General features: G+C 36.5%; 2 pseudogenes; one reads left to right on the forward strand and one right to left on the reverse strand.

Annotated features, from left to right (window-relative positions):
- Positions 1 to 9,845: 9,845 nt before the first annotated feature.
- Positions 9,846 to 9,994, forward strand: LOC125913867 (uncharacterized; annotated as a pseudogene).
- Positions 9,995 to 12,776: 2,782 nt separating this feature from the next.
- Positions 12,777 to 14,815, reverse strand: LOC125913572 (bifunctional 3'-phosphoadenosine 5'-phosphosulfate synthase 1-like; annotated as a pseudogene).
- Between the last annotated feature and the right edge of the window lie 57,274 nt (positions 14,816 to 72,089).

Raw genomic sequence — 72,089 nt, forward strand, 5'->3', positions numbered from 1 at the left:
AACATCACATGTGCATCCAGGTCCTCACTCTCTCTCTTACCATCTGTGTTATCCTAGTCAAGTTATAGTCTTTATCTGATTTTCAACCGTGCCATCTATAATGTGGGATTATAATTATATTTAGTTTATAACATTAGGGAGCAAATAAAAGAAAGTGAGGATGTACTATATATCAAGCACCATATAAATGCTAAAAATTGTTCCCACTAGATTGGACCTATTTAAGAAAGAGAATGTACGTTTTTCCCCTTCTAAATATAATTGGGCATTTTTATGTAGGCATTTCATATCAGTTACTATCAGGGTCTTAGAACTGAAGGAAGAAAAATTGGAATCTTCCTAATTTCCATGTGAATACCTTGGCTATTCAGTTCTTCTTTCCTGGGCTCTCTAGAGACCCAGGTCAGAGAGGGTGGCAAAGTGAGTAGGGCATGTAGGCTAATGACATGTAGGCTTAGTGTCTCAGGTATGCAAAAATTCAAGAACTATGATACAGTTCAAGGTCTGAAAAACTAATTTTGGCTCAAACCACAACTCAGCCCAATTTATATAGTGTTACTATATTATGCATTTATTGTGTGATGTGAGCATATTTTTTTTTTTTGATGTGAGCATATTTTAATATGTTGATGTTATGTCTATTATGCGCCTAGGATCTTAGATCTCAAAAGGGCCTGGTGGAGATGGTAAGGAAAGACTTGTTCACAAGGGTGAAACCAGCATTTGGGAGCTAAGTTAGCAAGGAGAACAGGAGAAAATGTTCAGCTGGGCCAATAATCCCAGATGGTGTGCATGTGTGTGTATGTGTGTGTGGTGAAGGATGAAGTGAGCAGGCATCTCTCAGCAGTAACCGGGGAATATTTATTTGTTTGTTTGTATTTTATTTTGAATTTTAAATTCAAGTTAGTTAATATACAGTATAGTATTGGTTTCAGGAGTAAAACCCAGTGATTCATCACTTACATATAACACCCAGTGCTCATCCCAACAAGTGCCCTCCTTCATGCCCATCACCCATTTAGCCCATCCCCCCATGCAACGCCCCTCCAGCAACCCTCAGTTTATTCTCTGTATTTAAGAGTCTCTTAGGGTTTGCCTCCCTCTCTGTTTTTGTCTTATTTTTCCTTAACTGGGGAACATTTAAAAAATTCATATAATTCTGTCTCTTATTCTAGAACATAAGGTAAGGCGTGTGAAGTGACGTTTCAGGCTGTGACAATTTTTCCTCCTCAGTGTATCCTCAGTTCCAGCAAATGTGATAACACATATTGGGCACTCAGTAAATACTGAACAAATAAGTGAATGAGTGGTCTAAATCAAGGAGTGCCCAGTGGTGCCAGAGCAGGCAGGGGAGAATGATGTCAGAGTGTCCTGAAGCAGGCATTATGCAGTGACTGTCTTGGATTTCACCCTGATTGAGATGAGGCAGCAGGAGAAATTGAGTTTTTGAAGGAGTTCCTAAGTAATAATAAGAACAACATCATGACATCATGGGGCACCTGGCTGGCTCAGTCTGTTGAGCGTCTGACTTCAGTTCAGGTCATGATCTCATTGTTTGTGAGTTCAAGCCCCCCATAGGGCTCACTGCTGTCAGCACAGAGCCTGCTTTGGATCCTCTGTCCTTTTCTCTCTCTGCACCTCCCCCTGCTCATGCTCCGTCTCTCAAAAATAAAAATAAACATATAAAATAATAATAACATCATCAACAACGATATTATAAGTTTATTGTTTGCCAGATGTTACAGCAGAACATTTCATTACATTCCTTATTACATCTCATTATCATATTAGCTTTGTAATGTAGGCACTATTACCATAGCCACTTTATGGGAAAAAAACTTAAAGAAGTCAAGTCAGTTGCCTAAGGTCACAGCATTTGACAGAACTGAGACTTAAACTCAGGTTGGTGAGACTTCAGAACTGAGAGCTCTTACCACCTACAATGTAGGAACCGTCAAGGGATCCAGCAAGAGGAAAACAGCCCCAACCAGAGACAGCTCAGATGGAATCCTGGTTATTAAGGCAGAGAACTGATCTGAAGACTGGTAACAGAAATCCCTTTCCTTGAACAGGAGGTTAAGGTGGAGATGAAGTTATAGGAGCAAGAAAGGAGCTGGGTTCTTGAACTGGGACACTGGACACACTTGAACTGGGACACTGGACACTGGACCAAGGTTGTGCTTGGTTCCAAAGCTCAGACTGGTGGTCCTAGTTAGAGAACAGAGCTACTGGTCACCAGTTATAAAGAAAGAGGAGCACTGGATCTCACAGTCAGCACACACATGCTCGTTCAAGTTGTGAACATTCTCCACCATAATTGAATCTGTCTTTTCCAGGTCTAGTCCCCTCTCTCTCTCCTTACAGTTGTCTTTAAAAAAATTTTTTTTAGTGTTTATTTATTTTTGAGAGAGAGAGAGAAAGGGGCAGAGAGAGAGGGAGACACAGAATCTGAAACAGGCTCCAGGCTCCTACCTGTCAGCACAGAGCCCGACTCGGGGCTCGAGCTTATAAATTGTGAGATCATGACTTCAGTGGAAGTTGGATGGTTAAGTGACTGAGTCACCCAGGTGCCCCATACAGAGGAGTCTTTAAAGCCAGATCAGTGGTTCTCAGCTGTAACTGCTCATTAGAAACACCTGAGGAGCTCATGAACCTATCCATGTGTGGGCTTTACTTCACACCAATAAAGTCATTCCCTGGAGATGAAGTCTGGCATTACCATTTCTTAGAAGTTCCCACAGTCGATTTTAATGTGCAACCAAGGCTGAGACCCAGTGATGTAGATCAACATTTTTGGTTAACTATTATTAATGTAAATTGGCTTATAGTTCTTAGATGGCATGTGGGCATGTTATTTGCACATTTATTTATACTTTTAAATATTTTTGAATTATTAAGATATAGTCATAACAGGAAATTTGTAAAATGTAAACATATAAGAAAATTGGAATAACCAATGATAATTAACGTTCATTTTAATAACATGTACTAAATTGAATTTTAAATTCAATTTAATAGAAGGAAAACAAGTGAAATGCAAGATTTGCTGAACTGCAAATGGATGTTTCTTCAAAAGAAAAGATACTTATCATTTCCTGACAATGTAATAGAAGCCTGAAAGACTCAGAGTACAATAGCTAAAGGTGCTAGCTAAAAGCTTTTTGGAATGCAAAGAAGAGTGTCCAAGAAAGCAAAAGAAAATTGCCAGAGGTAAAAAATGAGAAGAGAGCTGAAAGACGTGTTTACAGGGTAGTGTTAATTCTAAGGTTGGGTGGAAATGGCCCAACTGCTAATGGAGAAAAGGTGCTAGGTCTGTGCAAGAGGGAGTTTTGGAACGGAGACCCCTAATAAAGAAAGGTACATGAAAGCCTTTAGCCTTGGTGAAAAGGTAAGTTAGGAAGAAAAAAATAAAAGTAAGTTGTCTAAACTTGCTTGGAGTCAAGGTAGAAGAAAGTTCTTTTCTGACAATTTGTATCTCTGACCCAATGTATTGAACACACTTTATGTGCCTTCTCAAATTTGGTTGGCCTTTCCCATCTTTGGAGCCCTCAGCTGCTTCATCATGGAGACCCCCAGCTGTTGTCTCTGTTGAATCAGCTGCACTTGCCACCATCTTATCTGTTAGCATCTGTAATGGTTTCTATGTTTTCTAGGGGAGCTGTAGCAGTTCTGGAGACGAGGTCCAACCCAAGTGCACTCAAGGAGACACTCTGGCTCCTCCAACCACTTATGGATTCAAATAAAGCACCTGGATGCATTGCTAGGGAAATTCAAGTTAAAAATGATCATAATTTGACTATTGGTTTGGCAATAACTCTGGCAAACCTAGTAAAGGCAAAGAATAAATCCCTTATAAGAAGAGCCCATAGCCCAAATTTTATAGGGTTCCCATAGATAAACCTATTTATGATAAGACATAAATTCACAATTCAAAAATAACAAGCAACATACACACACACACACACACACACGTAAGTAAGCCAACAAAAAGCATGAATAATGAGGAAGAAAATGAAAAAGAAAACCCAGCTGATATATCCTTCAAGAGCTCCACATGAGAATATCAAATGGTAAATATAAAATAAAAATTTGAATCCCACCCCCAGAAGCATATTCTAAGGGAAGAATTCAAATACAGATAGTTTATAGAGTAGATGGTCCCAGAATATACCAGTAGGATATTGGGAAAATAGATAGAAAAGGGGAAAAAGTCAGTAGACAAAGTTACTAAACCAGTTTCTATTTCAGGCAACTGGATTCCACTGTCCCCTGTGAACTCTGCTAAAAAGGATAGAACATACCTCAGTGTTATCCCAAACGAGAGACAAGGAAGCTGATTTAGACATTGACTTCTCATCCATCATTGGATGAAGGATGCTTCTGGGAACATTAACTCTTCCAGCCTTTGGATTTGCCTTGTGTATGGGTTGAGTATGCTCCTGGGGTCAGGAAAAATTAATCAGGCAGAGAGCTGAAGGCATCCAGTAATAGACTTTGGCTTATAGAGGTGAATGAAAAGGGTTATGAGCAGGGATATCAGAATTTGACTGCTCAGACTGTTTAAAGAAATAAGGGCTGCAATAAAAATATTTTTAAAAATCATGGAAAATAAATGATCAGCAAGATTTTAAAGTAAACTGAACAGAACTTTGGGGGGAAAAATCCAGATATCAAAGTCTGAGTGGATGAGTAACATAAAGTAGAGATGGATAAAAAGAGATTTAGTGATATCAAATAAATATAAAAAAATTATACAAAATGCAATGCAAAGCAACTAAATGATAGAAAATATAAAAATATAAAAGAGGTTAAGAAATATTAAGTTCAGGGTTAAAAGGTTTAAAATATACTTACATAGAATCTAAAATAAATGAACAGAGAAAATGGATTAGAGGAAATATTCAAAAAGATAATAGCTGAGAATTTTCCAGAATTACTAAAAGATATAAAACTTCAGAGCTGAGAATCCTCCAAAAATCTTGAACATATTCCAGAAAATGTAGAACACTGGAGACAAACAGCAGACATTACAAGTAATTTGAGAGGGAAAAAAAAACCCCAAAACTAGAGCGGATTTCTCAAGAATGATAAAGGACAGAAGTATACTGCCTTTAAAATGTTTGAGGAACTTACTATTGACCTAAATTGAATTTCCCACTAAATTATTATTCAAAAAAAAAAAAAAAAGAATAAAATCAAGATGTCTTCAGACAACCAAAAATGAGAGCTTTCCACCAGCAGAGTTTATCATACCTCACCAAAGTCATTCCCGAAAGACTTCAAGAAGATGAGGACACCAGAAGGAAGGGTTCTTAGATCAGAGGTTAAGAAACTAGCGCTTGCAGGCCAAATCTGGCCTGCAGCCTGAATTTATAAGGCCAGAGAGGTAAGAATGTTGTTTTTTTTTTAAAGACTTCATAAGTTTTAGGTTTACAGAAAAACTGAGTGATAATACAGAGTTCCCATATATACTCTTCCCCACCTTCACACTAGTTCCCTCTATTATTTACATCTTGCATTAGTTAAGTTACATTTGTTAAGACTGATAAACCAAACTTGATACATGATGTACACACACATATATAAACACACATACACATAAAAGTATGAGTGTATGTACACATACACATGAGTTGGCACACACATGCACGCATATACATATGTGTATACCCATATGTATACAAATGCACACACACATTACATTGGTAGGTCTTCTTGGAAAATTGACCCCTTTATCATTATATTATGTCCCTGTTTATGCTTGGTATAGTGGTTTCTTTTGACGGCAGAGCTTTGCTATGAAGAGCAGAATGCTCTGAGTATATTTCAAAATGGTGACTTTTCCCTTCTGCCTTCCCTAAACAGGAGGGGATTTTTCTCTTATCTGGGCTACTGGAAGTAGAACTCATGGAAGTGTAGGGGGCCTCCCTAAGACTGGGCTTCTAGGAGTTTTAACTCCTGAGCTAGTCCACACTCAGCTTTCAGTAACTTAAAATTTTTTTTCTTAATGTTTATTTATTTTTGACAGAGAGAGAGACAGAGCATGAGCAGGGGAGGGGCAAAGAGAGAGGGAGACACAGAATCCAAAGCAGGCTCCAGGCTCTGAACTGTCAGCACAGAGCCCCAGGCGGGGCTCAAACTTCCAGACCATGAGATCATGATTTGAGCTGAAGTCAGATGCTCAACCGACTGAGCCACCCAGGTGCCCCAGCTTTCAGCAACTTAAAATTACCACTTCTGTTCCCAGCAGTTATTTGCTCCAGCTCCTGATAAGTTGTATAGCATTGTATGAAGCCACTAACATATGGGATTTATTACAAAAGCTAGTTTTACCCTACATAATACATACATATTTTTCTAGCTATTGGTAGATGGAAAATGAAAGTAAAATGCATAGTCAATTCAAAAGCAAGCCGGAAAGGAGAAAAGAAAAAGAAGAAAAGAAAAAGCAGGATAAATATAAAGTTGTAGAACTCAAAATGTATTAGTAATCACAATAAATGTCAATAGAGTAAACATGCAAGCCAAAATACAAATATTCTCAAGTTTGGCGGAATAACAAAACACACCTTAAATGGTTATCCCATAAAAGTGGAAAGTTAAAGGATAAATATAGTAGGCAAATACTTAACAAAATAATTTGGTAATATGGCTATGTAAATATGTAAATATAGCTATGTAAGTTTATCTCTCCTTGTTAGACAAAATTGACTTCAAAGTAAAAATATTTTTTGGAGTAAAAAATATTTAATTTAATTAAATATTATAATATTTAATGATAGAAGGTTCAATTCTCATAGATTAAAAAAATCTAAATTCACAAGCACCTAAAAGCATAACCTTTATAAATGAATATACATTTATATATGTAATATACTTTTTCATATATATATAACAAAAGCCATAAAACTGTAAAGTAAAATTAATAGATTAATATGCATAATAGGCAGTTTTTAACTCATGCATAGTACTTAATAGAGAATGCAGACAAAACACTAGTAAGGATATGGAGGGTTTGAACAACAAAATTAGCAAGTCTGATGTACTGGGCACATATGCAGCTCTATATCCAACAGAGAATGTATCATAGAACTTTTCTTAGAACTGACCACATTCTACACTATTAAGCAGCTATTAAAAAAATAAACGTCAAATAATTGTTGTTAAACAGGTGATTTTTTTCTGTTAAAATATATCTAATTTAGAAATCACTAAAAATGCTGATTTAAAAATTGATTTGGAAATTATAATAAAAGACACTTCCAAATAATCTTTGGTTCTAAATACAAATAACATTTGTATTAGACAAATGTATTAGACATTAGACAATATTTAGGACTGACAATTGATGAAAATATTACATTCTAAAATTTAGGGGATGTAGGTAAAGCAATACTTAAAATAATTTTTTTAACATCCTGTTATTTGCAAAGTTTGAAAGTTGATAATCTAAGTTTCAAATTAAAGGAGTTATAAAAAGGATAGCAGAATAAACTTACAGTAAATTTAAATAATGAAACTAATGATACGAGGAGAAATTAATTAAATAGGAAAAAAAAGATAAAATAAAGAGGATTCACAAAGCCACTCACTTGTTGAAAAGTCTAATAAAATAGACACCCTATGGCAAGACTGAGCAAGAAACGAGAGAGACAGAGACAGAGACAGAGAGAATCCATTAAAAAAGAACATTAGCAGTGAAAAGAGTAGTGTCATAACCCCAGAAACATAAGTTTTTTTTAAGAAGATTTATATGCAATTTTAAGTCATTAAATTTGAAAACTTAAGACAAATGTTCATTTTTCTAGAGAAATATAACTAGCCAATAGTAATTCCAGAAGAAATTTAAAACCTGACTAATCCTTAATTGTTAAAAAAAATGAATTGATGATTAAAATCTAAGTCTCACCTTCCCCACGCCCATCAACTGGCTATCTGAGCCAGTAAAATAGGACAAAATTCTAATCAAAATCTCAGATGATTTTTTTTTTCTTTTTTTGTTTTACCTCTATGGAACTTGACAAGATGATTATAAAATATATGGAAGTGCAAAGGACTAAAGTAGCCAAGACAATTTTGAAGAAGTACAATATAAGGAGACCTCCTTACCATATACAAATATTTATTACAAACTATAAACAATATAAAGCTATGAACAATGAAAGCACTGTGCATTGTTCTAGGAAAGATAAATAGACCAATGGAACTGAACAGAGACTTGAAATAGATCAATGCACAGATGGAACCCTGATATTTGGCAGAGGGTGCACTGTCTACCAGTGAAGGATGGGTTATTGATTAAAGAGTATTCAGACCTTTGGTTATCAATATAAGGAAAAAAATTGAGAAGCTCTGTCTCTAACCAAACACCAAAAGTAATTCTGTGTGGATTAAAGATCTAATTATGATAGCAATAGTTTAGAATGTTTTGGAGGAATTCTAAGAGACTATATTTATGACTTCAGAGTAAAAGGTGTAAATTTAATCCATTTTTTTATTTGGTAATATGAACTCAAACATTAGGATTGTCTAATAATTTTTACTAATGTAATAATTTTGTTTAGTTTTTTCCTGAACTGGTTTTTCTGTGTTATGAATATAGAGCCTTAGTGGATCACATTTATTCTTCCCTTGGGTAAAATACTATTGTTCAAAGAATCAATAACATTTCATAGCCCAAGCCAAATAATTTTAAAACTGAATTTAAATACGTGGAATTCTTCAAACTTCAGATATTATATATTTTTTTCTCTAGGGGAAAATGAACATTCAGCTAATAGGGGGAAAGGGGTTGTAGCATTTAGTTTTAACTTTTTTTTAATGTTATGTTTATTTTTGAGAGAGAGAGAGAGAGACAGAGTGCAAGCAGGGGAGGGGCAAAGAGAGGAGCAGACACAGAATCTGAAGCAGGCTCCAGGCTCTGAGCTGTCAGCACAGAGCTCAATGCAGGGCTTGAACTTGTGAACTGCGAGATCATGACCTGAGCTGAAGTTGAACGCTCAATTGACTGAGCCACTGACGTGCCCCTAGTTTTAACTTTTAAAAGAATAATTAAATTTGTGTTTTAAATGAGATTATTTAAAAAAATAAAACTCATTGAATAAATCATAAAAATGATGAATTAAAATATATTTACATCAAATTCTAGATTTGGGATAAAATATTACACATTTAGAGTAATGTACATTACTCTTAATCCTCTTTATGTAGGACGTCATTATAAATACAAAACTGAAGACTGGCAAATAATGTTTGTTATACACACTTTTGACAACAAAAACATGGTGATTGTATATTTTAATGTTTCAATGACAAATCAGACTATAATATGATTTGAAAGTCAAACCTATTTATATATACATATATAAATTTTTTTTATATTTATATATATATAATATAAACTATATATATAAACTATATATAATAGGTTTTACAAACATGGGATTTTCTGTTCATTTGACTGCATACAGGAGGCAGGTATAAATACTTTGTACATTTGAAGAGAGAAGAGTAAAATAAGGGTGTAATTCATAATTTATTCCTTTCCTTATATTTGTTATTTTATTTAGAGAAAGAGTGCAAGTGTGTGTGTATGTAAGTGAAGAAGGGGCAGAGAGAGGAGAGAGAGAATCTTACCTAGGCTCCATGCCCAGTGCAGAACCTGACTTGGGGCCTGATCCCAAGACCCTGGGATCATGACCTAAGCCCAAATCAAGAGTGGGACGCTCAACTAACTGAGCCACCCAGGTTCTCCTTTTCTCTTATATTTTGAATAACAAAGCAATTTCATTAATGTACTTATTTGGAGGCAGCTTTAAATATTCTAATTTTAAAATGCAAAAACCAGCTTTGCGCAGTGGCAGTATCGTAGCCAATGAGGTTTATCCGAGGCGCGATTATTGCTAATTAAAATGCAAAAACTATAAATCTTTTCATAGACTAATAAGATACATCACCATATTTTCATTAATATTTTTGTGTGGCTGTCTTAGGAACACATTCCCTTAAAATACCTGCAGGATATTGGCTACATAAAGAAAGGCAAGCAACTTTAAGTGTTATTTTTTCATGCTGGAATAGAAACTGTTTGTAGCATGCAACACCATAGTTTTTCTTTTTTGAATAATATGGGTGCTTCTGAGTGACCCTTACTAATATATGCAAGGAATTTGAATGAAAGATGGGAATAGATGATATATTCAGTGCACTGACTTTGCATGGTAACACTTATCACTACAATTCAAGCCTTGGCTCCATCGTGCGATACAGAGACACAAAATACTATTTTTCTTTTCCTTCCTCCCACTCTCCCTCCCTTCCTCCCTCCCTTCCTGCCTTCCTTCCTTCCTTCCTTCCTTCCTTCCTTCCTTCCCTTCTTTCCTTCTTTCTTTTTTTTTGCCTGGAAGGCTTTATTGTGATGTTAACTTTTTCATTGATTCAAAGGTGAAAATAATCTAAAGTAACTTTCGAGATCTCCGGTCTACATAGAACGATGCCATGTATAGAATAGTGCCTTGAAACCATTTTGCAGATTATTTTTTATTGTCTTCCTGGCATCTATTTTACCCCTCTCCCACTTGGGTTGTTTGTTTTTTATAACCAAGAGTATTTTTATATTTGGGGAGGAAGTTTGCTCCCTCCATTTTCTCAGCCTTGAATTTTGGGTGACACTGATTGCCTGCTCTGCTTTGGAGATAGATCTTTGCTGTCTAAAACCCCATCAGAGAGACTACTGCAACCTTGTCACAGTGATTGTATCAGAGAAGGACATGAGTTCCAATTCAGATCAGTGAAAGGACCTGATTCCCAGGACATATACAGCAGCTACTGTAAGAGACTCCAACTTATCCTGAGTGTTTTCTTTTGAGGATATGACATCTGGAATTGATGCAAACATTTTGCTGAAATTACCAGAAGAATTAGGAACTCCCAGATGGCTACCAGGGCAGCGTGGGGAAATAGCAAACAGAGAAGCAGAATAGAGAGGGTATGAGAAAGAAAGTCCTGGAAGATCTCATCTGAGGTGTAAGATCAAGACTCATTTTGACTTTTCTGTTACATAAGTCAATATCCCCTTTATTGTTCAAGTTATTTTGAATTTAGAGCTTTGTTTTTTGGTCACATGTTACTGAAACATTTTTTTGGTCACATGTTACTGAAACATTTCTATCACAAATGTTACATGGGCATTTTGATTTGGAGACTAAATGGAGACAAATATCTTAATTCTATTCAAAGATTCTTTGTTTTCAAGGAACAGAAAGATACAAATTAGAGAATGGGAATTATTGGAAAGATTTGTGGAGATGGAACCCAACAGCTAGGAAAAAGAAAATCTTTTCACCTTACTTAATGGTACCTCAAGTCTCTCTTTTTATGATATTAATGTGATGTATTACATTAATTGATTTTGATTTTAAAACTTTTCATTCTTAGGATATATCCTACTTGGTTACAGTGTATAATTCTTTTTATTTATTGCTGTATATAGTTTGCTAGTACAGTAAAACCTTGGTTTGCAAGCATAATTCATTCTGTAAACATGTTTGTAATCTAAAGCACTTGTATATCAAAGTCAATTTCCCCATGAGAAATAAGAGAAACTCCGATTACAATACTGGTTTATTTTATATTATAGAATAATATAAAATAATAAAGAAAATACAAAATATAAAGAAAAATAAACAAATTAACCTGCACTTACCTTTGAAAACCTTCGTGGCTGGTGTGAGGAGACGAGAGAGGAGGGTTATTGTGTACGATGATTTTCACTGTCACTAACAGATGTTGACTACAGTACAGTATTTATATACTCTTGTCATATACTGTACTTAATGTAACTGTCAATAGGCAGCACAGGAAAGGGTCTACATCTGTAGGCAGCCTGACCTAGAATGAAGCAAAGCATTCCTAAGCTTACTCTTATATGGAAAAGCAGGGGACTGTCCATAGGTGCTGTGTAGTGACAAAAAATACACTAGTGCCAGTTGTGGGCACCTTCCAACATTCTGAAAAATGACTGATTTCTGCCAAACACTGCAGCCTGAGACCAAGGATCTGAGCATGGGAGATGATTACCCCCAATGAGAGGGAGAGAGAGAAGGGGGGGGAACCACTGGTTCAGATGCGATTATGTGACATTCGGTGTCATGTACTACTTATATTGCAAGACATCTCTCATTTATCAAGTTAAAATTTATTAGAAATGTTTGCTCATCTTGTGGAACACTCACAGAACAAGTTACTCACAATCTAAGGTTTTACTGAATTTTGTTGAGGATTTTGCATCTATATTAATAGAGGATGTTGATTTTGTTTTCTTTCTCCCTCCTTCTCTTCTTTCCTTTCTTCTTTTCTTTTTTAAGAAGCTAAATAATTTAATTTTATAGTTCATTCAGGGCTTACTACTGATCATAAGGGTACTTTAGATTATAACAGCTGAGAGAGAAATAAGGAAGAAAGAAAGCAGTTTATATTTTTAATGCAGAAAAATAATTGTTAGAGATGTTTTATAAAATTTAACAAACAAGGTCTAGCCAAATTTACTGTTCAGTGGATTTTTTTTCTGTTTTCAAGGGATGAAGAGAGAGATTCAATGTATATATTATTGGTTACTGCTTGAAAAAAATCATGAGATAGAAGCATAAATATAATATAAAAGATAATATTTTAAAATTGTATTATAGGAATATTAGCTATAATAAGTGGGAAAGATATATTAAAACCAGTAGTGTGTTACACCGGTCCAGAAAGAACTCATAAGGCAGACAAAAACTAATATTAGTTAAGGAAAATGGTCTGTTTTTAGGAAGTGCATCCAGAGAGATGTTACCTCAAAGAAATGCCAACAGTAACTGTGTGGTCCCCTGTTGTTACTCAGTGAAGTATCAAGTGTAGAGTGACTGGGTTAACAGCTCAAGCTTTCTCCAAAGATTTGTAGTATTGCATCAGTACAGTCCAAGTCTTGGGAGCCATGAAACCTTCAGGAGGTTTCTGGCCTTCCCTGGCAAGTTTGCCCATTCAAGCTCCTGAAATAAATTCAAAGTCTTCATGGTGTTCAGGGTCATAGTAGTCCAAACACTTCTTTTTCTTGTTGTAGGCTGCAACTCAGAAGGGAACTCTTTCCAAGGTCATTAGGCCAGGAGTCATTGTCAGCACTTTGGTGCTATGAGTTGTCTCATAAAAATTCTTCCCTGTTTCTGAATGAGATATGTCAGCAGGCTCTTGTCCAACAATGTTAAACTTGTCTCCTGCAACCATCCATGCTCTGCAATGCCACTGGATTCCAGGTGGCTCAGGACACATCGTGGGAGGTGGGAAGATGGCCACTACTGTTGTTTCAGGATATGGAACTCCTTCCTCCAGCACTGAATGATGCTGCTTCATACACATCAAAGGAGCATCATTGTCCTTTGTCCAGGCACCAAGAGGGTGAAGTAGAAGGACAGAGTGCCTGTAGCCACTCTCTGGAAGTTGCTTGTAGGTATCCTGCATTAATAAAGCATGTCCATTGCATGAAGTTAGATTCAACCTAGCAGACACTGGGTTGCATAATTGAAATGCAATGACAGCATCAGCATTCAAAAAATTTAACATCTACTATAGCCCAATAGGAGTAAAACTATGTTAATCAAGACCATCGTCCCAATAAAGTCAGTTCAAGACCTGACGATCTCCAATCAACCAATCTCCTTGTTCCATAACCATCTTGATGTAGGGGTGGTTCTCCTATGTTGTTCCTCACTCTGGCACCACAGTCCTCCTTCTCGTGCTTAAGAAACTCTGGATTGTGAAGAATAGTCATACAGCAGCCCTCCTACGTCAGAGCAAATGCAGACCAATCATCCAGCTTCTCTTTATCTTCATGACTTAGTTGTCAGAACTATAGGCACTGACAAGTTAATGATACCCCCATCCATTTAAATGAAGGCACTGAAAGGACTCACTATCTCTGTCTCTCTCTGTCTCTGTCTCTCTCTGTCTCTCATGGAGCCATTCAGTAGGGTTGCCCAACCTTCTTCTAAAACCAGCACCCACTACATATCCATTTAATTAATTTTCAATACTGGTAATATTTCCACACACGTTTTTGCCAAATTGTTTATTGTCTGGCGTATACAGTTCTTTTACTTAGTCAGGGGCATCCACAGGTACAATATCCTGTTCCTGTAGAAGTTCCACAACTTGTTGGACACAGCCATTTATATCACAGGAGTCTGTTTTCAGCATCAATTAAGGGGCCTCTGTTTTTTTTATATTCAGAATTAATTCCAGTGAAGCCTTTAATTTCCCCAGCCCTGTGCTTTTTTGTAGAATCCTTTGACATTTCTGCGTAACAAACACACACAGGAGCATGAACAAACATTTCAAAAAAAAAAAAGGTAAACCCTCATGAATTTGCCTTGCATTGTTGCATCCTTGAGTACTAGGCTATAGAAAACTTGTGACGCACAGTAAGCTAGCATCTGCAGTTCACCAACTTCTGTAGTGCATCGAACATTCTCTTCTCTCTTTGGACTAAAGCCAAGACTTCTAGTGAGAGCTTAGCGAGCGTTATCACCATGAGTGTCGCCACAGCATGGAATGCAACGGCAAACCAAATACTCCTCCAAAGCCATGTTCACCGTGGTCTTCCCGGCTCCACATAAGCCCGTCAGCCAAACTGCACAAGCATGGAAGGCACCTGTGGTCTCTCCTACCTGACCTCTCTTGTTCCTACGGACATGGTGAGCTTGATCGGTGACATTAGTTGTTCTCTGCAACCCCATAATCAATCAGACATTCTTACACAGGGTCCCTGGCCCTGCAAGGCTGCAGAGAGCAGAGGAGCAGGGCGGGCAAGAAGGTGAGGAAGGGCGGGGCGAGAAGGCGGGGTGAGGTGGGGTCAGAAGGCGGGGCAGGGCAGGGCGAGAAGGCGGGGTCTCGTCGGATCTGGCGAGCCTTCGCAGAGGAAAGAAGACGTGCCTTCTCGGGGCTTCGATTGAGCAGCCAGTTTCCGCCTTGTGGTGCCTCGCTCACGGATAAAAAAGTATGTGTGCTGGTTTCGTTTTCTTGTGACATCGTTGGTTTTATATATCTGGACTTACAGAATGAGTTGGAAAATGTTGACTTCTGGGAAAAGTTTGTGAGGGATTGGTGTTAATTCATATTTAAATGTTTGCCAAAATTCATCAGTGAAGTAGTCTGGTTCTGGACTTGGCTTTGTGGGAAGTTTTGAAATTACAATTACAAATTAGAGGTCTCGAATTTTCAGTTTCGTTTTGAGTGAGTTTCAGTAATTGTTTCTAGGAATTTGCCCATTTCCTTTAAATTATCTAATTTATTTGCATACAATTGATTATACTGTCGTACTTTTTATTTCTGTAAGTTTAGTAGTGGTATCATTTTTTAATCACTGTCATTTATTTTTTTTTTATTATTTCTGGTAATAATTTATTTTTTTTTAGTTTCCTTTTTTTTAAATTTAAATTTTATTTTTTTTTCACTGTCATTTAAAGGTAATCATTATCATGCCTCATAGGGTAAACACTTCAAACTTGTCTTCTTAAACATTATGGTTTAAGGTTAAATGTTCTCTGAATTTCAAACAAATGGAATCATATAGAATATATTCTTGTCTGGCTTGCTCAATTTTATGTTCGTAAAATTCATCCCTGAAACTGTGGTTTCTTCACTTCATTGATGTATACTGTTCCATCGAGTGACTATACCACAATTTAGGTACATTTGGTTATTTTCAGTTTTTGGAATATTATAAAAAATCACTGCCGTTAATGTTCTTGAACATGTGTTGTTGCACACAAGCATGTGGTTATGTTGGGTTATACATAGGAATGATCTGCCAGGACATAGGGTTTGTGTCTGCTCAGCTTTAGTTGATAAAGCCAAAGAATTTTCAATGTGGTTATTATATCAGCTGAGACTCCCATTAGCAGTATTTTCCATCAAACTGTCTCCTTGCCAAAACTTTGTATTGTTATTAAACAAAGAAAACTTTAGACTTGCTAGTTTGGGTACAGTGTTACCACATTATGGTTTTAATTTGCATTTATCAGAGCAAAGTTGAGCTTCTTTTTGTATTATTTGTCATTTAGTTTGCCTCTTCTGAAAAGTGCCTATTAGGTCTCCTGCCTATTTTTCCTTTGGGTTATCTATTTTTTCCTTAGATTTGTAGGAGTTTTAACATATTCAGACAAGAGTCCTTCATTGGCTATATGTTTTGAAAATGTTTTCTTCCATGGTATAAATTTTGTTTTTTCTATTTATGTTTTCTTTTGGTGAACAAAATCCTAATATTAATGTAGTTCGATATTTGATGTTTTGGTTAGTGCTTCTTGGTGACTTGGTTAAAAATACATCTCCCTACTTCTAGCTCCTGGTGATGTTATATTGTAGATGTTTAGGTCAACAGCTCACCTAGAATCAATTTTTGTGTATATGGTTTGAGTTAGGGGTCAAGTTTTATTTTTCTCCATATGGATGTTTAATTAATGAAGCATGATTGAGAAAGCATCTTTCTCCCATTATTTAGCAATACTTCACATGTCTTAAAATCAGTTGTCCATGTACGCATAAGATTTAAATGTGATCTACAGACCTGAAGGAAAAGGGAGCAAAAGATTTAATAGAATCTGGAGATGGAGAGAGAGCTGTAGCTACAGGAAAAGGCCACAGGACAAGACTGATGGCCTTAGAGAAACAGACCCTGACAAACTGTGGCACAAAAAGGGATAAACACAGAAAAGTTCCAAATTTTGCCTCTGCTTTCCCCATAAACCCCTGCCCATTTGCAACCCAAATGAAAACAGAAAGCAGAGGAGCTTGTTGGTGCAATGCATACCCGGGGTATAGCCCAGGTAGGAAGGTGAAGCAAGGATATGAGGGTTATATGCAAGATACCCAGCATAACCAAGCACATTTGCCTTTCAGCATCCTCTTGTCATTTGTCTAGGAGAAAGATTTGTTTCCTCATTGCAGGGGAAACCCAAACTACCCCAAGCTAATATCTGATTGTGGAGTATGTTAATTCAGTCAAAATCGTATCTGAAAAGTTTAGCTACCACTGTTTTTCTTTATATAAGAAAATGGGAGCAGAGGTGGAAACAGTGTAAGGGAAACAATTAACTAACTTAAACCATAGCTGCTATAGACTCTACTTCTGTAGCTGAACATGAAGCTTAAGTTGAGAGTGATAGCTGCCTTCTTTCACAATGCATTTTATGTTCCTCTTATTATCCATGGCAGCTGGATAGTGTTCTTTACCTGGTGGGGTAACCCAAACCTCCATTCCTGTAGGATCTGAGTCCTTGATCCTATTTTTATTGGATTGTCATAGTTTGCCATAGTTCAGAATTACTGAGTTCAGCGAATGCTAAGATGCCCTAGTGAATTTTCTGCCTCCAGTAATAGTTTGTACCTACTGGGTGGCAGCAACCCAGTTTCCACTTGTAATCATGATCTGTCATCGTGGACTATGCAGTGATACCCTTTTTGTCTGTTTGTTACATGACACAAGGGTCCACAAATTTCAGAAGACAGTATCAAGCTTTTAGCTGAACAGGACTGTGACTATGTATCTTGGTAGATGCACAGGTCCAAGTATTAGATACCAGCGCTCCTCTGTTGGACACAAACATTCCCAAAAAACAAATTTGAAGGGAAGAAAAACTTCCTCTGGTAGTTTATTGGTATATAATACCGAGGGGGTCCATTCTCACCTATATAATTTGATCCCTGTATATTTTAATTCTGGCCATAGGGCAGAAGTGCTAAGTATTGGCTGCTGGCTTAAGAATATACTTAATCCTTTATGCCAGGACCCCACCCTCTCATGGTGTTAACTAGCTAACTCCATAACCATGCCAAAGGCCATCTTACTATCCTGTTTAGCCACCTGCTTTCTCAGTGATGGGGCAGTATGGTAAGGCTAGTGAATTATGTGGACGTAAGTCCATTGCCACACATCTTTTGCTGTAATATGTGTCACCCATTGTAAAGTTATATTGTGTTGAATGCCATGGCTGTAGACAAGGTATTTTTATACTGACAAAAATGCTATGGATGGTAAAGGCATTTCTGTATCTGAAATAATGTTTATGTCTGTGAGGACAAATCACTTTCTGTTCTGTGATAGAAATGTTTATTGCAATCAACTGCCACCAGTAAGTAGACCAGTCTCCTGGGGAATGGTGTTATATCAACCTGCTTGTGGCAGATTGGCCACTTGGTGTGGTGGTAAAGACCAGCCTTTATGAGGGGAAATTCATGTTATTGAACACATGAATAGCCTTCCAGTCTGCCCCTCACAAATACTCTAGACATAGTTCATGTGAGCAAGCACTGGCATGGCTGGAAAAAGAGGCTGACTGATAGCCACTGGAAAGGACACCTTGTCCATCTGATTATTGAAACATTCTCCACAGTGGATTTATTCTGGTGGGAAAAAATATTTTCACACTTTGTGCTCTTTCTAAGATGTTCTGTACAAACCTCTCTCATAAACCATCACTCATACAATTTTATTCTTTCCATGTCCCTGACTATTTAGGCAATCTGTTAGCCACTGCTCATGAATCAGTATAGACTTGCACCTAAGGCTGTCTTTCCTTCCATGCAAAATGGACAGTCAGAAGCACTACCTCAATTTCTGCCTATAGGAAATAATTTACCCTCACTACTTACTGTCTTTCAGGGGTCCTCCTGAGTTGGACTATATTGAAGTGACTATCAACTGTAGTTTAAATAACCATTCTAAGCAGTTCTATCTGTAAACCATAGTCTTGCCTTTTCTTTCCTCATTGATTAGTCTTAAGGAAATCCTATGTGGTTCCATGTGTAGGTTGTGGCAGAGTTGGTGAAACTGTAGCAGCAAGTATCTCAGAAATTTGAGCCAATGAATGAAATTAACCAACCAATGAAGTTAACTTGTGCCTTCCAGATATGTTTGGGCACCAAGTTGAATATATCACTTCTTTTTGCAATGTAATGCTATAGTGCACTTCTAGGTTGATAAATCAGATAACTTCTAATTGATAGATTACAAATCACTAGGATCCCATAGATAAAAATTCAGACAACATTAGGGCCCATAAGCTAGTCAAGAACTCTTTTTCAAAAGAACTATGGTTAGCATAAAGGCATTGCCTGCTTCCCAACTCTTAATGGTCTAAGCTGCAGTTCATCTATTGGGCTTGGTCAAAGCTTCATATGCCATCTCTGTCTTCCACAGACACTTCCAATGCCACTGAGTCCATAAGATTGCAATGCTAATGAAAAGAGCAACTTGTGCACAGAAAAAACTGGGAAGCCTAATAGGTTACCAGAAACTCAGCAAGAGTTGTACTTCATGGTGATCATTTCAATTTGCAGCAACTTGTTTTTTACTATGGAGAGGATATCCTGACAGTCCTTAGACTACTGGGCCCTTAGAGTATGGTATATTCCTGAATTGTTGCCGGCCTTATTTCCTACTCTCTGGCATGCATATGTCTTACTAAGGCATCTAAAGTGCTTGCCACTTCCTGTTCATTAGATCCAGTTAGCATAATGTCACAAATGTAATGAACCAGTGTCATGTTCCATGGGATATCAGATCAGGGGGCCTCAAGACTGTATTATGACAGCGCAGGAGTTGACATAACCCTGAGGCAAGACCATAAAAGTATACTGTTGTACCTGTGAAGGCAAACTGCTTCTGATTATCTTTGCTGAAGGGTATAAGGAAAAAAAAAAGCCAGGTCAATCAGGTCAATTGCTGCATGCTAGCTGCCAGGGGCTGGGTTGATTTGCTCCATTAAAGATATCACATCTAGAAATGCACCTGTGATTGGTATCTCCACCTGATTAAGTCTGTGATGATCTACTTTCATTTTCCACGACCCATTTGGTTTGTGAACTACACATACAGCTGTAAGAAATTGGGATATTATAGGAATATTTAAAGTCTTTGATGGTTTTACTAACCTCTGTAATGACTCTGAGAATGCAAAATTGCTTTTGGTTTACTTTTCTTGACAGATATGGAGGAAAGTGGGGAGTTACATGGGTTTTCATTTGTCATTTCTACCATAATAGATTTCATGCAGGGTTTCTACTCCTTCCCACTAGTACCCTGATTTCAGCACAGGACATTCAAGCATTCAATCTGTACTACATTCTACATATTATAAGCCATTCTACAATGCTTATAACCAGGCCTTGGGCTTATAGTTGACATCCATTCTCCCCTGAGACTACAGAAGATGAAAGACCCTTCAGAGCTATCATTAGGGCTTTATGATTTTCAGCCCCGATTCTGAATTAGAAATTCATGACTGTCATTTTTTTTCCTGGGTAATCTCTGTGAGGTCATCTGAGGCATCCAACTGATCTCATAATCATTATAATCATGGTTGATGTCATCGTAATCAACTGACACAGCCATTTGCTCTCCCTATGTCTGTTCTCCTGTTGTACTTCCTCCCATGCCACTATTAAGTACTGGAAGCCACTGAAAGTGGGAGACTGTTACTACTCCTAAGCCTGAAAAGGCAATGAAAGGGAATGGTTACTAGAGCTAGAAAGGATTGTTGTGTACTGAAGGATAACTGGCAAGAACTATAGTCTTTAGCAGAGGGACACAGACATCCACCATAATACAATAGAGGAAAAAACTAGGAAAATAAATACCCAAATTCATTCTCTCCCATTCTGTAATATCTTCTGTCCCATTGCCCAAACCAAACCAGAAGCCAGAGGATAAGGGAACCCACAAATGCAGTCCATATGGCTCAGCCTTCTGCTACCCAGAACAGAGAGGAGAAAGGTGGATGGTGCAGGCAAAGATATCTCATACATCCTAACTCTTCAGTTGGCTAACTCATCTTTTGTTTCATAGTTCACAATGTTATTTCCCCAAAGAAGTTTTCCTAAAGCCCTAAACACAAAATTATAAAAAGCCTCAGCTGTAGCTGTCTTCACTCTTAGCACACTGTTGTTTTTCTTTATAGGACTTATTACAATATGTATTTATATATGAATTAGTTGGGTCTATAGGTTAATTTATATAATGACTCACTTTTTCATATTTCATTTTTTCATGTTTGTGTTGCAGACTACCTGTTGCCTTATACATAGTAAATACTTATAAATGTTTGTTGAAAAAAATGAATGAAATAATTAGGCCCATGTGAATTGAAGTGTGGCTTTAACCTCCATACCTAATATTTCTTTTGGAAAATGTGTTCTCAAATATAAATAATTGATATTGCCACAAAATTTGTGAAACACAGAATGCTTGCAAATCATGACCAATCTGTGTGCATAGTTTATACCCTATATCAAGCGGTGGCTAAAAATATTTTACAGCAATTTCTGTGCCCTCATTTATCTCTAGTTCTTCTAAGAATTATAATGTGTTTCACTTACCGTTGAATCTACACAAGTATTAGTATAGTGATTTCATCCTTGGAGAAATAATGAGCATTTCTGGAGGAATGAATAAACGTTTCTGGAATTTTGAAAGACTTTACACAGCTAATTTACTTCTTGTGGGGGACCTAGAGGGAAATGAGGAATAAGAATGAAGCTAACAAACACTACAGTATGTGCCAGACAAGATACTGGCTTTACATATATTATTTGGTTAAATTTAGAACCATAACACAATAAATAGGTACTTTCATTTTACAGATTGGAAAATGGAGGCTCAGGGAAGTTAAATGTGGAAAAACATCAGAAGACTGAAAAGAGGATTTTCTTTAGGAACTCATTTTTTTTCTCTTTGAGCATTGACTCACTGAGGCATAGGCCAACTATGAGCATACATTGGTATGCCAAGTGTAGATATATTTTTCTCAATAAATATTTTTAAGTTGTTATAATTTATTTAGCAGCATATGGAGAAAATTGCCTCTCTCTTGGGTGATGCTTTGTTTTATCAATCAGTAAAATATATTCTTTAAGAAGGAAAGATGATTCACAAGAATCTGCTCATTAGGATCAAACTTCAAAGTCAAATAATTTAGCAGGTGTGAAATCTAGAACTTGCCTGGTAGATTTTATAAATTATTGTTATTATAGCACTTCAGCGTTAATTGATACCAGTGCTGAATGTTGTTTCTCTAATGGCAGCTATCCAGTGTGTGAGGCTATATTATGGAATCATGTCAGTATCTTTTGTCTTATCAATTTCATGAGGAACTGACTTGAAATGGTTTTCTTTGGTGGTTCTGACAGATTTTAAAAAGATTAACAGTATGTTATTGTCCTGATATGTAACCGTGGGAAGCTCTATCTAGTCAGCCTTTGGCAATGTTGAGAATTTCGTATGGGTAATTTAATGGTGAAACAGCTCAATTTTTGTGATTAGTACCTGCAAGGAACATCCAGTGTAATACAATTCAATAAGGGAATTAGATACAGCAATAAAAGCACTTTGTGCAAAATGTGACAATTAAACATTATTTTAATGGTTCAAAACATTGACAAGATGAGTTTTAGCTAAATTGTTGATTAAATGAATGAATGAATGAATGAATTCCAAGTCTCAGATTTTTTATGCTACAGGGTTCTTGCAGAGCATTTTGAATAAAACTCTGGTATCTATGTTCTTACTTTAATTCATAACAGTGTGAATTATGTGGGCAAAGTCTTATTTATTTTTCACGACTGTGGAAGCTGATGCTCAAAAAAATTGAGTGCTCTGCCCAAGGTCAACAGTTACCTACTGGCAGAGGTCAGGGCAGAGCTCTGGTCTCCTGATCATTGTTCACATTTAATTGTTTCAAATTTTGTGCTGAGCTAGGTATGTACAAACTATAAAGATGAATTGAGCATGATCTGCATTCAATATTAAGAATAAACCAAATGTCTAATAAAATTAATCTGACATGCTTAAAGATATGCATAAATGTTATTGTCTTGCATAGTGATTAGGTACAGATTCTAAGACATTTGGATAAATTACAATAATTAGTATTACTTTTCCTTAGATACAATTGCTGATTGGGACACTTGGGTATTCCATCAAATGCATAATAACAGTCAAGTGACCAGATCTGGTGTCTAAGACTCCTCAGGAGACAAAGATTACAGATAGCTTCCCTTTGATAAGACAAGTGACAAGATGAAAATACCTGTAGATTGGGTACCTTTAACTTAGAAGCTACTGGAACATATAAGAGTGAAGACAGGCATGGATTATGGGGGAGATTTATAATAGAAGGGACATAAAGAAGGGCAGAGTTTGGGTAGAGAAGTTGGAGTCTGGTTGAACTGTGTGGATGCTTAGGAATTACTAGCTTTCTCGTTTGAACAAGTCATGTCCTTGGGATGAAGGCCAATTTTCAATATTCAATTCAGGCTGTTCCCCTCCAAAGGAGCTTGATTATATGGTTTCCATATTCTTATTAATCTAAGGTTTTGTGAGAACTATACTCTGGTTGCTTGTTCTTTGCTGTTTAGTATTTAATATCCATTATTTCACCATTTTGATTTACCAAAAAACAATTACAATATGTATCAATCATTTTAGTATTTCCTTTTCCCTTTTTTTCTTTTTACACAATAAAAATGCAGTTTGATTATTATCTGTTATATAGGTTCCATGCTATGACTTTAGGAGTTCAGAGTGTGAAATAGAAGATATTAATCCAATAAAAATAGGTAAAAGGCATATTGTCATTCACTAGCAACTAACCTAAGAACTACAATGGAACTAAGATACACATACTATGTAGTTATGCGCACTATGTAGGAAACCTACTATCTCTATTTTCTATGTCAAGAAATTTATAACTTTTCCTACTAAAACATCAGCACCTGAACACTAAGGTTCATTTTTGTGAATGTCTCTGTACAACCGATGGAACTGGTGGAATACATGAGGGAAATTACTGCTCCTTTCATTTTTCTACTTTTGCCCAGTGATAATGTGTATATATGTCAGTGTCCTTTTGCATTTTAACAAGTGTTTGATGAAGCTGGATTCAAGTGAAGAAATGAACAATTTCAAAAAGTTTTTTTTTTAAGTGCTTATTTATTTTTGAGAGAGACAGAGCATGAGTGGGGGAGGGGCAAAGAGAGGGAGACACAGAATCCAAAACAGGCTCCAGGCTCTGAGCTGTCAGCCACAGGGCTCGAAACCACGAACCACAAGATCATGATCTGAGCTGAAATCAGGTGCCTAACTGACTGAGCCACCCAGGCACCCCCCAAAAGTTATTTTTGATATTATTGCAAATATATATGTATGTGTATATATTGTATGTATAAAAATATGAAGTTTATATATATCTTATGAATTCATAAATTAAAAAATCATTATTAAATATTGTTTTTAGGTTATTTAAGTTTATTTATTTAATTTTGAGAAGGGGAGGGGCAGAGAGAGAGAAAATCCTGAGAAGACTGTGCGCTGTCATCGTGAGCCCAGTGCAGGGCTCGATCTCATGAACCCCATGAGATCATTACCTCAGCCAAAATCAAGAGTTATACACTTAACCGACTGAGCCACCCAGGCATCCCCAGTTGTAAATAAATCTTAATTCCAAAGGCTATCTTCATATTGTCTCAAGATTCAGTAGTCAGTTTTAGTATTTGTACATTTTATAAGCTGTAGGTGGTAGGACTTAGACATGACTATAAAAATAGTAATTTTATTCATAGATGTGAACCGGATCATTCACTTATCCATCATTGGATTACTCATCCTTAACATATGCATGGAAACATATTAGGTATTTAATCAGGAAAGTCAAGAATTGGATATATAAAAAAAGACATAAAGTCTTATTTTTTGAGAAATAATGACAAATTGAACATTCATTAAACATCACAGACACTTGTAAGATAATGTAAGAAGTAATAAAACATACACACACACATACACAAACCCATTAACAATAGCCATTGAATAAAGACTTATTAATATTCTAGAAATTTTGCTAAATGCTTTACCTGAATTTAATCCTCTGACAGACCCTGTGAGTTAAGTGTTATCTCCATTTCAGCTATAAGGAAACTAAGGCACAAAGAGGTGAAGTAACTAGCCCAGTGTTACACAGGTTTGCTAATCCTGGATCTAATCCCAAATCTTCCAGACTTCAGAGACCGTGTAGATCCTCATTGAGTTATGCTGTCTCCCCAGTGCATTGCAGCCTATCAGAGTAAGACTGATACGTACAAGACTTGAGGAGAATGGAGCACCCTCCCGACAACAATTTAGGGTTAAATTCCTCCTTGTTTTCTAAGATCAGTAGCCTTTCTGGAAAAGGTGTTATTGGAACTGCACTTTGAGGTAGGTTACGGATGTGGAATGGAGTTGATGGTGAAGAAAGATACCCCAGATGGGGCTATGATGTAGGTAAAGCACTAAGCAGAGTGAAACATGGAAGTTAAAGCCAGAACCTGGAGTTAATGTCAGTACCCAGAGGGTTAGGTCGAGATTGTAGAGGAGCTTGGGGCGAGTGATGATCGATAGAGTGGTGTAAGAACTCCTGGAGTGAATGGTCCTGGAAGTGAGGGACCTGACAGTGGAGGTTTGGGGGGATGGATCATGTGTATACAGGAAATATGTGAGGCAACTAGCTTAGGTCAGGGCCAGGAGTCAGAAACCAAGAATTAGTAACAGAGGACTCTCCTGGGCCAGAATCAGAGAAGAGAGCCATTAATGAAAGTTTCTGAGTTTTCAGAGGAAATCAAGAATTGAATATAAAAAGGAATCATAAAGGGGGGGGGAAGGGTAGAACTTGTGTTTATTCAGCAGTATGAATCTTAAACATTATGCCAAGAGATACTAAGGGATTATATCAACATTGTTATTTACTTCTTACAACAAACTTTCAACCTATATATTATTATTTGGAAATGAAAGAAATCAACCTCAGAATGTTTAAGGAACTTGCTAATACTCATGTTTAGTGTTTAGTGAGGTCAGGATAGATAGACACTCACGTTTGTATTACAATGCTTACAGTGCCCACATTTTCCCAAATAACAGCATTTATTAAGCATGGAATTTTAACAAGGACTTTCTGAGCACTTCAGGGAATACAAGAATAAGTCAGTTTCTGCCTTCAGAGGATATACAGACTAATCACACAACTCAACAAAAAGGTTCCAGAAGTACAGTTTTGTATTTGTATTCATCTCTGTAGTTGTGTTCAGTTTTATATTTTTATTTGTCTCTTACCAGGTACTTAGTCACAACCTTTGTCACTGCATAGGAGCTATTAACGAATATTTGTTTGTTCCAGTCATTCAAATATTCCTACATAAAATGTTTTCTTTTACACATATGTTCTATGAGATCCATTTTGGTAGATGGTCTTTTCTTGTTTGAAGCTTTTTCATTGTAATCTCATTTGTGGAGGTGATCAGCTTCTGCTCTATGAAGCTGTTCCAGAAGCCTCCCATCCCACTGTCTCTTGGCATTTAGTAATAGGATTGATACCCATATCATTTTCATTACTCTACCTTTAGGTGATACGTTTTTCACTGGAGGTCATTTATAGTTGTTCATCTACAAAGACACTGTGACTGCTTTTTTAAATTTATTCAAGAAACACTTAAGTGATTGGGTTCTCTTAACATTGTGATAAGAAAGCTTTATGACATGATGAGTGAAGCAGTATGTTTGGCTCTCAATTAAAACTTTCCCTTAAAGAATTAGTTCAAACATCTAATCCAGCATCACCACCTTTATATTAAAATTGTTCACAGAACTGAAAATAAATAGAATGGTTCTAATGTGTTATACAGTAGGATGCAACTCTGGGGTTCTAATTCCACAGAGGCATGTCTCATAGAGATATGTTTTTAAAATAAAAAAGGTTATATGTAAAGGAAACTGTTTACATGTGATACTTTGGTATTAACTTTAAGAGTAAGGAAGCTAGAATCTTCATGTGTCTTTGAGGTATGGCCTCTAAAACTTTATAAATATACTTCAAACACTAATTCCTTTTGTGTTCACTTACATACATTCATTTTGGAAAAAGAATCATTCATTGTCTGTTTAGAAATGTGAATGCTTGGCATATTAATACATAATTATTGAATTTTAAAACTATCTCCAAAAACATCATAATGAAGAAAATATACTTGAGGACATTGTAAGATGACAGCAATTTCTTACCAAAATTTGTTGGATCCTCAGTCTATTGGGAATTAAATAGAAAGAAAAACTTCAGTTTTCTTCTATGTACAATTAACTTTAAAATGAAAATATAAACTTTCTTTGTTTTTATTTGGTAAAGGTTGTCACATCTTCCAGCTCGGTGTTGACTTGTATAAGTCATTTGACTTGAATAATTTTATGACTCAAGGAGGATAAGTTTCATAAGGCCATTGAACAAGTTTTCAAAATATGTATACCTCTGACTTAGGTTTGTGTATGCACACACACATGCACATATGGCATACTCACTCAGAAGTGGTTCAGTTCAGAAAAGGTGACCAGAGAAAATTAAGGTCATTTAGCCACAGATCCATTGCCTTCATTTTCCATTGAAAATCCACTACCTTGTTTCCTTCCCTATATATAATTCTCTTTCTTTCTCTTTATTACCAAACTTTTTAAAGGGAGTATATACTTGCTATGTCCACTTATTTATTCTAATGAAACTGTTGTGCCTTAGGTCCCAGATAACCTTTCCCTTTCACAAGCCATATGACACCTTTTTTCCTTGAACTGTCTGGTTTATTTAACACTTTTAACCAACACTTCCCCTTCTGAAACTCTTCACTCTAAATTTCTATGTTAACACTTTCTCAGAGTTTACTGTTGCCTCTGGCTTCTCAGTCTTCCTTTAATCTCGACATGACTACTTGTCCTATAAAATGTTGGAGTTCTCAAGGGCTATGCCCTGAATCTTCTGCTATTCTTCCTATATTATTCCTGCCTGGGCTTATGCCTACTCATGGACTTAATCACAATTTGTATATCAAAGACCCCTAATGAATATTCCTGTGCCATGACCACTCTGCTGAGACCCTGAGCCATATTACACAATTGACTTATTACTAGGTTACTAGGTGTCTCTACCTAGCTGCTCTATAACTATTTCAAAGTCCCCGTGACCAAAACTACCCCCCCCCCCCCCCCCAGTAATTTTTTATCATATATTCTCCATCATTGCTAACATATCATATTTTAGCTTGGTGGCAACTAGATGACCTTGGGGAAGTTAGTTTTCATCTCTAAGCTTCAGTTTCCCCACATGTAAAGTGAAAATATTAATAATTTCAATAGGTCTTCATAAGGATTTAAAATCAGTTATTATGAGGGGCTCCTGTCGGTTAGGTGTCCGGCTTCGGCTCAGGTCATGATCTCACGGTCCGTGAGTTCGAGCCCTGCGTCAGGCTCTGTGCTGACAGCTCAGTCGGTTAGGTGTCCGGCTTCGGCTCGGGTCATGATCTCACAGTCCGTGAGTTCGAGCCCTGCGTCGGGCTCTGTGCTGACAGCTCGGAGCCTGGAGCCTGCTTCAGATTCTGTGTCTCCCTTTCTTTCTGACGCTCCACCATTCATGCTCTGTCTCTCTTTGTCTCAAAAATAAATAAACATAAAAAAAATTAAAAAAAATAAAATCAGTTATTATGAAATCCACAATAATGAATGCTAACTACATAGAAGGTACAATTAAATGAAGCAAGTAGTAATATTGTCCTCATTTTATAGCAGAACTAGAAGCACAGTGAGGTTAAGTACATTGCCCAAAGTTATCTAGCCAATTTGTGATCAAGGAGGATTTGAATGAAATCTGGGTCCACAGCCTGGCCTCTTAATTGCTGCACTGTCCTGTGTAATATTATATATAAAGTATACAGCACAATCCTTAGCACTTACTAGATGTATCAAAATCACAGAGATGGGGAGAAGGGCTTTAAATGTTCTGAAAATCTACATTTAAAAAAGCTCCCTGGTGAATCTAATATTCAACCTGGGTTAAGAACCAACATAGACTCTCAAAAATGTTTGTTACTTTCATCCAAATGAAAATAATTGAATCAATTTGACCCTGTGAACGCTTTCACAAATGCTATAGCCATTAAGCCTGAAGTACCTTTTAGGAGGGCTCTATTAGAAATCCTTTTTTGAAATGACAATAGAGGAGCTATAATAAAGACACATATATATTTAAAAAACCCTCAGTATTCATATAACCAGAGGCATTTAATACATGCATTGTGTTTTCATTTGGATTGCATGATTTTATCCTTAGGAACAAGAGCCTTTAAAAATATTAGGCTTGTATATAACCTAGAAAAATCACTTTCTCAAGATCATTAAGCTTCTGGGTAGATATTCCATCTGGCCTAAAAATGCTTCATTTTACCTTTCCCCATCTACCAAAGCATACGCTTTCTCTCCTACCTATCAGTATTTCCTACAATTATTTCTCATATGATTAGAGTAGGATATCTCATCCTTCAGCATATATGTCCAGAAAAACTAAATAGACCAAGGTCACATAAAAGAGAAAGGGATAGAGTAAATTATGTTCTTTTTTTTCATGAGTCCTATTGTGTGTGTGTGTGTGTGTGTGTGTGTAAAAGAGAGAGGGAGAGAAAGACAGACTCCAGTACAGAATTTATAATCAGATGTAGCCATATTTTTGTTGTTATTTTTTATAAGTAGTAGCAGGATATAATGCTTCCTAACACAAGCAGAAAGAAAATTACCTGGAATGATTTGGGGTGGCTGAATGAAATAAGGAAATAGGCATATAGATGTAGTATTCAAATAGAACAGGAACTGCAGAAGCTATGGGATTGGCAGGTCATCAGAAGGTCACGGGAATGAACCACTCCAACCTCCTTTCTCAACTTGGTGTCATCTTGACTGCGTTTCAGTGTTCCAAAAGAGAACTTCCTAGGCTTAACTGAGTTCCCACACCCATCAGTTGGGCAGAGCATCTATTTGTGGTTATATCAAGACAGCACACAGTAGAATAGAGGTGAGTCTTCCAAAGGAAAGTGGGGATATTGCTAACCAGACAGAAGGAGAATGGATGTAGGATATTCTAAAGCTACAGTCATCCCCTCTCTTCTTAATGCTAAAATATCACAAATGGGCCTGATGTAAAAAATTATTCTATAATTTTATTTGCCATTTAGTGTCTTCTAATTAAGGTTCTTAAGTCTTTACTGAATATTTCCAAATAGCTTTTAATGGGATGTTTACTTACGGTGTCAGAAGTATCTCTAGGTTTTCTTCTTTATAGATAATTCCATCTTTTTTATTATAAAACATTAAATTTTTAAAATTTTTGATTATTTTCTATTGAAGCATAATTAACATATAGTGTTATATTAATTTCAGGTGTACAATATAATGATCCAGCAATTCTATACAATTCTATACATTCTATTGTGCTCAGTATAATAAGGACCCTTAGTCCTCTTCACTTACTTCATCGTAATTCCATTAGGTTTAAATGTCCCTAAATATCTTAAAACTTTTGATCACAGTTGGTTTGGTGATAAGGTCTCAATATATCTTCTCTTCTTGAATCCATGGTTCTCATGCCTAGCAGAAGACTATATTTCGCAGCCCACACTGTGGCTAATTTTGGCCGTAAGATTTAAACGTTGGCCTCAGGAATGTAGATGATGTATGCTGCTTCTGGAATTGCTTCTTAATGAAAGGGATATGGTCTTTCTTCCATCTTTGTGAGGTGAAGCTACATCTTGCAACATGAGGTTGAGGAACCCATCCTGGGGATAAAGAGGAGGACAGATATTACCGAAGCCCTAGATTTCTATGGAGCTGCCATTTTCAGTCATGAAACTAATTATATCAAGACTTTTAAGTGAGAACAAAATAAATGCTTGTCTTGTTTAAACCATTGTTATTTTGGGTGTCTATTACATGTAACTATATATCCTCACTAATGCAGTCACTTAGTATTGCTAATTCCAATGTAATACGGCATACCCATATATGTACATATTAGATATAACACTAAACAAGTGGTACTGATCTCAAGAGACATAATACAAAATTCAGTCTAATTCCTTCATTGTTATAATATATGAGGGTCTCTCTCTCTCTCTGTGTGCATATGTGTTTTCTAAGTCGGCCTGTGTGTTTGTGTGTGACTGTATTTTCCAAGCCTGGTCTTAAGACTATGTTGGAATCTTGGAAAACAGAGTCTAGTGGTTAGGCATTGACATTTAAAAACTGTAGTGCTTTGTTTCTTAAGAATTGTATTTTAAAGCACATTGCTTCTTTGATATGAAAGATCACCTTAATGGACTTCCTATATATATAAAGTATATATATAGGAAGGAAATAAAAATTCTAGATTTTGTTAGAGAGATTTGAATCATGGGAGGAAAACCATGCTGCGTGATAATATTTAAGGGGTCTTCACTTTGAGTGGAGTTGCAACTGTGGAGATTATATTTCACTAGAAAAATGATTTCTACATGTAAATATGTGTGTGTTTCCTTGTTTAATCAGTTATCCTCTGAGGACTGAGGCAGAAACCTGATGATGGGAAAAGAAACATGAAGGCCAATAATCCTCTCATGGTGATTGAGGGATCCTAAAGAGGTTGAGAGTAAGAGTGTTAAACTCAATCTGGATATCCTGATAGAGACATTCCCCTAGATCAGGGGCTGGCCAACTATGGTCTGCTGGCCACATCTGGCCCAAGGCCTGTTTTTGTAAAATTTATGAGCCAAAAATTATTTTTACATTTTTAAAGGGTTGAAGAGGTGGAGGAAGAGGTAGGAGTTGGGGAAGGGGTTGTTGGAGAAGAAGAAAAAGAAGGTGCAGCAGTACCTGTAGGAGAGATGTATGTGACCTGCAGAGATATATGTGACCCGCAGCACCCAAATACTTACTACCTGGTCTCTTACGCAAAATGTGCTGATCTCTGCCTTAGACCCAATAACTTCAACAATATGGAGTATACTGAAGTGGTACATGTGATTCATACAGGTTGTCCTTGCTTACAGTGGAATTATAATGTTTGTTGAATAAATGAATCAATCACTGAATGGATACTGTGTTTTCAGTAGCAATAAGGACAATGGATTTCATATCATTTCTTCACCAGTAGACACTGTAATTTGAGTGTGTAGTATTGTGAAAGCAATGCACGTGAGCAATACCTGGGAGTGGAGTTGTACTATAGGGTTTATATAATCTCAGCCAAAAGCCTTGTTTTATGGTTTGTATGCTGATTAGAGCTTAGTATGTGACAATAGAAAATTGGATCCAATAGGCATCATGGCAAGTATAAATTCAGTTACCATTTTGCAGTGTCTGGCACATAGCATATTTTAATTAATGTTTATTGATAAATAAGTGAATAGTTAACATTGTTATTATAAACATTTATTCAAAGGCTACTGGTTCTCCATTCTAGTAAAATAATAACTTCGGTAATGAATCCTTTTGTGCCAGGTATTTCCTTTGCCTTGTCTTCATATAAGAAATATCTTTCTCATGTATTTTCTTTATTTCAGAAACCTGTGAGAAAGAAAACAAAAATCAATTATAATTGACTAAAAAAATAATTTTTCTGTTGTGTGAGCCACCAAAGCCTATGTGACTTAAAGGAAAAATGTCAAAAGGTGATCAAGAGGTTAAAAAAGACCATTGGTGTTGGCATTTCTCAGGGTGATAATGAGGCATGTACTGTATTTTTCTTTTTTGGTACAATTGTGTGGTGCACACTCCTTTTTGCAGATTGATTTCAAGAGGTGATGTAACACAAACCCCAGTCTCATGGGCAGGCTTTGTTCACAAACTTCTCATTTGTGATAAACTTTAAATACTCATGATCCCCTTTCCCTTCCCAGTGTACCTTCCACTTTAATCTATAAAGTAAAAAGAGATTGTACCTGGAATGGAATTTAAATAAGTTTTTTTCTATGACCGAAGTATATCCTAAGAGACACTTCAGTCAATTTCAGGAGTTTGAGCCTAAAGGAGTACTTTTTTTCAGGGTGAGGTCAAGGTAGAGGAAAAAAAAAAAAAAGGAGCAGCACAGCTGTGTGGTGCTCTGTTGTCCAGATTGAGTCTTTGAACATTTTCTTCTCTTCATCAAAGGACATCTTGGAAAGCAACATATAGAAAAATAAAATCCATGAGACTTTGGCTAATGTTATGAAAAATAAAGATTAGGATCAAAAGTTTAAAAGGACAATCTTGGCTTAAAAGAAAAATATAGAAAATCTTTCATTGCCTTCTGTAGCATGTGAGGTGTTTAAATTATTTGGTGTGCTGGTTTGTGAACTTCTGGGCCACACTTGCATTTTAAGAGTTTGATATAACAGAAACATACCTGCCTGATGCAGATCATTTATAAGCAGCTTTAAAAATAAAGTCAGGGGGCGCCTGGGTGGCTTGGTCGGTTAAGCGTACGACTTCGGCTCAGGTCATGATCTCACGGTCCGTGAGTTTGAGCCCCGCGTCGGGCTCTGTGCTGACAGCTCAGAGCCTGGAGCCTGTTTCAGATTCTGTGTCTCCCTCTCTCTGACCCTCCCCTGTTCATGCTCTGTCTCTCTGTCTCAAAAATAAATAAATGTTAAAAAAAAATGTGTAAAAAATAAAGTCAGCAGAAAATACAGCACACTGAAAAAGAGAAATAAAACTGACACTTCAAAGAAAAATTAGAACTTTTTTTTAATTTTGGAGAAGATACAATAACCTGAAACCTAAATAAATATTTGTAATGACAATTTTAGGTAATCAGTAGTAATAAATATGACGAAATGATCATTTTTTCAGGCATTTAATAAACACTGATTGTCTCTCATTAACTAAGATTGAGCTAAGTGCTGAGTGAAGACATGAAATAAAAACAATTTTATTCTTTTAAGGAGCTACAAAAATATTAAAATGAATTTGAAACGTCTACAGATCCAGTTCCCATTTACCGTAGCTAAATTTCTTCCCCTTGCCATGGATCTTTTAAAACAAATTACCATTTCATTTCATTGAATTAGCCAATCCGCGTGTATTCAATTAATTTTACATTCATTCATTAATGCAATGAGTAGATATTTTGTGTGGGAATATCTCAAGGCTGGGAAATAAATGAATGTGAGGAAGACATTGTCCTCTATCAGGGAATGTGCAACTTAGTTAAGTATGTATGCACCCAAATAACAAAGTATTTAAGAAATTACTTATTAGATAGAATAGAACCATATTATTAATATTACTAACAATAGCTAATATTTATGTAATGCTTGCTATGTGCTTACTGTTTTTTTATATATATTATTGAATCTTTATAACAACACTGTGACATTAATACATATTTTATCTTCATCTTATAATGAGAAAACTAAGGCAAAAAGATGTTAGATAACTTCTCCAAAGTCATGATGGAAGTTGATTCAAATGGCACATCCTATCTTATTAACCAATAAATTCATAGGGATTTAGTGGAGTGAGAGATTATTTCTGATGAAATGATGAGAAAAAAGTTTCATGGATAAGTTATCATTAATATAGATTTGAAAAATATCTAGAACTTCATAGTCTAGCTAGGAAAACTAGTTTGTTGCAGACTGTTCTCCCCCTGAGAGCAAAAGTAAAAGCTGAATAACATTTTAAAACTGTTCGAACACACCAGAAAGCAATCAAGGCAACCAAAACCTGGAGACTTGGATTCCAGAGGGAAAGAAAACTAGTTAAGTGTGTTATTCTTGGCAGCCTTTCCCTTTGAGTCTTTAGTTCATACATATGCGATGTGGGTGGAAAAGCTCAGAAGCTAAAAGCAGATGCGAAAAGAAAGAATTACAGTGATATTTGGAGATTAAAAAATGGAGTTAAAAGTCAACCAATGGGGAAGTTTACATTAAGATTTCTAGGCATTGATTAAGTCTCCTGAAGGAGTATATTCTAAGAATAATATCAAATTAGAAGACCAAGCCTAAAAGCAGTTACAAATAGTTCAACCCTTAATTACATTAAGGTGATCAGCTTCTATACTAACTGGCTACCAAGAGGTGCAAGAAAGAGGACTAGTGATTCTGAAAGATAAGTCAATAAATAATATCCAAAAGGACTGAGGATATAATATCCAAAAGGACTGAGGATATAGAAAAGAGAGTAAGAGGGGCGCCTGGGTGGCGCAGTCGGTTAAGCGTCCGACTTCAGCCAGGTCACGATCTCGCGGTCCGTGAGTTCGAGCCCCGCGTCAGGCTCTGGGCTGATGGCTCGGAGCCTGGAGCCTGTTTCCGATTCTGTGTCTCCCTCTCTCTGCTCCTCCCCCGTTCATGCTCTGTCTCTCTCTGTCCCAAAAATAAAAAAAAAAAAAAACGTTGAAAAAAAGAAAAAAAAAAAAAAGAGAGTAAGAGATATCTAATACACAACGAGTCTGTATTTGTGACACACAGACTCTTAGGACTGAAAGAAGGACCTGAGAAAGGCCAAAAATGATCCAAAAAAGATGAAAGATATTAAGCCACAGATTCAAGAAACAGTATGAAAACTAAACAAGGTGAGAACAAAGAAAACCAAGGCACATTGTGGTAAAATTAATGAAAAATAATGACAAAGAAAAATATCTTAGAAACAGCCAGAGGAAAAAGACAACTAAGGGAACAATTGTACAATTCTTATTTCTTAAGCAAAACAATGGAAGCCAGAAGAGTATAACATGAAAACTTTAAATGCTGAAAAAACAAATAGTTGCTTTACTGGAACTCTCTTAGTGGAAATAGCCATTTGAAATTGACAAAAGAGGGCACCTGGGTGGCTTAGTGATTTGAGCCTCCGGCTTTGGCTCAGGTCATGATCTCACAGCTTGTGAGTTTGAGCCCCACTTCAGGCTCTGTGCTGACAGCTCAGAACCTGGAGCCTGCTTCGGGTTGTGTGTCTCTCTCTCTCGCTCTCCTTCTCCCCCACTCATGCTCTCTCTCTCTCTCTCTCTCTCTCTCTCTCTCTCTGTGTGTGTGTGTCTTTGTCTCTGTTTCTCTCTTTCTCTTTCTCTCTCTCTCTCTCTCTCTCTCTCTCTCACACACACACACACACACACACACACACACGCGAATGAAATTGACAAAAGAGATTTTCCTGCAAACAAAAAGAAAAGATTTGATACCAGCAGGACCTCACTAGGAGGAATGCTACAAGATTTTCTTAAGTACAAGGAATATCATCTCATGGGGTGGCATGGAATTGGAGAGAGGAAAGAAAAACAATGTTAAGTGGTGAAAATGTGAATACATTCAAGTAAATAGTGACTGTAAACATCAATGATAATAATGTACTGTGGTATTTATTCTAAGTACATGGCAAGAATAACACAAAAGTGAGAAGGGATAAAGTGTTTTATATTCTTGCATTGTCTAGAATTGCAAATATATAGAAGACTTAGAAAGTGAAGTGATCCATAGAAGAACAACCAAAAAGACAAATTAAATAAATGTTTAAAACTTAATAAATGTTTAACTTAAAAGAGAAGAAAAGTGTAATTAAAAAATACTTGATAAACCCAAAAGAAGACAAGAAAAGAGAGAAAAGGAAAGCTAGGACATGTGGTATAGGTAGAATAAAATATTAAGGTGGCAGATTTAAACCCAAATGTATCGGGGTGCCTGGGTGGCTCAGTCAGTTAAGCGTCTGACTTCAGCTCAGGTCACGATCTCGTGGTCTGTGAGTTTGAGCCCCGTGTCGGGCTCTGGGCTGATGGCTCAGAGCCTGGAGCTTGCTTCCGATTCTGTGTCTCCCTCTCTCTCTGCCCCTCCCCCGTTCATGCTGTGTCTCTCTCTGTCTCAAAAATAAATAAATGTTAAAAAAAATTTTTTTAAACCCAAATGTATCAATAATTAATTAAATTAATAATAAGGTTATTAAATTATCTAATAGTCAAAGATTTTCAGAATGGACAATCAATGCCAAGTATATGCTGTTTGTAAGAGATGAAAACTTAAATATAAAGACACAAGAAGTTGGAAAGTAAAGTAAATGAAAAAAGGTGTAGCACTGAAACAGAAAATAAAAAACACTTCATGTAAACTCTACCAATATCAAAAATAAGAGACAGACTTTAAGACAGGAAGCATTCCTGGAGGTAAAGAGAGGCATTTCATAATGATTAAAAAAGTCAGTTTACCAGGAATACATAAAAATGTTGTTTGTTTTGCACATAATTACATAGCTTATAAAACAAAAACTGAAAGAATTAATAGATAAATAAATCCACCATTACAGTGAAAAATTTTTAACACAGAATTTCCAGAGAGTTATAGAGAAAGCAGACAAAAACAATAAAAATAGAATACTTGAAATGAAAGATTAATAAACTTTGCCATAGTTGACAATATAGAGTACTGTCCATGTGCACAATATACATAAGGGCACATAAAATAGTTTACAAAACTTTCATATGCTTGACTACATTTACATAAAGCAATTTCAATGTATTTCAAATAGTTAAAATAATATAGTGTGTTTTCTGACTACAATAGATTTAAATTTGAAATCTGTAACTAAAAATAATTAGAAAATTCCTTAAAGCTTAAAAATTAAAAAGCTATAAGTAAAAGAGTTGTCAATAACATACTAGAAAATATTTTGAGTAAAAGTATAATGAAAAGAGAATATATAATATTTGTGGTATGGAGCTAAAGCCATCTTTAGAGAAAATTTTTTAGACTTTAAAGAATATATTTGAAGGCTTGAAAACTAATGATCTATATGGCTCTATCTGAGGAAGTTAGCAAAAAAGCAGCAATTTAAATCTAAATAAAGTAGAATGAGAAAAATAATAGAATTAATGAAATAAAACAACACAATAGAGAAAAATAGCAAAACCAAAGGTTGTTTAATTCAATTTCAAATGAAAAAATTGGTAAATAGCAAGACTTAACCAAAAAATAATTAAAAGGGACAAGTGAACAATGTTAGGAATAAATGGGGGTACATTACAATAAAGCCTACAAAACATTAAAACAGAGTAAATATTCTAAACACTTTTTGCCCCCCAACTTGCAAGTTTAGATAAAATGAAATCAGAATCATATCTCTAAAACATTTTTTTTCCAAAAAATACAAAAGAAAAAATAATTTCCAACTAATCTTTGAGGTGAGCATAACCTCGATACAAAACTTGATAAAACCAGAAGTTCCCAGCCAATCTTTGTTAGGAACGTGGATTAAGTATCTTAAAAGTATATTAGAATGTTAGAGAGCCTTGGTGGCTCAGTTGGTTGTCTGACTTCAGCTCAGGTCATGGTCTCATGATCCATGGGTTTGAGCCCTGTATCGGGCTCTGTGCTGACAGCTCAGAGCCTGGAGCCTGCTTTGGATTCTGTGTGTGTGTGTCTCTCTCTCTGCCCCTCACCTGCTCACATCTGTGTCTCTCTTTCTCTCTCTCAAAAATAAATAAACATAAAATAAAAAAAAATATATTAGAATGTCAAATTCAGCAATGTATATAAAATACATATAATTATTAACTTGTTGGACTTTTTACAGAAATACATTATTTTGTTTAGTATTAAAAAGTCATTGAAGTTCTAATTTTATAGTAGAAAAACTCAGAAAACACCATTTTAACCATGAATCAAAATTTATGTCATTGTTATTGGGACAAACTCATACCATGTATCTTCTGTTGCATTGAGAAGGGCATAGTATCACTTTCTGGGTATTCTCACTACAAGTGCATAGCATGAATCTCATCATGAGAAAATATTAGACAACCCTCAGTTGTGGAACACTTTATTAAATAACCAATCAGGATTCTCCAAAAATATCTAGGTCAAAAAAATCGAAAGATGTGGGCGCACTACCCAGCAGTGCCTGGGTGGCTCAGTCGGTTAAGTGTCACTCTTGATCTCTGCTCAGGCCATGATCTCATGGTTCATGAGATTGAGCCCCACATAGGGCCTGCTTAGGATTCTCTCCCTCTCTCTGTGCCCCTTCCCTGCTCCCATTCTTTCTCCCTCTCTCAAAATAAATAAATAAACTTAAAAAAAGATTAAAAAATATATACATACAAAAGAGACTTTAAATGCAATGCATTTAGAATTCTTTATTGGATCTTATACTGGGAAAGGAAAATCATTATTTGGACAATTGATGTGTTCAATTTAATGTGCATTTAATGTACATTGTTAATCTTACTTTATTATATATGAGAATGTCTTTGTTCTTAGGAATTACAGACTGAACTTTTAGTGGTAAAGGAGCATGATGTCTCCAACTTACTCTCAAATGGTTCAGAAAAAAAAAGTATATATTTTAGAATTAGTGAGAGAGTAAAAGTGAGTAAAAGAATAAGAAATGCCTGGGTGGCTTAGTCAGTTGAGCGTCTGACTGAGGCTCAGATCATGATCTAATGGCTTGTCAGGCTCTGTGCTGACAGCTCAGAGCCTGGAGTCTGCTTCAGATTCTGTGTCCCTCTCTGGCTCTGTCCCTCCATCACTCGTGCTCTGTCTGTCTCTCTCTCAAGAATAAATAAAATATTAAAAAGAAAATGAAAAGGGAAAAATGTAAATGATTGAGTATATGTAGGAATCTTGTTAATGAGTATATGTAGGAATTCCTTGGTTCTTGCAATAGTTTGGTAAATTTGAAATTTTATAAAATGATAGGTTAAAATATCAGTCATTATACCTCTCTCCAGTAACAGAATGAAAGAACAAAATCTCAAGATTATCTCAATATATAGAAAAAGTTATTGATGAAATTCAAATTTCACTCATGATAAAAGCTGTTATAAACTAGGAATAGATGATTTTTTTTTAATTTGGTGAAGGCTAATGGTGAAATAGAGAAAAATATGGAAATGTATTTCTGTATATAAAATATTGGAAAAATTCCCCTGAAATGCCCATTGCCATTCTAACCAAAAGTATAGAAGTTTCTAGTTAATGAAATAACTCAGGAAACAGAAATAAAAGCTAAAGATTGGAAAGAAAAAGAAATTTCGTTGTTCATAATATGACATGATTGTGTTCACTGAAGAATGCAAATACACACCTATGGATACACTATTTAAATTAATAAGTGAGTTGGCAAATATTAAAAAATGGAGTCAGTATACAAAATCCATTGAATTTCTAGTTAGCAGCAATAAATAATTAGAAAAAAGATGTTTTAAAATCATACCGAGTATGAACATATTTTAAATATCTATAATTAAATCTTAAAATGGTATGCAAGATATAGAAATATACAAAGTATTAGTGAAATTAAAGAACAAGTAGGTGGAACAGTATACTATGTTCATAGATTAGATGATTCAATGTTTTGAGGTGTTGATACTCTATATGGACCTACAGATTAAAATTCTCCAATTGTGTAAAGTAATATAACTTTAGAAATTATGTGGAAAAATTAAAGGACCAAAAATAGTATCTTATAGATAATAAATATAGAAGATATATATGTCCATATATTAAGATTATTATAAAACCACTCTACACCAGTACATTAATGGTACAAGGATTGAAATATAGTTTAGCAGATAACCGTTCAGGAACAAAACCATATATTCCTGGTTACTTGATTTATTATAATATGACCGCACAAAATAGGGTGTTTTCAATAAACGGTGCTGTAGCAATTGCTTGTCCATATGGAAAAAATAAAACTGACTGGTACTGTGCAATTCTAAATAAATTCCTGGTAGATTATACATGTAAATTCAAAATATAAAAGTTCAAGTATCTGTGTAGAATGATGCTGCTCAATAAGGTAGCCATTAATTGTATATGGCTACTTAATTTTAACTAAAGTTAAAATAAAAAATTCAGTTCCTCAGTTGCACTAGCCACATTTCAAGTGCTCAGCTAGTTACATGTGGCTACCAGTCTGTGTATTGAACAGCAAAGTTATAGAACATGTCTGTCTCTGAACAAAGTTTTATTGGACAGTGTTGATAGAGGATTATGTGAGACTATCTTTATGACCGAGGGCTAGGAAAATAATAAATGGACCATAAAGGAAAAATTGACTTAATGTGTAAAGAACTCTTAAAATGGAGAATAAAAGGAAAAAAAGACAAAATTATGAACAGTTTACACAAAATGATAAATGACCCTCTAATGTATGGAAAAAGTACTATATCATATTAACAGAAAAAAATATAAAACACACTGATGTATCAATTTTTACTTACCAAATTGCTGACCCAAAGATTGACCACAGACTCTGTTCGAGATGGGTAGAGGAAAACTCCCATACATTGCTAGTGGGAATGCAAAATGGTATAACCACAATGAAGAGGAATTTGGTATTATTTTTAAAATTATATATTCATTTACTTTTTGATCCAGCAATCTCATTTCTAGGAACTCAATCTGAAGATACAACCCCACGAATACAAGTAAACATAGACACAAGATTATTCATTGTGATATTAGCAAAAAATCGGAAACTAAAAGCCATGTGGAAAGTTAAATATGCTCTGTCACATTTACATTGTAGTATTATGTAACTACCCAATAAAATTAATGATAAAGATCTCTTTAAAGTGACATGGAGTGATTTCTGGGGTATATTATTATATGGAAAAAAACAAGGTGTAAATGAATATGTATAATGTGCTACCTTTCCTTTAAGAGATAAGGAGAATTTATAATTATGTATATATAATTTGTGTATACATACATGCTTAAATATAAATAAATATATATAAATATTAGTATTTAATATATCAGATATATAAGTTTCAAGTGAAACTGATTTGGTTAGAAATTAAAAATGCCCAATAAAGGGGCATCTCAGTGGCTCAGTCATTTAAGCATTTGACTCTTGATTTCAGCTCAGGTCGTGATCTCATGGTGTGTGAGATTGAGCCCCACATTGGGCTCTGCGCTGACAGGGTGGAGCCTGCTTGGTGTTCTCTCTCTCCTTCTCTCTCTGCCCCTCCCCCACTTGTGCACGCTCTCTCTCTCTCTCAAAAATAAATAGACATTTTAAAAAATGCCCAATAAAAAGTATGGAATAGTATTTTATAAATATATATGTATTTCTTAGAATTATTCTAAAATTTTGGACTGTGTTAAACTCTGGGCAATTTTTACATCTTACGGGCTTTCGAAAAACACATTTTCATCCTATAAATTGGTAAACTTGACACTGAATATTAGATGCAATGCAAGAGTTAGAATTGAGATGTTCCAGGGCCAAATTTATCTTGTAGATCTTAAGAATCACGTAGAGTGGAAACTTGTAATAATAAACCTTCCAATAATACAAATTTGGATATACAGTAGTATAATCATAGATTAGCTCCTGTTCTTGGTAGTAGGCTCGCATGCACCATTTCATTACCTTCATGATAATATGACTGCATTTATGTAATTAATTTTTTTCTCCTTATAACAGAATGGTAACATTTTATTGTATATATTTATCAAAGTTATTTATTGACTAGCATTAGGCCTATAGCCAACTGCATCTTTTATAGCTAAAATACTTCTTGGGGCACCTGGGTGGCTCGGTTGGTTAAGCGTCTGACTTCGGCTCAGGTCATGATCTCACGGTCCGTGAGTTCGAGCCCCGTGTCGGGCTCTGTGCTGACAGCTCAGAGCCTGGAGCCTGTTTCAGATTCTGTGTCTCCCTCTCTCTCTGCCCCTCCCCTGTTCATGCTCTGTCTCTCTCTGTCTCAAAAATAAATAAACGTTAAAAAAAATTAAAAAAAAACATTTAAAAAAAAAAAAAAAACTTCTTGGAAAGATTAAATAAGCTGTGCTTATCTGTACTACGAATTTCACATCTATTTTCTGAATAAGGAAACCATTAGTGAAAATATGTGGATGTTTCTCATCGGAATGATTGTTGGTGAAGACATGGATTGAACATGGTATCTGTGTATGTCTGATTACATCTCAGACTAACAAAAAATTAAGCCTACTTAAAGAAAAATGTCTTCATTTGCCCTCAAGCAGAGCCTGAGATGGGAATTCTTATGCAAGGGATTACTGAAGGAGTGGATTTCAGGGATTTATTGAAGGGAGTGAAAATAGGGAAGGAAAGAAGCTAAAGAAAAATATGGCTCTAGAGGAGTCTAGACTCAAGTCTGATCATATGGAAATTCTGGAGGGTATATCTCATTAGGGTTTGGTCCATCTGGAGGCAACGGGCTAGGCTTTTAAATCTCTGCTAGTCAATTGGGTGTTGTATATAAGCGATGAACCATGGGGATCTACCCCAGAAACCAAGAGCACACTTTACGTACTGTATGTTAGCCAATTTGACAATAAATTATATTCAAATAAATACATAAATAAATAAATAAATAAGTAAGTAAGCTAGTCATTGGTCATGGGCTGGGGTAAATCCTAGGCATCTCCAAGCAAGGCAGCTGATATTAACTAAGAACAGAAGGTGCAAATGTGAGCTTCAGCAGTCAATGCTTGCAGCAGTTAGGGGACAGACTTTTTAGGCCACTAAAGGGAATCTTGGTGAGCACTAACGTAATTCGCTGTAGAAAAAAATGGGGAGTTTTTAAATCATCAGTTCTCTTCCCTGTATTATGCTCTATAGTTAGAACTCAGCTTATCTCCCCCATCCTGCCAATTACATTTCTGAGCTTTGCTCTTGTTCCAGACTTGTTTGGAATCACCTAGACTTCCTTTTCTACATCATGCTCATTGGGCACAAAATAGAAGCTGTTTCACCCACAAAGAAGGAATATCACAGCAATTATATTTTAAACGTAGGGATCCTTTTTTCGATAATGTAAAGATAACATTGGAAGATAAAAATTAAGAGTTTCGAATCTGCTTGTTTTGTTCTTCCACTAATAGAAAACTTGTTATCTCTTTTTACTTTTACTTTGGAATTCTGAGATGTGTGTGACTGACGAATGGCATCTTCACATAAAGGGAAAACTCATCATTTATTAATCTGTAAATAAAATGTTAGAATTGTTTGTATACATCCTTAAGTGTTATCCATTTTGGATGGGGACTATAAGTTGAAATTAAGTTACAGTGTGTGGACAATATGGCTGCTCATTTCGTGATATCAATTCTTCCCTTTTTCATTTCTTTCTTTTTTTTTTAATGTTTATTTATTTAGTTTTTGAGAGAGTGCAAGTGGGATAGGGGCAGAGAGAGAGGGGTACAGAGGATCCACAGTGGACTCTGTGCTGACAGCAGCAACCCTGATGCGGGACTTGACCTCATGAACTGTGAAATCATGACCTGGGCCAAAGTTCGATACTCAACAAACTGAGCCACTCAGGTGCCCCAATTCTTCCCTTTCTCTATTTTAGTTTGTTGTTGTTGTTGTTGTTGTTGTTGTTGTTGTTGTTGTTTTTGAGAGAGACAGAGTGGGGAGTGACAGAGGGTGAGGAGGGGAGAGAGAGAATCATAAGCAGCCTCCATGCCCAGCCGGGAGCCCGATGCAGGGCTCAATCTCACGACTGTGAGATCATGATTGAGCTCAAAATCATGAGTCGGAAGCTTAACTGACTGAGTCACCCAGGCACCCCTTCCCTTTTTCTATTTTAATAGAGCGCCTGAATTTTAGCTGGGTGGATGACCACACGGAATGAAGACTATGTTTTCAAGGCTGTCTTGGAGTTATATTTGGCCACATGACTAAATCAAAGGGATTTGGTTGCATAAATTCAGCCTTTGAATCATGACCTTCAAACGAAGATGCATGCCTTTTCCCTCCTTCCTCCTTCTTTGCCCCCTCCTGCCAGTTGAATGTAGATATCATGGTGCCTACTCTTGGATTACATGGATTAAAACAAGATCTTAGGGATGGCAGAGCAACATGATAGAAGCCTGGTCTCTGACACTGTTGAGCTTTCATACCAGCACTGGGATGCTTCAATCTAGTTTTTTCTGTGAGAGAGAAGTAAAGTTCTGGCATGTTTAGGTAACTTTTATTTTGGGTTTCTAGTCCAGCAACTGAATATATCCTCCAATTCAGTGGTCCAGCAAACCTTTTTCAGTGATATCATCATGTACTCTGACATACTTAAAGCAATGGCAGCAAAGTAGAGATGGGTCTCTTCTTTATATTGGAAAGAATAATTGAATAATTTCAAGCAACATTTTCCTTTTGTTGGTTTTATTGAAATGATCATTTATCATTATTGATCTGGGGACAAAGCCATGATAAACAAAAATATTATTTTACCAATAGAGACTTAATCAGTTAATTTGAATGAGAACCAACTATTAATATAGTGTGTTAGGAGGCATAGATTAGTTCATGTTATGAAAAGCTCTGAAAGTACCACATACATAAAAGCACAAGGTATATAATGCATTTACTTTGTGACAAAGATTGTAAAATTGAAGATGACTATGGCAAATAGGCAGAACAAACTCATCTAGAAACAAAGTAAAAGCATATATCTTAAAGGAAATACAAGTGAATGATAAACTGCTCTTTCTATAAATTACTTTTACCTATCTCAGTCACACATTCTTGTTAGGAGCATTATGGCCTAAAACTTATAAAATGGGGTATTTGAATACAGAACAACTTATTAAACATCAATTTGGAACAAGAACAGTATCTTTGAAACAGGGATGTTTATGTTTATTGCCCCAAACCTGGGATATTTTGTACCAATCTAGAGAGGGGAAAAAAAAATAGCTTTCCCAGTAGAAGCTACAAGTTTTCCAAAGTACAATATTTCAAGAGATGCTATCAAGATTAGAGTTTACATTGTTAATAAATTGAATTTAAAATGTTTCTTCTTATTACATAACACAATTTTAACTTCAATATACCTGGTTCCAGTGAAGAAAACAAAATTCTTTGAAGACCTAAATCATCATAATAAAACATAAAGATTAGTAGGAGGCAGAGGTAGTTTGAAAACTGACCTGAATTATTGACTTAAGACTTTTTCTTAACTGGATGTAATATGCAAAAGACTTTTGTTGTGTCAGTAATTCACCTATAGAAAATGATAGAGGAAAGAAAGCAATAGGGGTAGTAATTTTTCTACATTGGAATGTTAGCTAAAACAAAATTATTAAGCTTAAAAGAAAATGAAACTGCAGTAATGCTCATACTATGTGCTTATTTTATGAAAAGTAGTTACTCTAGTATTAGTCTTAAATATTGGCACTGGTTGTAAACATTTAGGAACATTTTGTTTTTCATATTTCTGTGAACTAGGTTTCTGGTTGAAGTTTATAAATATATTGAACTATGACTATGTGACAGGTGCTGAGCAAATTGTAAGAGATAGAAAGATGAATAAGACAAGATGCTTCCCTCAAATCTTTGAAGGTGTAAAAATAAATACACATTCTGAGCGTGTAGATTCGTGCAGGCATTCTAAAGAGCAATCTGTCAGGAGTAGCTAAATTGGAAATATAAATAAATGTGACCCAGCAGTGTCCCTTCTAGATATATGTTTCAGGGAAATTCTCACATGTGTCCATTAAAACCAACAAAAAACCCAAAACCACGCACTAGAGTATTCACTGCAATATAGTTTGTGGTAACAGGGAGTTGGAGGCAATCTAGGTAACTGCTGCTAATAGTGCTCACTGTAAAATGCTGTTCAGCAGTTGGAGGCAAAGGAACAGATGGAAGTGCACTGACATGATAGACCATAAAAACAGCTTGGGTTGACAGAGTAGAAACCAAGTCAGCCGAGTGTAATAGCATTAATGTCAGTTAAAAACATATGCGTGTAAAATAATATGGCATGTTTTACAAGTACCTCAAGATGAAAGATTACACTTTAAACACTTCAGAATGAATGACCCATTAAGAAAGAAGAAAATTGAAGTGCAGAATGAGAATGAAAGGAGATGAGTAAACAAATAAATGAAAGAAAAATGACTCAAAAGAGGGTCTTTTGTTTTGAAAAATGATGGTATTGGATCATTGCTATGGACTGGATGTTTGTGTCCCCTGCTCCCCCCCTGCTAAGTTTATATGGTGAACCCCTAATTCCAACTGTGATGGTATTTGGAGATGAGGCCTTTGGGAGTAATTTGCTTTTCAGGGTGGAACCCTCATGAATGGGATTAGTGCCCTTATAAATAAGAAGAGATATGAGAGAGGTGGTCTCTCTCCTCACTATATGAGGCCATAGCCAGGATGAGGGCCTTCATCAAGAACCCAGCCATATTGGCACCCTGCTCAGACTTCCAGTCCCCAGAATCATGAGAAACAAATATTATTTGTTATTTGAGCCAAACAGCTCAAACAGCTACCAAACAGCTAAAAATACTCGAATGAAAAATAAAATATTCTAGCTGAGTTTGCAAAAGGAAAACAGGCAAATTCTGAGGAGAGAAATGGCCACCAGTGTGATGAGCATAAATTGATACTAAGCCTGCTTTGAGAAACATTTTGAGGTTGAAAAAATGTAAGGGAGGCAAGGTCTTGGACCTGCCTAGATATCGTGTAGGAACTCCTGAAATTAGAACCCTTGAAAGCGAAAAACTTTGGTGAAAATGAGGTCTACAAAAATCCATTCACCTGCAAATAGAAAATTTATAGCCATAACCCTCTACTTATGAAGGTGTGGCATTTGAGTTTACACTGCCTGGGTGATACAGGAAATTTCAAGTAAAAATATAATTTTAAAGTGTTCTTAGGTTTGTCATGCCCAGTGGCCTGGCAGGAAGAAACACATACCCTCTTTGGCGGGTTATACCTCAATTCACACTCGTCTGTGTACTTGCAGATTAAGGTCACTTATACAAACCCAAATTAAAACTACACGGGGAAACGAGGTAAGAGAACGAGCTTAAGAAAAACATATGAAAGAGAGCTAAACTTCCAAAGTTTAGATTTTTGAATAATTAAAGAATACAAAGTGATTTTATTAAAAATTATTCAAGGGACAAAATATGGACCCAAAAGTATGAGTAGAGATTAAAAGAGCATTATGCTCTTGATTAAATGATTAGGCAGTACCTGTGTAAAAGGTATCAAATGGAACTCCCAGAAATGAAAAAGTATATATAATAATTGAAACCAAACATGAAATCAGTGGTTGAGACAGCAATTAGAAATAGCTGAAGAACAGATTAGTTAAATGGCAGATTGACCAGAAAAAAAAGTCAAATAAAGTAGAGAAATGGAGGAGGTGGAAAATGTGAGAGAGATGTAAGAGGCATGGAGATGAGAGTAGTTATTCAAAGATATATCTATTTGAATTTCCAAAGAAAAGAATAGAATGGAGGCAAGAGAGTAATTGAAGACCTGGGAGCTGATTCCAGAACAGATGATCAGATTCAAGAAGCAAAAAAGAAACCCAAGAAGATTAAAGGAAAGTAGATTCACATTTAGATACATTAGAGTGAAACCAATGAAATCTTAGAATTAGCCACAGAGGGAAAAAGAGAAATAATCAAACAAGGAAGAACAATTATACTAGAAGCTGACTCTCGTATAGTTATCAAAAGTCATAAGAAAGGGAAATAATATCTGAGAGACAGTTACGGTCAGTGTAAAATTCTGCATCTTGCAAAATTATCATTTTACAATGTTGCTGAAATGAAGACATTTTCAGACAAGAATTTGCCAAATACTGATTAAAGGAAATTCTCAAGGCAGTAGTTAAGGAAAAAAAGGAAAATGATCCAGGAAAAATGATGTAGGATATAAGAAAGAACAGTGAATAAATGTAAAAAGTGAGTAGGTCATTCTAAACAAATAATCATTGTGTAAGTAATAATAGTAATCTCTACTTTTTGGGCTAAAAGTGATAATGGCTAACAATGACAGGTAAGATGGAATTGGAATTGCTGGAGTGTATGTTTCCGAAATATATGTCATTCAGAAGTGTAGAAATGTTAACTTTTAAGTAAAAGAAATAGTAACTCTAGATTTTAAGTATAATATTCATATAAAATTTTACTATTTGAGAGCAACTTGATATGCAAAAACCTTTACCACTATGTATATCAGTGTGTGTTTCCTAAAAACAAGAACATTGTTTTGTATTACTATGGTACAGGTACAAAATCAAGAAATTAACAATGATACAATATTATTATCTAATCTGTAGCTCTTCAACTATTGCAAATTCTTCTACTGATACTTTTTTTTTACTCTTTAAATTTTTTTAAAGTTTATTATTACTGTTTTTTTTTTTTTTTTTTGAGAGAGAGAGAGAGGAAATGAGAGAATGAGTGGGGTAGGGGCAGAGAGAGAGAGGGAGAGAGAATTCCAAGCAGGCTCCATGCTGACATAGCATAGAGCCCGACGCAGGGCTCAAACTCATGAACTGTGTAGATCATGACCTGAGCTGAAATCAAGAGTTGGATGCCTAACTGACTAAGCCACCCAGGCGCCCATCTACTGATGCTTTTTATAGCAAAAGAAGAAAAAACATTTTCTGATTCAGAATCCATTTCATGTCTTTGTCATGTTTCTTTAATTTTCCTTAATGTGGAATAGTACCTGGTCTTTCTTTGTCTTTCCTAACTTGTATTTTCAAAGAGGACAGGTCAAGTTTTTGGTAGAATGTTGTTTAATTTGGGATTGCCTGATATTTTCTAGTGATTAGATTAATTGATGATTAGGTCATTTAGTCTTCACAACAATTCTGTGAGGGATAAGTTTTTTCTTTATAGGTGAAGGAGCAGAATCAGAGAAATTAAGTCACACACTTAGTAGTGTGCAGTATGCAGTAGACCCTCAAATATTTGATGAATCAACAGTTCTTTATCTGTTAAGTGTAGAGCTGCTGGGATACTTAGTGTAGCTGACATGATGGTATGTCTTCCAAAGTAATTCTGGAAATACCCGTAGTCCATTTTCTTAGTATTTCAATTACAAGCCTGTCCTGGTAGCCTCCCCAGAGCCTCCCTATCTTTATTATCCTTTGTCTGATGATTGTACCCCAGTCCAATTTGGCAGGTGCTGTCGCATCTGGCAGTGAAAATGTCCTATATGGAGTGGCTTCGAGGTATGCTTTGGAGCAACTTTTTATGTCTCATATGCCCATCTCCCTTGTTGCTTACCTCCTAATACTTTGTTAAACACTATTTATATCTATGCCCTCTTGTGGTGCTGCAGAAAGGTGCATAATTTTTTCCCCCAACCTTTTCTTGGGCTAGGTCATTTCACATGCAATCTCGTACCTTTTTCCTTACAGAAAAGTCGTTCAAGTTCTCTGTCTAATCTTGTCTCCTTGTCCCAGTACTGTGTGTTCATAAATAGCAGGCCTTTCCCTTCATCTGGTTGTGCAGAGAACAGTTACCTGTTCCCAAGTATGGCACCTGTGTGAAGGACTCGTATCTCTTTGCAATTTAATTCATCAAGACTTTCTTACACTTACTGTTCTTTGCAATCCCCATAGAAAAGAATGGTTTTTATTTTGTTTATATTTTCATTGTTACCACAACAGTGAAGATATTTCATATCCATTACACTCTACCCTGATGCTTAAGTGTCTTTCTGACCCTAATGGAAATACTGATGAAGCATGATCTGTTTAACAATTATAGCTTGTTAATTTTTGTTTTTTAATATGTTAAAATTAATATTTTGATTATTTCTTATCTCTGTAGTTTTCAAAAGTTTTTTTTAATTTTAATACAATGAAAATTAGAGAAAAATGTGTCACACCCAAATCAATAAAATGTCATCTTACTGACAATAAGATAAGATGTTTAGATTTAAATTTTAAAATATCTTACCCATTTTTGTGGAAGTTTTATCATCATTTATTGTAATTATTTATATAGATAGACACAGATATAGATATGTTCTCCCAGTTCTGTTGCGAAAATTTGTTAATGAGATTTTCCAATAAGATTGCCAAACCAGTTTAATTTTATTTTTTATTTTGAAATAAGTCATTGAGAAAGAGAGGAAATGGTAGGTATATGATCTACATTTAGGAAATGAAATCAGCGGATACTATTGACATTATATGGAGTGTTATTAAAAGAGAGGTTTCTGGATCTAACAATTATAGAGTTATAATCTATTAAATATATGAGGATATAGAAATAAAAGTAGATTTTAAAGGAGAAATGTTATTCTTTTTAAAAAATACTTATTTTTGGGAGAGTGCAAGTGGGGAGGGGCACAGCGAGGGGGACAGAGGATCCAAAGAGGGCTCTGCGCTGATAGGCTTGACAGCAGTGAGTCCAGTGTGGGGCTCGAACTCACAAACCATGAGATCATGACCTGGGCTGAAGTCGGACCTTCAACTGACCGAGCCACTCAGGTGCCCCAGAAATAAGTTATTCTTAAGTTAAGGTGATAAAACCAGTAGGTGATAGGACATGAGACACAATCCAAATTAAACTCCAGACCTCTGTGTCATTCTTTCCACATGCAGATTAAGGAGCCCAACAAGCTATTACAGCAAGATTTGGACAGGAGGTACAGATTTTGTGAGTCATTGGCTTACAGAAGCTAATTGAACTTGGGGTTGTGGATAGGCTAATTAAAAATAATTTCAATTTCAAATGAAGTATTAAAGGCATGACATAATTGCGTTAACATGATTCTCATGCACAAACTCTAAAATTTTTGATAATTTCCAAATGACATCTCAGCTTCTTTTGGTATGATATATTTGGTTCCTGATTCTCAATGATTGGATATGAAAGGCCCTTTTTTTCTCTTTTTCCCTTTCTCCCCCACTTCCTTCTCTCTCTCCTTCCCTACTATTCTAATAAGAACGTGTGAAACAAATTTCCAAACTTAAAACTAGAAAACTGACTAGAACTTACAATTATATATATGGTTCTTCCTTATTCCTTCCCCTTGTCTTCCCCCACCTGAAATAACCACTGTCTTGAAGCCCATGTTTTATTCCTTTCTATCTCTTTTCTTCTTGATGGATACTTCCATGATTTCCAGTTTGGGGCAAGTGTGAATAATTATACTGTGAATATTTGTTGTGCATGTATACCATCCCTTTTGGGTAATGCGATGGTTAATTTTATGTGTCAAGTTGTGTGAGTGATGGGTGCCCAGATTAAACATTGTTTCTGGGTATGTCTGTGAGGTTGTTTTCAGATGTGATTAGTATTTGAATTAGTGGCTCAGTAAAGTATATTGCCCTTCTCAACGTGGGCAAGCATTGCCCATTCCTTTAAGGGCCTGAATAGAATGAAAGGTGAAAGAAGGAAGATTTCATACCTTTTTTGCATGTCTCACTGACTGAGCTGACCATCTTATCCCATTTTCCTCTGCCCTTGGACTGGGATTTACATTATTGGCCCTCCTGGCTCTCAAGCCTTTGGACTCTGGCTGAATTATACCACTTGGCTCTTCTAGGTTTCCAGTCTGCACATGGTAGATCATGAGACTTCTCAGCCTCCATAATTGCATGAGCCAATTCCTCATATAAATTTCTCTCTCTCTCTGAATGCTTGTATACTAACACAGGTATTTATACAGGAGTAGAATTTCTAGATAATAGGATAACCTTATGTTTTCTCACAGTAGTTGTACTGATTTACATTCTTACTAGTAGTACCTGAGAATTCCAGTTGCTCCATTACTTCATAAACATGTAGAGCTACATGGCTTTTAAATTTTCATTTGCCTCAATGTTTAATGATGTCGTATTGTGGTTTTTAATTGCATTTCCCTGATGATTGATGAAGTTGAACACTTTTTTTCTTTCATTTATTGGCCTCTTTTGATAGAATTTTTGGTGAAGTACCTGTTGAAGTTTCTTGATCTTTTATATATGATTTTTTTTGCCTGTTTCTTACAGATTTATAAGAGTTCTTTATAATTTCTAGATGAGTCCTTCATTTTTCTGTAAGATTTTAATTATGAGGAAGCTATAAGTACCAGTCTTTCCCATTACATTTTATGGTGTGTGTGTGTGTGTGTCTGTGTGTGTGAGTGTGTGTGCGTGCATGCACTGATGTGTGTGTGTGTTTTATACGAGACACTTTTCTTCTTCCAAGATTATAAACATATTTCTCATATTTTGTTACAAACTGTGGTCCAAGGAAATTTCCTTTTCTTTTTTCCAGTCATGATTTTATTAATTAATATATGTTTTTGTCTTTTTTTTTTCTGGGTTTGGTTTGGCTGCAGTATGATTGGTGTGAAGAGGGGTGATATCAGAAGGTTCTCACTGAATCACTTTGAATCCAGAAGTTGCAATTTTCTTCCCTATCTCCCTATCTCATCTAGTCTCATAGTGCTCGCTCTCTCTCTCTCTCTCTCTCTCTCTCTCTCTCTTTTTTACATTTATTCATTTTTGAGAGGCAGAGAGAGGGAGACACATAATCTGAAGCAGGCTCCAGGCTCCGAGCTGTCAGCACAGAGCCCAATGCGGGGCTTGAACTCACAAACCGCAAAGTCGGATGCCCAACCGACTGAGCCACCCAGGAGCCCCCCCCCCTCTTTTTTTTAAATGTTTATTTATTTTGAGAGAGAGAGAGAGAGAGCATGAGAGCAGCGGAGGGGCAGAGAGAGAAGGAGACAGAGAATCCCAAGCAGTCTCTGAGCTGTCAGCGCAGAGCCCAGTCTCACAAACTATGAGATCATGACCTGAGCTGAAATTAAGAGTTGAATGCTTAACCAACTGAAGCACCGACTGAAGCACCCAGGTGTTTCTCACTCTTTTCTTTTTTTTAATGTTTATTTATTCTTGAGAGAGAGAGAGACAGAGCATGAGCGGGGGAGGGGCAGAGAGAGAGAGACACACACACAGAATCCGAAGCAGGCTCCAACCTCTGAGCTGTAAGGGCAGAGCCTGATGTGGGGCTGAAACTCACAAGCCTCAAGATCATGACCTGAGCCAAAGTCAGATGCTTAACCAACTGAGCCACCCAGGTGCCCTGTTCCTCATAGCTCTTAAAACTATTTATGTGATGATGATTCCAGAATTCATTACAGATATTCTGCCCAGACTTATCAGGTGAGTTCTAGTCTTATGTATTTAAGTGTTTTATGACATCTCTAATTGACTGAAGTAGGGATGAAGACAGGCTTGTCTGGAACCTACAGTGAGCAGTTTACATAATCATCAGCATAGATGTTATAATTTGGAAACTGACCCCATTACTTCTATTTATTGGAGAATTAGTTCCCACAATAAAAGATTTCAAATACAAACTTACCTAATGTTATATAATCTACCCAAACCAAACCTTTCTATTAATATACAAAAGCATCGTTCCTCTGGGTGGGCATCTTACCTTCGTTGGTATGGCTATGGGTGCTCTCTCCCTCCCTGATAGTTTCCTAATCCATTGCATATTGGGGTAGCTGTGAGGTTCTCACCAGACTCAGGTCCAGGGCCTCAGCCTAGAAGCTAGAAGCTTGATCTTCAAGCATTAGAAGAGTGAAGGGACTTCATGTGTTCCTACGGTAAGAGCATATGCCACTAAGCTGTTAAAACTCGAGGTTTCTATATGTAGTGAGCCCAGTTATGTCAATCTTATATTTGATTAGTGAACATGTTAATTCTGCCACTTCCACCCAATGATTTTAAGGTTTATGTATGTGTAAGTTAAACAACCTTAGTATGTTTATCAGAGAAGAGACTAGTGCATCTGTCTCTGCTTCCCCCACTCATCTAGCTTTATGTATTTTCACAATAAGCAGCCTAATATGTTGAACCATATAAGATATTGTGTTCTTCACTGACATAGAAAGCTCTTATGGATTTGCACTGGTAAGATGCTGGGGCCAGAAGTGGAACCTAGAATCAGCTCATACACATAAACACTCTAGAGCTGTCTCTGAATTTCTAAACCTGACACAGCCATTGCAGAGATTTTTATTTTCCTCCTCCAGTCCTGTTCCTCCTCTAGTCTTCCCCATCTCCATAACTGGCACCAATGTTCATCCTGCTTACAAGCCAGAAACCAAGAGATATCCATAAATCCCCTAGAAATTTTATATCCCACCACTGCCTATCCAACCCACTAGTAAATCCTGTTGATTCTTTCTCCTACCTGTATTTCAAATATGCCCCCTCCACTGCTACCCTCTTAGTCTAGGCCTCCTTCATTTCTCATCTAGATTGTTGCTCTTATCCTTATCTCTTCACATGTGCCAACCATATATTAATTCAGTCTCATATAACAGTCAGAATGATAGTTTTAAAAGGAAAACTGGATAGGGGCACCTGGGTGTCTCAGGCAGTTAAGCATCAGACTCTTGATTTCAGCCCCATGTTGGGCTCTGCCCTGGTGGTGCGAGCCTGCTTAGGATTATCTCTCTACCCACCCCCCGCCCCCCAGCACCCGCTCTCTAAACAAACAAACAAACATTAAAAAAAGGAAAACTAGATGAAACTAGTCTCATACATAAAATGCTTCCATAGCTTGCCATCGCATTCAGAGTAAAATCCACATTCCTTAACAAAATCTAGAAAGCTCTGCATAGATTGGTCTTTGCCTTCTTCACCTCTTGCCACTCTCTCCTTAACTCATTGTTTTGGCCACAGTGGTCTTTTTTTGGGGGGCTTAAATGTACCCAGCTCTTTTTTATTTGATGGCCCAGTGCTTACTGTTGCTCTGCTCTTGACATAGCTGAGCTCTCTCAGCTCTTTACATAGCTGACTCATTTGTATCCTTTAGGTGTAAGGTTAAAAATGTTCTCAGAGAGGCCTGTCCTGACCACTTACTTTCCATCATAGTACCCTATTTATTTTATTTAGAGTATTTAAAAATTATTAACTTTGTTATAAGAACTCAACCATGGGGCACTTGGGTGGTTTAGTCAGTTAGTTACGTGTCTGACTTCAGCTCAGGTCATGATCTCATGGTTTGTGAGTTCAAGCCCCGCGTCAGGCTCTGTGCTGACAGCTCAGAGCCTGGAGCCTGCTTCAGATTCTGTCTCCCTCTCTCTCTTCCCCTCCCCCACTCACGCTCCATCTCTCTCTCTCTCTCTCAAAAATAATAAATACATGTTAAGAAACCTAAAAAAAGAACTCAAATGTGCCTGAAATATCCATTTTAATTTTAAGATGTCATCTTCGTAGGATGGAGAGGATTTTAAGCTCAGTCAATCTTGGGGCCTTAGGTTGTTGGAAACATTCAAGGTAATCTGGAGGCCCAGCCTCATGGCAAACTATCTGCTCCATTTCTCATTCCAGAGGTATGAAGACCAAATGGCCTCTCCTCTCAGAGGGCTGGCTTCCTTCCCAGGGTGCTGCCAGGGGCAGGTTCCTGTCTCCACTCCTCCTGGTGCCTGTAGTTTTCTCTCCCTCGAACCTCTGGGTATTACTTTTATTTTCAAGCAAAATAACTTTCTAGAACATCTAGCATAATTTCCTCAATTACCTTTGATATTTGGAAACGAAAGCTAGGAAGGGAACTACATATTAGCCTAGTTTTAGCTTTTCTCTCTACCACAAACTTCCCTTGGACACCAATGAGGAAGGAAAAGGGAAAATACAAGGTTCAAAAAGACTAATATCTTAAAATATTATCCTACAAAGTATCATCACAATTGGTTTTGAGCTAATTTGTTTATTGCCCATCTTCCTCAATAGGCTGGGAACATAATGAGGTAGGAGATAATGAAGTAGAGACCATATCTGTCTTGTTCATCATTTATCTTTAGTACCTGGCATGTGTAATATATAATCAGTAAGCATTTGTTGAATGCATGAATTAATGTGGTGGATAGTTTGCTTTATCCATTCTATCAATGGACTGTTAAAACTGCAGTGCTCTTTTGGATCTGGCTAGGAAGACCTTGCCAAAATTAAGCCACCTGGAATCCTATCAGATTATGATCATTGTTTGAATCATGAAAGATTCAGTGGTGTTTTATTAACATGAGAATATTTCCAGAAGAATTAAACCTGAATCTGTTACCAACATCTTAGCAGAATCAGTGTATGTCACCCAAGGCAGTACCTTATAGAAAAGTGGCATAGTTTAAAGGAAAAACTTAAAGAGAAGACAAAGGCCCTGTAGAGAGGAGAGGGGCCTGAAGAAAATCAGTTCTTTAAAGGAATGCATTCTCCCTATACTTGTAGCCATGCACAATCATCTGGGAAATGTGTTCCTACATGTGTGCATGTGCGTGCATGCGCGCGTGCGCACACACACACACCCACACACACACTCATCAACCAAAGCAGGGGAGCTCATAAAATATACCCCAGTTGTTGGTGGGCCACTTTGTAAAGGACAACAGCATAATCAAAATTAAGTGTAATGTCAGTGTAAGATAATCAGAAAGTACATGTAATAATAGAATTAAATGGATTCATAGCTGATTGTAAAGCCATCCCTGAACAGTGTTATTGGTTGACTAATGTCTGTTTCATTTTTATTACTGAGAAGTAGTCTATTTTGGTCCTGTCCTGGAATATGTAAGGTGTTGATTTGAGATAAGGTCAAATTTGAGTATCACTTAAAGGGAAAGTATATTTTATTAAGCACTTAATTATGTTTTAGGCCATATGATTGAAATTTTATATATGCTATGTCATTTAATCCTTTTCACAATCCAGGTCAGAATTTTATTTTCTTTACTTTATATTTTATTCTAGCAAGAGCACAAAATGATTGTTAATGTTATGTTGAAGTTGTACTTTGAAGAGATTAACAAAGAGCTAAACCTAAGAAGAAGAAATAGAATTGGGTTAAAATTAAAATTTGACACATTTGTTCAAAATGACCAAATGTACAAGATCAGAGTGGTAGAGACCTGGATTAGAGCATTTCATTCAGAAGTGGCTGAGGAGTTTTGTCAACTGTAAGTAAACTCAATATAAATCAATAGTGTTAATGGAGCTGCCAAAAAGCTAATGTAAATGTTGCTTCAGTGGAAGAATGGTGTCTCATCAAGGATTGAAATAATCCCACTGGAATCTATGCTGGTCCATCCACATTTGTTATAATGTGTACTGTTGTGGACACTATTACTAGAGGGATTTTTACAAACAAAAATGCATCAAGAAGAGGGCAGTCAGGATGTTGGAGAAAATTTTATATGATTAATGGTTGAAAGAACCAGAAACTCTTTAACTGGGGAAAGAAAGGGTATAGAATAGGAATATTCAAATAATAACAACAAAATGATAATAACATAATAGCTTCATTCCATGTTTCATTGCCTCATTTCTTTTGATCCTTACTGTAAACCTGTAAGGTTGTGCTATAATGGTTCCATTGAAAGATTTTTAAAAAGAAACAAAAACACTGAGTCTCAGGAATATAAATAACTTCCTCAGATCTCAGACTTCAAATATTTGATAATCTTTTTATATGTGGAATTATGTTAACATTATTCTTTGTGCCTATCAGTGCGAATTCTAACTCCCAAGAGAGAGAAGAGCTAGACTGACAGAAAAACGATTTTGGTTTGATATTTGAAACAAATAAACAACCCAAAACTTTCTAGCAATTAGAAGCATTCAAGAATGGAATGGTCTTCCTTATGAGACAGTGAATCCTTCCCTTCTGGAAGTGTGTTGGAAAACTGAACTCTGTTTGGGCAGGATAATTGTATAAATGTCCTCTCTGGCCTCCATAAGTCTAGGGAGTCTAGGGGACATGCACATAGAAGTGTTAATTGCAAACTCATTCCGGGGAAATTTTGTGCTGTGGGGGTTATCTTCTGTAAAAGATCTCCAGAGTATCGCTCTTCTTGCAGTCTTCTGATCTACATTTTCTTTTTTATAACACAGTCCCTCAGTCATTTATCATTCATCATATTGCTATTTGGGATCCCTGGGAATTCTGACTGGTCCCTGGTCTCAAGTGTCTCACATTTTTGTCTACATAAGTAGATAATTATTCTGTAGTTCCATGGATTCTGAAGTGGTGACCAAATTCTGAGAGAATGTAGAGCAGAGCTCATTAGTATCTTCCAGTGAACTGAGCCAGAAGGAGGAAAAACATTCAGAGGAGAGTCTGAATTTATAATGGGAGGGAGAGTAAAAACTTACGAAGTGGAAAAAGGAGAGTAGGGAATTTCAGCTACACTTTAGTCCATAGATATGAAAGCTACAGAGATGAAAGGAACTACAAATAATTTAGTATGATTGGAGAACAGAGACCTATGGAAACCTAGATAGGTCACAGATCATAAAGGCCATGCTGGGCTTTTGTATTCTATAGGTTATAGGAAAATTGAAGGGCTTTTTAGGAGGGAAACTATGCAAAATTATAAAAGTATGTATTCTGGAGAATATCACACATAGAAAGCTTTTTTTTGGTTTAGATTGTTCCTTTCTCTTTGTTAGTGCATATAATCAAGAATCAACTTGAGTACGTTTCTAGCTGCGCAATAATCAACCATCTGAGGAACATCCATAATAAGAGATATTTCAAAAAATCTCTTGTGAATTTATTGTGTTTTGATGCCAGTTATAAATGCCTGGTAACAGCTAGGAAAGGAAAGAAGCAAAGCATGTTTAGCCAGGTTAAAATTTCAGCTTCTGTAAATGTTAGACACATGATTTCTCCAGTGGAAAAAAATTACAAGCAACCTTTAGAAGTTCTGATATACACCTTTCCCATAATAAGGCTCCTTTTGTCTTTGTTTGTAGCATTCATTTTGCCCACCCTGCAGCTTGCTCAACCAGGTAATCCAACAGAGGTCTGCTTTTTCTGTATTCTTGACCCTGTTCCTAGGAGACTGCTCAACTCAGTGCTCAGAGTGGACCTGTGAGTTTGTTCTGCAGCTTAGCTCCTGAATTTCTCTGTGACTTGCTAGCCTTCCTTGCATTAAGCAGGGGAAACTTCTGAGGCTCCAGCCTTCCATGTAAAAGTCAGAAGTGACATTAACCTTTCCACAGGCCAATAATGACAGGGATAAGAAGAATAATATAGACCTCCCAAAAGAAATTACTATAAATAAACCTCATAGATAAAACAAACAAACAAACAAACAAACAAACAAAAAACTCTGTCAGCTAATGCCACTTTCCCCCCTGGTCCCACTCTCTATTAGAAACATTAGAGAAATTGCTCCACTTTATTTCCTTATTTCTAGTTTATGTCCACATTTTGTGCCATCAGCCTGCTTAGACAGGTCTCTTATTTCCAGCACAGAATTCTGCCACCAATACTGCCCATGCTGTCCTGATTAAAATCTTTCAATGGTGCTTGAAAACAAGCTGCTCACAATGTAGGTTTATTCTATGTATTATTTTAATGCCAGTATTTCTTATTGTAGTTGTTTAGCTTACAGGTTCTCTGTCTTAAATTTGTGATGCAATTCACATAAATATGATGGTAAAAATTCTATGGGACTGTATGTGCATTCTTTTATTTGAATGCTTACTCGATAAACCTAATTTTACATGCTCAAATTTGCTTTAGGACTTGCCTCCTATTTGCCTTTCCTTCCCTCAAATCTCAGAACTATTATTTAGAGGCTAAACAACTATAATTAAAGAAAAGCTTTCACTTGCCTCCAAATAAATGGTTTTCTGATTTCATCCTTGGAAATGTGTGTGACAAGTTTTCGGAATCAGCAATAGTGAAACCAGTCTTAGAGGTGAACTTGTCAGGCCACCAGCTGGGTGGGAGAGGGAAGATACTTTGGTTGTGTATTTGTACTTAACATAGAGAGCATTCGTGAACACTAACCAACATCATCTCTAATTACTGCTGTGATTAGTATCAAAGAATTGGGTCCCAGGAGGCTTGCTTTCCTAAAGAAAATACAGTGCCATATGCTACATTTTTTTTTTTTACAGTTCTCATATGTTATTAAGGATTTCTCTGTCCTGACAATTGTCCTATCAAAATTTCCTTTATTTGAAAAATATTTCTAAAGACACAAGTTTTCCCAGTTCTCAGAATTGACTTTCTGAAAAATAAACTGCCATTTCATTTTGTAAAAAATAAATCCTATTCTTATTCTAGAGGTGTATGAATAAAATGTAACTCATTTAAGACTAAAACAGAAGAAAAAAGAGGGTTTGATAGAAGCCTCAAGGCCTTTCTCAACATGGAATCTGCTTGTCAAACAGTGTTTCAGTAATTAATATAGTTTAGTACTGCTGAACAAAATATTTTCTGCTGAATACAATATTTTCCCATAATTCTTTCCATGTAAATGTGAGAGACCAAGGTTTCTGAAACACAGGACAACATAAATTCATGGAAACATACAGTATTGGAACTAGGTCTCCTGACAACTATCTTATAGATTTTTTTTATATCTTTTAAATAATACACCATATATAAAGGGTACAGTACATTGGCTAGTGCACGTTAATTGTAAGGATTTATCATGTTATTTCCTCTAGAACATTGCTTTTTAAAATATTACACTATGCAGACTTCTGGAATCTGCCTAACGTAAAAAGATCTTGGAAGTCATCATTCCCATTCTTAAAAAAAGAACAAGTTGAACAAACTGAAAATTAAACAACTTTTCTTGATCCACTGGAGATCTGAGGTCACAGGGCAAACTGTACCCTGAAATCTGATTCAGATAGGTGAAATTACAGTCAGAGATAAGATTTGCTTATTGGGCGCAGAAGTCACTGGAGCCATATTTTGATGAATTGCTGGAGGCTAAGTGTGGACAAATATGAGTGTGAGAAACTCCTGGGACCACGATCTTAGGGGACCCCAGAGTTTCATGGGTTTCACCTCCAGAAACCCCACCAAGTTCTCCCTTTGAAGATCTGAAGAAGATCTCTTCTTTATGACTGGCAAGGTTAGAGTAACCACTATAAACTATGCCCATTGTGCTCTCCATAACTTAGGCCTCTTGGCCTCTTCTCCAAGGGAAAATACTACCAGAGCCTCATTCCACTTGAGGGAAGGGCATTTTTCTCTTTCCAGTCTCCTCTAGCTCTCCTGTCTCACTTAAGCGGTGGAAAAAAACCTGAGAAGCATTTGTAATAGTAATGGTTCAGGGATGTAGGTAAACTGAGATTTAATCATAAAATTATAGCATGCCTTCCTTCCCCCATCCCTTACCACCACACTAATGGGGCTCCAGTTTAATTCATAATGGATTACAGATGAAAGAGCTGTGAGACACAGATGCTGTCTGTGAAGTGTTTAGAGAAAACCTAGGTCAAGAGAGGAGTCCAAAACAAAAACACCTTAGGAATCTAAAGCCTCTGATACAGACAGAGATACAGTCAGTGAACATAAAATCTCACACTAAAGGCCTGTTTACCTTCTTTCCTATCACTCTGTACATCGTATCTGGCTTTTAAAAAAATTAAAAGGCTAGGGGAGTTAAGACAGTGGAGTAGCAGGAAGACCCTATGCTTACCTCACCCTTGAACACAGCTAGACAAATATCAAGTCATTCTCAATACCCAAGAAATCAATCTGAGGACTGAGAGAACAAACTGCACAGCTAGAGGGAGAGAAGAGGCTGCATTGTGGAAGGTAGGAGGTACAGAGACATGATTTGAGGGAGAAAAGGATCATGGGTGCTGCAGAGGGGAGGGGGCCCTGATCATGGAGAGTGGAGAGAGAGAGAGGGAGAGAGTGAGAGTAGCACACAAGGTATTGCACAAGAAAAACATTTCCCCCAAACCATTGACTGGGAAAGTGAGAGGGGCTGATTATCATGAGTTTTTACAAGCACTGGAGCTCAAAAACTGGAGTCTGTGCCATGGTCAGTGTGGAGCCTAGTGGACACTGCAGTGCTCCTGTGGAGAAGGAGGGCAGCAGATAGTGTGATCTGAGGATCTCCTGAGATGCACTGGGAGAGACGTTTCTCTCTTCTTAGAGTGTATCTGGGAGAGGTAGCATTGGCTTTTGGGATGAAAGACCTAGTGGGCACCATTGTGCTGCTGTGTCCCTTAGTGTAGAGACAGAGACATCTGCTGAGGGCAGTTAACCTGGATGCTGCCTTTTTGCTATGCTTTACACTAAACTCCAAGCTCCTGGACAACTACCCTTTGGTGCAACTACCCTTCTGGGACATAATGACACCAGTCCCAGCATGGTGAAACCCTCCCCAAGAGGACAAGTATGGATTGTGCTGTGCTGAATCCCTAAAGTTTGGAGTTTTGAAACTCAGCCTGTGTACCTGAGATAAAACACAGGTGCACTGTTCTGTGGGGTGGACAAATGGCCTAGACACTGACAGCATGAAGTCAGGGATCTGAGGGACGCTTGGGACACAAAAGGGGAGATTCTTTGCTTTTCTTTGAGGGCTTCCCAGACAGTGGCAGGTTTGAACTTGCCTCTCTAGGGATGAGGGAGAGGGCTATTGCCATTTTTCTCCCCGTCCCATCAGCACAGACCAACTATAGTGAGCAGCACAGTGCCCACAGTGTAGGCCTCCGCTGCTTACATCAAGCCCTGCCCCCCTGCAGTCCGCTGGTGCTTCTTTACTAGGGAAAGTGTGCCTGAGAACCAGAGCAGCAGGCCCCTCTCCCAGAAGACCAGCACGGACTGTCTCTCCCCGCTGCATGCACCAAATCTACTGACCGTAGAGTACTACAAAGCTTCAGCACTAGTGGAAATAGGATCTGGCATATCAAGAGCACACCTAGTTAAAACTCACCACACTCTGGACAAGGTCCAAACACTATCCACTGCAGGCAGAGTGAAACTTTGCAGAGGACTGACCTGAGGTAAAGAGCAGCCAAAACACAGCAGCAGAGTGCACACAGCATGCATTGGAAACATTTCCTGAAGCGCCAGGCCCTGGACAGTATATGATCTCTTCATCATAAAACCATTACTCTCAGGAAGAGGAAACATAACAGGCGTTGCTAACACAGAGAAGAATACAGAGACCTAGACAAAATGCCAAGGTGGAGGAATTCATCTCAAGAGAAAGTGAAGAAAGGTCATGGCCAGGGATCTAATCAGGATATAAGTAATATGCCTGATCCAGAATTTAAAACAACAATCATAAGGATACTAGCTGGGCTTGAGAAAATCATGGAAGACACCAGGGAGTCCTTTACTGCAGAAATTAAAAACCTAAAACCTAGTCAGGCTGGAATAAAAAATGTTATACCAAGATACAAAACTGATGAATGTAATAACCGCAAGGATGGAAGATGTAGAGAAAGGAATACGTGATGTAAAAGATAAAATTATGGAAAATAATGAAGCTGAAAAGAAGAGGGAAGGAAAAATATTGGATCACGAATATACACTTAGAGAACTCAGCAACTTCATATACTATAATAATATTCATATGATAGGAATCCCAAAAGAAGAGAGGTAAAAGGAGGCAGATAGTTTATTTGTGCAAATTATAGCTGAAAACTTCCCTAATCTGGGGAAGGAAATAGACATCCAAATCCAGAAGGCATAGAGAACTCTCATCAAAATCAACAAAAGCAGATCAATACCAAGACATATTACAGTAAAATCTGCAAAATACAGAGACAAGGAAAAAATCCTAAAAGCAGCAAGGGATAAGAAATCCCTAACTTATAAGGGAAGACAAATAATGTTAGCAGAAGTCCTATCCACAGAAACTTGACAAGCCAGAAGGGAGTGGCTGGATATATTCAGTGGGCTGAATGGGAAAAGTATGTAGTTAAGAATATTTTATCCGGTAAGACTGTCATTCAGAATAAAAGGAGAGATAAAGAGTTTCCCAGGCAAACAGAAACTAAAGGAATTTGTGACTACTAAACCAGCCCTGCAAGAAATATTAAAGAGGACTCTTTCGGAAAGGAAGACAAAAAGTGACAAAGACTTCAAAGGAACAGAGAAAATCTTCAAAAATACTGACTTCATAGAACATACAATGGCACTAAATTCATATATATCAATAATCACTGTGAATGTAAATGGACTGACTGCTCCAGTCAAAAGACCCAGGGTGTCAGAATGGATAAAAAACAAAAACAAAAAGAAAAACAAAAACAAAACCAAGATCCAGGGGCGCCTTGGTGGCTCAGTTGGTTAAGTGTCCAAATTCGGCTCAGGTCATGATCTTACCACTTGTGAGTTTGAGCCCTGCTTGGGGCTCTGTGCTGACAGCTCAGAGCCTGGAGCCTGCTTCGATTCTGTGTCTCCCTCTTACTCTGCCCCTCTCCTGCTTATACTCTATCTCTTTCTCTCAAAAATAAATAAATGTTAAAAAAAATGAAACAACAACAACAAAATCAAGATCCGTTTATATGCTGCCTATAAGAGACTCATAAACCCAAAGACACCTGCAGATTGAAAGTGAGGGGATGGAGAAACATTTATCATGCTAATGGACATCAAAAGAAAAATGGAGTAGTCATACTTCTGTCAGAGAAACTAGATTTAAACTAGTTAACACTATTTTGAGGGAGAGGGGGATAGAGAGAATCCCTAGCAGGCTCTGTGCTGTCAGTGCAGAGTTCAGTGTGGGGCTCAATCTCATGAACAGTAAGATCATAACCTGAGCTGAAATCAGGAGTCAGATGCTTAACTGACTGAGCTACTCAGGCACCCCTCAGACAAACTAGATTTTAAACCAGACTGTAACAAGAGATAAAGAAAGGCACTATGTCATAATAATGGGGTCTAAACAAGAAGAAGACCTAACAATTATATATATATGCCCCCAACTTGGAAAGCATCCAAATATATAAAACATTTAATAATAAACATAAAGAAACTTATTGACATTCTAATATAGTTTATTTATTTTTGAAAGAGAGAGAGAGTGTGAGCAGGGGAGGGGCAGAGAGAGAGGGAGACACAGAATCAGAAGCAGGCTCCAGGCTCTGAGCTGTCAGCACAGAGCTTGATCCACAAACCATGAGATTATGGCCTGAACTGAAGTTGGATGCTCAACCAACTGAGCCACCTAGGCACCTAACCACTAAATGTTTTTAAAAAGATATGGTAAGAGAGGATATAAAATAGAATCATACAGAATGCTCAATTAAAACCAGTAAAGGAAGGGCGCCTCGGTGGTGCCCCTGTTTGTGCCCTGTCTCTCTCTCAAAAATAAATAAACATTAAAAAAAATTTTTTTAAAAGGCAAAGAAGATTAGAAAGAAATGATGAACAAATGCAGCCAATAGAAAACAGTTGTAAATATCAGAGATATCCATCTACCTATATCAATAATCACTTTAAATGTGAATGGCCTAGATACACCAATTTAAGATGCAGATTGTCTGAGTGGGCAAAAAAGAACCCAGTTATATGTTATCCACAATTATATGTTGTTTATAAGAAATCCACTTTAGGTATACAGACACAGATAGTTAAGCAAGTAAATGGATAGAAACAGATACACTGTACTAACACTGATCAAAAGAAAGCTGAGGTAGCTATATTAATTTGAGATAAAGTAGATTTCAAAACAAAGACAATTATGAGGGATAAAGAGGGGCATTGCATAATGATAAAATAATCAATTCTCTGAGAAGACAAAATAATCCTAAGTAAATATGCTTCTAATAACAAAATATCAAAATGTGTGAGGGAAAAATTGATAGACTTGAAAGGAGCAATAGATGAATCCACTATTAGAGCTGGTGGCTCCAACACTACTCTTTAAGTAATTGATAGTTTGTACATGCAGAAAATGAGTAAGGGTGGATTTGACCTGAACAGTACTATTGATCAATTTGATCTAATTGACATTTATGGAGTATTCCATCTAACAACAGTAGAATACACATTTTTCTCAAGCTTACAAAAACATGCAGCAAGATGGACCGTAATCTGGATCATAAAGCACACTTCAACAAATTTAGAAGTATAGATGTCATACTACGTATATTCTCAAGCCACACTGGAATTAAACAGAAAAGGACAGTATCAATCAATGATGAGGATGAAGAGTGTCAGGAACTCTCACTCATTGCTGGAAATGGAAAATTATATAGCCACATTGGAAGACAATTTGGCAGTATTTTTTACAAAGCTAAACAAATTCTAATAATTTGGTAATACAGTCGCACTCCTACGTATATTCACAAATTGCCAGCAACTGGAAGCAACCAAGATATCCTTCAGCAGGTGAATGAATAAACAAACTATGGTACATGTGTATGATAGAATATTATTCAGCAATAGAAAGAAAGGAAATATTAAGTTATGAATACACATAGGTGAATCTTAAATGCATATTGAAAGTGAAAGCAGCCAGCCTGGAATGTCAAGTAGTGTATGACTCCTATTAAATGATATTCTGGAAAAGGCAAAACAAAAGATCAGTATTTGCAAGGGGTTCACTTGGGAAGAAGAGAAGGTGAATAGTTGAAGCACAGGGGATTTTTAGGGCAGTGAAATGATTCTATATTATACTGTAACAATGGATACATGACACTTCGCCTTTGCCATAGGATTTTATAACATAAAGAGTGAATCTTAATGTATGAACTATTAAAAATAATTTAGAAGGTTTGGGGATCCCAGGATGGAATATAGAATGTGGTAAAACAAATTAACTATTAGGAATATACCAAACAGCCCCATTGAAGAGGTTGGGAGGAACAGGTATTGACCTAAGTAACTTTGGAAATGAGGAAGCTTGTAGGACTGATGGTGAAGGAAAGTAAGCATAAGCACTGTGCTCTAAAGTTGCTGAAGTTATTTCCCACAGGTTAGCAATTCTGGTTCCACTTTACATGCCTGTTGCCAGTAAACAATCAAGTAAATGGATGGTTGATAATGGGAACCAGCTTTTTCAATTTTGGAGTGAGAGTCTGCGGATAAGCAAGGGTAGGAGGCTAGAATGATAAAAATCTCCACAGTTGAAGACATCAGTATGAACTCATGTGTAGCTTAATATAATGTAGATATTTACATACAGAACAATTTATAGATATGTATGTATGTATCTACATGTATTAGTAAACACACATGTATTAGTTCTTTGCTCTGTTGACAGAACCTAGAATCAATGACACTCCAGTATCAACAAGCACACTTAGTACCATGATCTTGGTTTCTAATATTCTCTAATAAAAGGAACTGTGTGTTTTTTGAGAAGTGGCTGGCTCTAGAATGGGATGAAAAATACACCAGATGATTCTGGAGCATCTTACACTACTAGAAAGTCCGAAAATGTTAGTAAGAAACGAACCTACCCATAAATATGGGAGTATGTCAAAGTGACACAGGGGCCTACTGAAAGGGATCCCAGTGGACAAAACTGAAAATTTTTGAGCCAAAAAATAAATAAAAATAAAGTAGCATTGGTTTATAATCTGGATTATAAAATAAATGTACATGGGCCTATACTGATATGAATTAATGATTGAAAAATTTGAAAAAAGGAGACAAATCTCTCATTAGAATTCAAAATAAGTTATGTAGTACTGCCTTCAAGGATATGAAGCATAATTCCCCACTCTTTAGGTTCATCATGACTGAGTTCCCTTCCTTTAAGTATGAAAAGTGGGGGAAAAACGTAACTCTAAAGTTGAGAAATCCAATAAGCATTACCTCTGCCAAAGTGATCAAGGTGAACATCAACAGTGAACCATAACACTGTAAGCATGATATTGACATAATGAGAAGGGCACTTTATCTCTGGGTCATCCTCCAAAAAAAAAATAACTTAATTTCATTATTAGAAAAATATCAAACAAATCCCAATGATAGCGCATCTATAATATGCCAAAAGGAGTCTGAGAACCTGTGAAAGCCAAGAGGAGCCTAACTAGACAGATGAGTGAATGTAATATAGTATCATGGATGGTATCCTGAAATAGAAAATAAGGACATTAGGTAAAAACAAATGATATCTGAATAAAATATGCATATTAGTTAATTATAATGTGTCAGTGTTCATGAATTGCAGCATATGTACGATACTAATATAAGATGTTAATAATAGGAGAAACTGGGAACTGAGATATATGAAAATTCTATGTTCTCAGTTTTCCTGCATATCTTAAACTAAATGAAATAGAATTTGATAAACTGAATAAAAATAAACTAAAATAAGGTAATAAACCAAAATACTAGATAACTAAAATAAGGTTTTTTAAAAAATATATTACCCTATGGAAAGCTCAATACCTAACCAAGGAGTGAATTCTTATTATGCAATTTCAAGCAGCAGTGGGAGATTTCATGTCTGTATGGTGATGGCCATGTCAGAATATATTTGTGGGGATGTTGCAGTCCTCAGCATTTGTCATTCAACCATGCGGGAAGTAATTCATGAAGGACCTTTAAAGAATAAGTTACAAATTATGGAGTCTTTGATTTTCTCCCATTGACATGAGGAGTGCCATAGTTCAGCAAAATGCTTTTGCAATGCCAGAGCATATCAGAGTCTATCTCTTTGCCATTAACATTCCAGGGGTGCAGTAAAAGGAAGGAAAAGCAAGTGTGTTAAAATTGACACCCATAATAATAGGTTAAATATTGACACTGTTTTCTCTAATATATATATGTTTACATATTTATATATATATTAGAAAAATGTTTTTGTTTTTAGTGTTTTTATATGAAAATACTTTTGTATTATATATATTAGAAAAAACCAAAGGGTACAAAATTGTATATAAAATTTTGGATCCTTTTCCATCTGCTGGGTTAGAAATTGTGGTTTGTGAGTTGCCCATTTTGAGCTGGCTCCATTGTCTGAGAATCACACTGCTGCTAATTGTTGTAAATTGTGTTTGCACAATTTAAGTAAAACATCTTTTTTTAAAGGCAGCAAAATCAATTTATTACCCTGCAAAGGGCAGTAAATGGCTTTTACATTGTGGATAGAGTGTTGAAATTGTTCATGCTACTTTGGCGATCAAATTAAGCTGTTGGCCTTTGCTATACTGGCAGGTGTTGCCCTGAGGTACTGCCATGTATTCTTTCAAAAATCCACTAAGATAAAGCCAAAAGCTATTTATATTTCCTAAAATTTTTCTTTTGAAAAATAAAAACCTGTGAAATTTAGTGACTTTTAATGTGCTGTAAGTATATGTTTTTTACTTATTCTACTTAGAATTGGATAATAACCATACGGCACTGGGTTGTTCTGTCTCTATCCGTTCACATGGAATCAGTAACCCACAGTTTGGTATAGTTTTAACTATCCACCTTTCCCTCATTCTGTTCCTTCTTTTGCTCCTCTGCCCCATGGAGCAAAAATAGATCGAGTACTGTGTATGTAAGGAAAATCTAAGTTGATTCTTAGTTGCTTTAGTTTTCGAGTTATTTTATAAAGACAGGAAAGTTAAAAACATTTATTTGAATTTATGTTTTGAGGTCTGTAACATATTGTTGCAAACATTAATTCTCTGTCAGCATTTTGTGCATAATCTACAACCATCACCTCACAGTCTGTCTTTCCTTGCCCAAGCCACCAGATCCAGTCATCAATGTAGTCATTTAAACTAAAACTGGCCAAATACAGTCATATCTGTTATTTAGCATTGTTACTGTATTGAAGTTGTTTCACATTTCCCAGTGTTTGTTACTTTTGTTATGTATGGGGGTGGGGTGGGGGTGGGACTCTGTGAAACCCAAATATCTCCAAGTTAATAATTTCATGGTTTATCATTTAGACCAACCACAGGTTCATATTTGTCTTTGGAAGACTTTATGTCCTAGTCACCTTAGATGAATGATTGAGTGTATTTTGATCCTCAAGGCCTAAAACCCAAAAGATACCTCTCAAGTGTCCTATGGGGGAAAATTACATTCCTGAATGCCCTTCACAGGTCTTCTCTTTGTGGGCCACACCTTCCACTGGGATTTTGAGAGCCAAGTCATAAATTTAGAGTCATCATTACTGACTTGAGCCCCAAACCAGAGTGTCAGGGTTTTCAGTTTCATCAGATTTCATGAAAGGAAAGTGCTGTTCTTACTTCTCTGTGTAGTTGAATGAAGTTTAAGCCATCAGACTCAGGACTCATGAGTGAATCATACTGAGTGATTCATGGTAGTTTAAAAAGAGAATGGGTCTTCCCCCCCAAGTAATTCTGTCTGCCCTGTTAGTCAATCACATGGTCTGTTGCTCTCATACTCTGGGCTTCTGAGCGTCCTTGGCCATTGTGTGTAATGGCTCTAAGTGGTGGCAGTTCCCGTGACCCATGACTTCCAGAAAGCAGATACTTCCATTTGTCTCTCAACTTTTTAAGACTCTGAAATCTCATAAAATGGACAATTCTGTCAGGATATCTCCTGAAACCTCTTATATTGGCTCTGATGCTTCATCACTGTTTAAGAATAGTTTATTTAGGGGCACCTGGGTGGCTCAGTTGGTTAAACGTCCAGCTCTTGATTGAGACGTGAGATTGAGCCTCCATGTCAGGCTCTGTGCTGACAGAATAGAGCCTGCTTGGGATTCTCTCTCTCCCCGCCTCTCTCTCTGCCCCCCATCTACTCGTGCTCTCTTTCTCTCAAAATAAATAAAATAAACATTAAAAAAATAAAAGTGGTTTATTTAAACAACTTTTTTCAGTCTTGTAGACATCCTCTAGGGGAGCAACAATGTAGCTTTCCACCATATCATATTCCTGCTTGCATCATTTAGCTCTCTTCCTTAAGTTCTTACAAGACAAAGGTTGCATGATTCTGCTCCTGGAGTCAATGATCACATGGGAGTAGACTCATAATGTTGAAGAAGCCTTGGGTAACCAGGAAGACTTAATCTAAGAGGGCTTGTGGAAATGTAGCTGAGATAAAGACCCAAAATCATTGTCTGGAGATGAGCTACAGTTATAACTAGAAAGACAGACCTCAGACTGAAAGCCAAGGAGGTCAACTAAAAATAAAAATGAAGCAAACATCAAGGTTTGTACTTAGGAGTGACAGAGTAGGTTAGAATAAGGGGCAACCTAAAAATTGAAATATTCAACCTGTGAATAGTCAGCATATATATAAACACACCTTATTGGGTGAATTGTGTAGATGAGCACCATGATTTTAGGGAGCCAACAGACAGATACAAATGAATGTGTTTGATTCAGACACCCAAGGATAGAAAAAAAAAATTAGGTAGGATTATACTTTTCATTGAGATGATTTATCCCCTTTTTTAAAAAAGAGCTTTATAATTGGCATAAAATACACTGAACATATTTTGTTTGATATATGTATAAGCCAATGAAACCTCACGAAAATGAAATAATGAACGTATTCTTTACCTATGAAAGTTTCCTTATGCCCTTTGTAATCCCTCTGTACTGCCACTCTCTTCACCCTTCCTCAGCCAACTCCTACTCCACTATCACTAGAGTAATTTTCATGTTCTATGGTTTTACATAAATGGCATCATATAAAATGTTATCTTTTTTAGTCAAGCTCTGTCATTGTTACTGAATAGTATTCAGCCTCATTGTTACTGAATAGTATTCCATTGTAAGGATATACTAGGATTTGTTTGTCCGTTCACCTTTTGAAGGGCGTTTGGGTTGTTTATTTGTGTATAAGTCTTTGTT

Source organism: Panthera uncia (assembly GCF_023721935.1).
Source record: "Panthera uncia isolate 11264 chromosome C1 unlocalized genomic scaffold, Puncia_PCG_1.0 HiC_scaffold_4, whole genome shotgun sequence".
Classification (NCBI taxonomy): domain Eukaryota; kingdom Metazoa; phylum Chordata; class Mammalia; order Carnivora; family Felidae; genus Panthera; species Panthera uncia.